Genomic DNA, 72,089 nt, shown 5'->3' on the forward strand with positions numbered 1-72,089 from the left:
CTCAACTGATAGGTTGCCCTGACGAAACTCAGTGAACTCGTCATAGTGGCGGTTTGTAACCCGCATGTGAAAGAATTCCTCAAAGAACTCCTTCTCGAAGTCAGCCCAGGTCATCTGGTTTACTGGGCGCTTCGCTCTAATCCTCTCCCACCACATGCGTGCATCTCCTGTCAGACAGAAGGAGGCGCACTTCACCTTCTCATGTTCTGGCCAGTCCAGAAGCTCCATCGTACTCTCCATTGTTTTGAACCAGGCTTGTGCATCCCATGGTTCACTGGTGCCTGAGAAGTTCTCGGGCTTGACTCTCTGCCACTGGATCAGATAGGCTTCCCTCTTTACCTCTGCTGCTGGGGCTACTGGTGTTGTAGGCTGGACTGGTGGAACCTCTAAGACTACTGGCGTTGCTAAGTTCGGTTCTGGGGTGACTGTGGAGGTATTCTGCTGACTATCCTTCAAGGTGGCTATCTCCTGTTGCTGTTCAGCTAGCTGCTGCTGTAACTGAGCCACTAATGCTGTAAGGTCTAGGAGAGGCACTGAACTGCCTGCCTCATGCTGGGGCTCAGTAGCTAGTGTCCTTTTAGCTGGGCGTCCTCGTGCCATTCTAGAAACATAGAGGACATACATAACTAATACAATCGTAATTGCATATCTATGGTTATCATGTTAGGTACTATCATAAATAAACTTGCTTCATTTATTTCTAACATGAAAACAGGAAACATAAATAAGGTGAGAGACGTTCTTACTTGGAAGCTGCAGGTTCAATGCTGATGTGTGTGTAGGAAGTATGGAAACTGCTCTGATACCACTCTGTAATGACCCGCCTCCTACTAACTAGGCTGTGAGTCCGATCGTCACATTATGCTGTGCTAACTATTCCATGACCATCATTAAATCTAATTACGGAAGCTGTACTAATTAAAATCTTGCTAAACTATTATCGTCTCTTTATACTATATGTGCTAAGGGGTGTCATCTAGAGTATACCTAGCATATACTACGTCCCCTATGGTCACGGAACTCAAATAAATATTTTCCAGCTGTTATCAGACCTCCCAATCGATCCACAGATCGATTGGAATAGTCGGATAGATCCAGTGATCGATTCAACTGGCTACTGTATGCGGGACATAGGTTGGATCGATCCAGTGATCGATCCAGCACGCTACTGTGCCCGGGACGATATTCTGGATCGATCGGCTGATCGGTCCAGACTGGCCAATCGATCCAGTGATCGATCCCAGAGCCTTCTGTTCACGACAGAAATTGTTGGATCGATCGGCTGATCGACCCAGAAGCCTACTGTTCGCGGAACAATTTGCCCAATCGATCAGCTGATCGATTGGGAACCCTCGAATCGATCAGCTGATCGATTCGAGTTTCTGATTTCGACCAAGGGTTTGATTTCAGCACTTGTTCGTGCCAAAATCACCTATAACAATTCTAAACCAAATACAAAACATTCTAACATCACAAAATGGTGTTCTAAACATGACAGGATGCATGATTAACTAATTCATAACGTTTAAGATACTGAAGTGCAAAATATCGAAAAACTAAAAGTGCTAATGCTTAAAACAAGCTTGCTGAAGTTCCCTAGATCCTTATTCCAAGTTCCATCCACACACATCTTCATCGCATTGCCCTCCAGCCTCCGCTAGTCCATCTTTCCTTTACCTTTATCTGCAGTATAAGGAAAAAGTATCTGTAAGCTTTCGCTTAGTAAGAAACCATCTACCTCACAAAAACATACAATCGATGCAAATCATGCTTTGAAAACATGCGATTTAAAACATGTACTGATTGAACTAAAACATGGCATGCTATCATACAATACATAGCAATCAAAAGCTAGTCATGGCATACTATCACCGAAAGCATGTGTAACATGAACTGAACATAGAGCTATCATACATAATCATAAGAGTGAGCTGAGCTGAAGCATGAACTGAGCTAGACTAAACTAAGCTAGTACTGAATTTAAGATGTATACACAACTGATTTGTGAGAGTTTAAAAACTATACGTATAATAGATGAAAATATATAATCATGTTGCTAATGGGCCCGACAACTGTACGTGTTATGCGCGCATCCCTAACTAGACCCGGGTTTGCAAGTCCCGAATTTAGTAGGGCTACTAGGTTATCTGAACCTAGGGACGACTGTGGGAGCCCAGCCCAATGGATATCTAATCCAGTACAGTGCCACTGAAAAGTAAAATACTGAACATAAGATAATAAATCCTTGTCTTGCTTTTACTAGGTTGTCTAAACCTAGAACTAGGTTATCTAAACCTAGAGGCGACTGTGGGAGCCCACCCATTGGACATCTAGTCCTGTAAAAGCTGGAGCAAGACTAAATAGGCTATAAAATGCTTCTATTGCATTTATCTCAGCTACTAAAATGCCTAAGTGGTATTTTTCTATGCTAAACAATTTAATCGAACACTTGGTATGCGCTAATTCGCATCCTTTGTGTCGGTATTCTACATATTACTAAACTAATACATAAAAATCCACACGGAAGATACTTATACTGCAGGTGAGGGGTTTCTTACCTCCTATTCGGATTTTCTTACGGTTCTAATCGCTAGATCTCCGGAGGAGACGATCCTTTCGACGATCTTCTCGCGTCTATGCGTTCCTCTCGCGGAGGGAAGCGTCCTCGTGTCGAAGTCGTCGCCGGAAGGTGCTCCTAGCCTAGGGGACGGAACCCTAGCCTTTGCTTGTGGTTAGCGCCGAGAGAAGAAGAGGAAGGGAGAGGGGTCGGCGGGATTAGGTTGAGGGGAAGAGAAGTCTCGTTAAAAATTATCTCCTCACTGATTAATTCCCTATTTATATCAAGTGGGTATTCATCCCTACTTAAACTTAAATATAAATGTTTCCCTTTCCTTTCAGCACGGCCCTGCTGGGTTCACTTGGTTACCATAGTTCACCATAAGTCATAGGACCCAATAGATCTCGGGTTCAATTCCCGCATAGGCTATTTTACGGTCCTATTTAATTTTGCTACTTTCGCTACTCTAAAAATTCTGTAAAAATATCCTAAAATTCCAGAAAAATCATAGAATATTTCTAAAATAGTTTTGAGAATTTTCGGGCATTACAAATCCAACCATAGTGAAGTTGACATTTTAGAATATTTTTAAAGTATTGTAATATCTTGAAAATGAGAATTCAAATCTTATCATGGAAGATTTTTATAGTGTACCAATCAAAATTGAGTTCTTAAGTTGATCTTCTACCTCTAGCTTTTTCTAATATCTGATCAACCTTGACTTGCTAGGATTTTATGTTTCATGAAGTATCTAGTCAGTCGTGATCCACTTGAACTTTTTTCTTGTGCCAACTCTGTGTTAGAATTTTGATCACTAAGTATTTAGTCAATCATGACCCACTTAGACTTTCCATCTCGTCAAGTATTCGATCAACCTTAACCTAGTTGATTCTTCCTCAACCAACTAACATATTGTTTGATTGTTAAGTATCCAGTCAATCTTAACCTACTTGACGTCTCGATCAACTAACATTAATCAAACATTGAAACCCCATCTCAAGTCAACTCGAGCTTGGTCAACCTTGGTTAGGGGTGGATCGTATCAATATTTTTTTTCTTTTGGTGTTTGACAATATGTTTAAGTTAGGCTAAACTATTAGCCCAACATCCTACTTTTCATGCCAAGGCATGGATGAAGATTTCTTAACTTGAATCCTTCAATCTACTCGGGTTTCCATCTTTTGTCAAAAATTTAGTCTTTTATCTTCTTGGACTTTACTTGCCTTGCATTTTATCTTCCTACTTGCATGAACTTTTTCTTGTCAAGAATCCAATCATCGATCTTCTTGGACTTTTCTTTCTTTTCATCTGGTCTTTCAACCTGCATAGACTTTTCTTGCACACTCATTACACAAGTGAGATCTCACTTCACTGCCTAAACTTAAATGCTATCAAACATGAAAATTATATTTCCTGAGCATTATTACATCAACATTCTCATGTCTAAAGAATATAATTTGGCTTTCTAGAACAATGTAGTCTCTTCTTCAAACAATGTTTTATTCCATTTTATGAAGAGGTAGTGCTATAATCTAACTAGGAAAGGGTAGCATATTTTAGAAGTACTTTCTAAATGCCCTCAATAATGATTACTTGTTGATCTTCTCTTTATCTAGTTGAAGTTGTCATACACCTCTTCATTCCCCTTTCTATGGTGTTACATATAATTCGAAGAGGTTCACATCCAACTCATATCTTAATCTTCAAGCGTTCTTGAATAATGAGAGAACTTTTTCATGGATACTTGTCAAGCAACTATAAACTTAAAGGGAGGGATACTATTGAAGTTCCTAGTTAAGGGTGGATGTAATCATAGTAGTAAGTGATGATGGTTAGAGTGAACTCTAGAAACAAATATATGTACACACCTTTGAAAATAGGATTCCCTATTAGCATTCACCATTGTGTTCAACTTGTGATATAAGCAAGGAATACCTTGAATCTAATCAATTGTACAAGTAAAAGAATGTCCTAAAGTGTCAACATCTAAAAACCACTAATATTAAGAACCTACTAAAAGGTAGATATGTATTGCTAAAATTGGAATGCCCACTTAGATTTGAAGTTTATGCAAACTCATTGTAGTTTTTATTGGAGAAATCAGGGTTAGCTTTGGTCCTGATAGACCAATGTTTGTATTTTGATATTTGAACAATAGGTTTATTATTTGGATGTCATGTTGGTCAAACTTGACTAGATACTTAATGTTGGAGAAAGTCCGAATAAGTTGAGGTTGACTAAATAATTAACAATGAAAAGTCAAAGAGTTGACAATGGAGAAGTCTAATAGGCATTAATAAGTGATGGAAGTCCAATCAAAATAAGGAGAATTGGATGTTTGAAAGTAATGGAAGTCAAAGTAAGTTAAGAAGGACTAAATACTTAATAAAGTTCAAACAGGTCAAGGAGAAAATGATGTCTAGCAGTGATAGAAGTTCATATATGTCAAGGAGGATTGGATGCTTGATAGTGATGGAAGTCTATGTCGATCAAAGATGACTAAATGTTTAATAATAATGATGTTCAAGTATGTCAAAGTTGATTAAATACTTGACAAGTGATGAAATCCTAACAAATTAAAGTTGATTGGACGTCAAGTTAGGAGAAAGTCCTAAAACTATAGGCACATGGAGGTAAGTTGACTTAAGGGTGTTCAACTGTTAAAACCGGATGAATCAAGATTATTCAGTAGTAGGCAAAGGATGCAATTTTGAAAAAATGGTCTTTAGACATGTACTAAGTAGTCAAGGAAGTCCCAAAGAGTTCACTTGGCATGATACAAATTTAGCATTAGAATGATTAGAATCATAGTTTAAATCAATTAATATAGAAATTAAGTCGACTGATATATAAATTCAATCGACAATGGAGTAGTTGGCTAAGAATTTGACTTAAGAGTAAGTTGCCAATAAATAGAAGTTTTTTTTTTGGAGAATCGTTAATTGAAGTGGGTATTTAGTCAACTAACGCAAGGAGTCAACCCAAACTAAAATTCAAACGAACATAATATTTTTGTTCAGAAGAATAATTGATTGATACCAAAATAGAAATTTAAGAAAGAGCTGTTGGAACATCAAAGTAGTTATTGCAAAGATAGATAATCAACTATAATGCATATCAATCAACTAGTTAGAGGTAAACAATCAATTGGAGGACAGAATAATTGATTGATTGGTGGATTCATGGATGTTATCATTTTCAACAAGGGAGATTTCAATATAGGAGAGCCTAGTCAAAGTTCTAGAGGACAAAAAACAATCAAAGAGAATAATGAGCAAACAAGAGAAAGACTTTAATTATGTATTCATTTGTATTTGTGTTATTATTGTAAATGACAAATTTGTAAGAGCTTTCTTAGCCTTCGAAATAGTTCAGAGAACGAGAAAAGTTAATATGATTCTAATAAGAGATCCATTGGCATATTATAAATTGTGAAGTAAGAATCAAGAGTTTAGAACCACAAAAATGGTTTGTGTTTATGGTTATGTGTTTTGAATTTGTTGTTAATATTTTTTCATTACATACTAACTCTTGTAAATGCACGAACGAAGTCAAATCTACACAAATGAAAAGTGAGTATCTATTCATCATCTCTAATCTCATCTATGATCTAACTGTTTTAAATAATCACCTATGGATTAGATTTATACATGCTCTAGTAAACCATTATCAAGGAAATTTATCCCCAATAAATAATGTGTGGATCAATTAGTGGCCCAAAACATTAATAAATAAGGTGAAAAATGATGAACCTTGGCCCAAGGTACCAAAAATATGCCAAGTTGATAATTCAACATTCTAATATAGTACTGTCCCCCTTCTCTATCCTGACTAGGGATACTTGTCTCACTAACTATGGAAAAACAAAGTTAAGAAGAGGATCCACCAACTCTTGCATCCACTAGCTCTTCTATCAAATAAAATAATGATCATGGAAAGCCTAACCACTACATCCAAATTGTTGGTGTAATCATGCCTCAAATGGTTCAATGTGATCTTAGATTTTGATGTTTTGAGCAAAGAACTTAAGTTAGATCTTACATAGTGTAGTTGATGTGTGTATTTATATATGCAGGGATTTATAGGAACACACATGGATCTTAGAGAACTCGTATTGATGTTGGCTTAGTGTCACTAAAGTGGCATGCTTAGAGTCTTGGAGGTTTGAAGAAAATTGAGAAGGATGAAATGAGACATCCGAGAGACCACAAGGTAAGGAGTTGAGGTTGTTGGGTTCCGAACAAAATTAAATATGAAAAACACACCGGAAGAAGAACCCACCAATGATCCATGTGAATTCAAATTAATCGTTGGTGTAGAATGTTACCTCTAGATGTGCAAAACCTTTACATATTTGGAGAGTTAAGTTGATCTAAGCACGATCAATACGTTCGCGCCTCTAGCGGTATCCACATGAGCATAGTTGTCACTCGTCTCACGAGCACAATCGTCACACTTCTCACAAGCATAATTGGAGTCTCAGATACTCCACACCGAAGTGCTAGCTACTATTTAAAGTTGAGATCAAAACCCTTAACATTTTGGGTTGACACGATCTTATCAGATAAAATCATGTTCATAACCTACTCAACCTCCAAGTCTTATCTAATAGGACATTTTTTTTCTTTTTCATGCATATCAAAAATAAAAACATAGGCATATAATTGTGGGCTTTCTTTGGATTAACCCTTTAATCCAATAAATTTTAGATCCAATTGGAACCTAGTAATCCAACAAGTTTAGGATCCAATTAATTTAATCTATTAATCTAACAAATTTAAGATCTAAAATACATTTTAGATTTAACATGCTTAGACCCACTTTATTTTAGTTATACTAAAATAAAACAAACTCTAAAATTGATGCACTCTAAAATTGATGCACTCTAATGTAACCCAATAGGTTCTTGTAACGTTGACAGTGACTCTAAAAATCTTATTTTAAAGACACAAGTAATAAGTATCATCTAACAATATATCATGGTTATCCAAGTGATAAGAATGCCATAAATAACTTAACCTATCTATAACTATTTTATTGTATAACTTAGTCCTTTTGTCCATGGCATCTAGTTTGATTTATGACACATAAATTGTGTCGTCTTCTCATTAATCTATGTCTTTCTTAATCTCTAAGTAGACTTACTTAACCAAATAAGTTCAATATCTCAAACAGACTTATTTGAGTATTACCATGTATTTTAATATTCTTACTTAATCAAGGGGCTCATAGACATCACTTTCATTATATGGAAGGGATAACTTCGATCTACATCACTTACATTGCTTCGTATAACTCCTTGCATACCTAGTGAACGACTTTATAATCGACCTTATTTTAGGTAATGTTTGTTGATACTAAAGTATATAAACTCTTTATATAGGGAATCGTAGTGACTTCATGTCAAAGGAATGTTTATAGATTGTTGTATAAATAACTATATGATCTTTTGGAATGAAGACAATGAGCTAGTTGAGTGCGGAATATGTAATCACCCTCGTTATAAGCAGCATAGTCGTATATTAGGGAAGAAGATCAAAAAGTTACCATGGAAAGTTATGTACTACTTCCCGTTAACTGCTAGATTGCAACGCTTGTATGCATCTGCCGCAACTGCAAGCCATATGAAGTGGCATCATGAGCATGCACATGAAGGAGATTTAATGTGTCATCCCTCTGACTCACTCGCATGGAAACATCTTGATACAATATTTCTCTCTTTTACAATGGAACCACATAATGTAAGATTAGGACTTTCAGTAGATGGGTTTCAGCCATTTGGTCAATCTGGACAGCAATATTTATCTTGGCCAGTTATATTAACACCATATAATTTGTCGGCATGGATGTGCATGAAAGATGAATTCATGTTCCTTACTATGCTTATTCCAGGTCCAACGAATCCGAAAGATAAGATAGATATTTTCTTACAACCTTTGATTGCTGAGCTGAATGAATTATGGAATGTAGGGTCCGAGACTTATGATATTGCAAGTAAAAAATAATTTTATCTTGCATGCTGCTTTATTATGAACGATTAGTGATTTTCCAGCATACTCAATGTTGTCAGGATAGAGCACCACTAGTAAATTAGCATGCCCACATTGCATGACCGGGTCTGATGTAATTTCATTACCTTGCAGTGGGGAGGTATCTTGGTTTGATAATCATCAAAAAAATTTACCAGTTGAGCATGCACCCTTTCAGGCGAAATAGGAAAGATTTCATTAAGAATAAAATGGTAAGAAAACTTTCACCATCAATTAAGTCAGGTGCAGAAATCATTAAGGGCATAGATAACTATGGATTTATACAAGTAACTCAGGCTGGTTCTAATGAATTAAATAAGTACATTGTTAGGCAATGCAAGTGTGGTTGGAGAAAAAGAAGTATATTTTGGGAATTGTCATATTGGAAGTATCTGCTCATTCGACATAATTTAGATGTGATGCACATGGAGAAGAACTTTTTTGATAATAGTTTTAATACAGTGATGAATGTTATGGGCAAAACTAAAGACACAACAAAATCATGTGAGGAACTGAAACAATTGGTTAACAGACCTGAGTTGCATCAGAATGAAACAACCGATAAATTTCCAAAGGCTTGTTATACATTAGATAAAGAAAGTAAGCAGATATTGTGTAGTTGGTTGAAAGAAGTAAAATTTCCTGATGGATATGCCTCGAATATGGTTCGATGTGTGGATATGATCAAATTGAAAATGTTTGGAATGAAGAGTTATGAATGTCATGTGTTCATGCAAAGACTTATTTTGACTTACTTCCTAATAATATTTGGCAAGCACTAACAGAATTGAGTCTATTTTCAGAGATTTGACATCGAGAGTGATTATGATATCGGAAATGCTACAACTAGAAACATAAATACCTTTGATTCTATGTAAACTTGAGCGCATATTCCCACCCAGCTTTTTTGATTCAATGGAACATCTACCTGTTCATTTACCATATGAGGCACGACTAACTGGTCCTGTGCAGTATAGATGGATGTATCCATTTGAACAGTTTTTAAAAAGATTAAAGAATAATGTTCATAATAAAGCAAGAGTTGAGGGGTCAATATATAATGCTTATCTGGTTGAAGAAGCATCTTCTTTCTACTCATATTATTTTCTTGATACTGTAAAAACTAGACATTGCAAGTGTCCTCGAAATTCTTATGATTCTCAACCAATAGACCCAGAGATGCTATCTATTTTCAAATTTCATGGTAGGACAATGGGTGCATCTGGTAGTAGATGGTTAAATCCAAATGAGTACCACGCAGCAAGAATATACATACTTCTGAACTGTGACCAGGTCAAACCCTACTTAAAGTGAGTTAACTTATTATTTAGATGCATTTATCCTTCTATGTAATATTTGTTATACCATATGCAATTTATAATTACATTCTTTAATAGATTGTACGAAGAGCAACTGCAACTAGAAAATTCATCAATAAGTGCAAGTGAGGCAGAGAAGAAGATAGAGACAGAATTTACACTTTGGTTTGAAATCTATGTAAGTTAAAGAATAATTTTTTTCATAGTATGTATGTTATAATCAATTTATATCATAACTATTTTTTTAGGTAAAGGATCGTAGAATTTCAAATGTGCAAGATGAAAGGATAAAGAATATTGCATCAAGACCTCTTCATAATATAAGAGTCTTTTCTGGTTAATATGTGAATGACTTTAAATTTCACGTGGCACAACGCGATTCACATACAAGGACCTCTAATTCAAGTGTTTGTGTTAAAGGATCATCCACCAACACTGGTACTGAATTTGATTAGTATGGCATACTTGACGAAATCATTGAGGTCGAATATCCTGCTTTACCCATAAAAAAGTGTGTGTTATTTAAATATTCATGGTATGATCCAACTCCGAGAACAAGTACTAGAATACATGCAAATTACAATTTAATTGAGGTGAATACAAACAAAAGATTCAATAAATTTGAACCTTTCATTTTCGCGGTGCAAGCTGGCCAAGTTTTCTATCTTAAATATTCAATGAAGCGAAGGATATCTAGTGAATGATTATCAGTTTGTCGAATCAAACCTCGCTCAAATATAGAAATGTCGAACTCCATCATAACCCAAAACTATGATGTATTTCAGAATGAGGAAGTGGAGATATATTCAGTTGATTCAGAGATTCAATCCACTTCACAATTTCTTATAGATGTAAATGTCACTTACGAGGATATAGATGATGGAGAGATGTCGAGTAGTGAGGATCTAATAGAATCTAGCAAGGAAGAAATAGAAACCGTTAATGTTATTGATTGTAATGATGATTAGATATTAGGGTTGAAAACTATTATTGTTTTGCATATGATTGCTTTCTACATGTTCGATTGTGCATGTGTTATAATATTATTTTGCAGATATAATCATGTCTAGTGCACCAGTATGTGGTCAGATTGTATTGACAATTGTTGGGGGTTGGTATGTATTTATATTATTAGTATTTTAGATTCAACCTTTCTTTTATTTTGAATCATGATTAATTTTAGTATGCAGTTTTATTCCCAATGGTCATAGTGTGGCTGCATACATTTCAAAAAAATTTAAGGAACGACAATGCACCTCTGGTGTCACTTGGAGGCATGTAGATCAAGAAATGAAAGACTTTTATTATAATGAATTTTTGGTAAGTAATATTTTCTATATTGGATACTGAATAATATTCTTTTATACTAATTATTTTTGTATTTTTACAGAAAAAATATACCTGTGACCTAGAACATGAGGTGGAATTCAAAGCAACATGGAATAATTACGGCCAGAAGTTGTACAAGGATTTAATGTACAAGTGGAGAAGAAATGCAATAAAACCATCATATATACCAGAGGATATTTGGGTTGCATGGCAAAAAATTTGGATTGCAGAAAATTGGCAGCGAAAGCCAGTGACTACGCAAAGCAATAGAAAAGCTGAGGTCGATGGCACGAGCACGGGATCTTCAAAGCACATGGCTGGATCATGATTTGTGGTTGAGCATGCCATTGATGTAAGCATATAAACTTGTTTACCACCCAATTTTAAAAAGGATTATCTTTGTTAATTGTTTATTAGATATTAATAAATTTTTTGCACAGGATAATATGACTGATCGTGTTGCACAGGCATCTCAGCCTGTTGTAGAGGGAAGGGGGCGTACCAATTTTATCAAATGAAGCTATAAATGATATTTATTATGAAGTTGTTGGCAGAAGTAAAAAAGAACACCCTCTACAGCCTTGGCTCTCAAGCACGAGTTGCATATGATCGTGAGATGGCTCCTAGGGCCAGGGGTCGACCTAGTTCTTCATCCACTGGTATTCAAGGCTTATGCCAAGAAAATCAAGATTTGAGGGATCGGGGCACAATAGTAGAGGCGTCAATAGATGATCGGGTCAAGTCTGCAGTAGAGAAGTCTGAGCGATTGATGAATGATCGATTCAAGGCGATAGTAGAGCAATCTGAGCGATCAATGGATGATAGGGTTAAGGCAGTCGTTGAGCGACAAAGGCGAGAATTCTTTGGTCGCTATTCAGTAATGAGTCCTTCTGCTTTTCCAACACCGCATCACTTTGATTCACAAGAAACTCAAGACCCAAATCATCCTGATAAATAGAAATTATGAGGTGTGCTAGGCTTGATCAGGTAAGGATCGTAGCACTAGTGTTTTTTAACATGCCATTTACCTTGATTCCAATATAAATTTTAATTTATGATTTTTTGTAGATTTACCATCACCCCAATAGCAAAATGAGATACAAATCGACGTATCGTTCATCTGAACTACTCTGTCCTCTTCACTACCAGTAAGCTTCTATTCAAATTTTAGATCACGTTATTAAAAAAATTCTTAAAGAATTTTGTATTTAGAGTTAACTTGACTCGTATCAAGTGCATATATATTGCACGTAAGAGTTAAGCTCTATATATATGCAACATGTATTTCATGATCCATATTTTGTTAAACATCTCTTCCTTTGCTTGTTTTATCTATTATTTTTTGCCCATTATTCTAATATTATATCTTGTTCTTGTTTTAATTAATAATATATTGTATTTTATTTGATGCAGGATTGGATAAAGAAGGTTGCTATTTTATTTTTAGAACGTTGACATGTTTATCATCAATATTTGGATATCGTCTACTTTATTGCATTTTGTTTGTATCAGCTAGATTTGGTTTGTATTAACTGGATTTGATTTGTATCGCACACTTTATGGTTTGACATTTCTATTGTGTGGATATATATGTTTGTAATATTGGTTGATGTTAAAGTTTATGATAATGTTTGTGTTGTCATTGTTGATTGTGAAGTTGGATATGGTTGTATCGTGCATGATATTGGTTGTATTGTTTGTGTAATATTTTGTTGTAAATAGGATACAATGATGAAAACAGGAGATATGTTGTTATTTGTGTAGGGATTAGCGACCGAAATATAAATTTGGTCGCTAATTGCGATAGGAAAATAGTTTTTGTCGTGACTGATAATTAAATCGCGGTCTCTATTTAGCGATAGAAATATAAATCGTGGTCGCTATTTAGAGACCGAAATATAAATCATGGTCTCTATTTAGCGACCGAAATATAACTTTCGGTCGCTATTTAGGGATCGAAATATAAATGTCGGTTGTTATATAGCGACCGTGATTTATATTTCGATCGTTATTTTTTTTTACTGATCCTACATTTTCAGTACATTTATTAGCGATCGAAATATATTGCCATCGTTAATTTCTTGCTACGCAAAAATTTCCCCTTGATTATTTTACGACTGGATTTATATTTTCGGCTTCTAAAATTAGCGACTGATTAAAATTCGATAGGTAAATTAATGACCGAAATAATAAGCCAGTCACTAAACCACCCTGTGACGGAAAAAATGCCGATTTTTATTTTCCATCGTTGATCGGTCGTTAAAGAGTATTTGTAAAATATCGAAAATAGGCGAATATTTAATAGAGAATTTTCCAAAATTTTTGGAAATTTTTCGGGAATTTTTGGGAGCTCGTATGGACAAGTTAACGGGGATAAAATTTGGGTTCCGGGAAAGCCTGTTTAGGCTACCCATTTAAGTGAGGGAAAGTTTAATTTCTAAAATTCTTTTACGTTTTCTTATTTCTTTTTCCTATTTTCTTCCGCCTCCTCCCCCGCGTGCTCGATGCCGCGGCCGACTCCTCCTTTGCCCTAACCGCCGCTGCGGGCGGTTTCTTCTTCCTTTTCTTTTATTTCTTTCCCCTAAGCCCCGACGCCGTGCCTTATTTCCTCTGCGCCGGATCTTTCCCCTTCCTCGCGACGCCCATCTCCATTGCCGCCAGCTAACGCGGATCACCGACCCTAGCGCCCACACCGACGCCTCTGCCCTAGCCACCTCGCGCCGCCACCACAGCCGACGCTGCCCGGAGAAGTGCCGACGGTCGCCTCCTCTGTGAAGGCGAGCCACTCTCTAGCGCCGAGTAGCATCACCGCCGACCACTGTCACCCTTGTGCGCCGACCGCCGCCTTGTTCTTTGCTTGAAGCCGACGGCTACGGTTTGATCTCTCCGGCGACCATTTTTGGTTGCTGTCCTTGCTATTTCCTAGCGCCGGCAGCCGGCGCACCAGGTGCCCTAGCACCCTCTGTGTATCACAGCGACGCCACCTTTTGCCCTAACTGTGATCTGGGAGGTAAGAAATTTTGTTATGTAATTAGGATTTTTGATTTGTGATTTGTGATTTGTGTCTCAATCTGATCCGAGCAGTGGGGAAGGTTTCCTGAAGGGCTTGCTTTGTTGTGGATTGATCTTGGTTCCGGCAGCACCTCTTTGGCTGCGGATCAATAGCAGAGATCTGTGAATTAGGGTAAGGATTAGGCGTATTTGAATACTTGTTGTAGATTATGTTCCGAATTGGATGATTTGGTTAGACGATCATGTGTATGTTGATTGAGTTTATGTGTTTTTGAAATTAAGGTTTTGCCCTAATTTAGGGTTAAAGAATTTATTTAGCTATTTATAGGAATTTAGCTAAATAATCGTATATCTATTGGATACAGGACTTTGACGTGAGACGAGTATCTCGATGTCAGATTTGGACATTCCTATTGGAGGCGGGTACTTTTGACTTTATGTCTTTGATATGCATAGTAGTGAATTAACAAGTAGCAATAATTATGTTCTCTTATTTGTTTCGGTTAATCACTACCCGATACCTGTTACATGATTGGTTGATTTCTTGTTTTGCATCTCATGTATTCCTTACCTGTTGATACATGCTTATAGGGGTAGTGATACACCATGCTTCACCATGTTCAGGACCTAGGTTTTATACCTTTAGTGCACCTTTGATTTGATTCGTTGACCTATGGTGCACTTTTATATATATATGGATTAGCTCAGGATATTTTGTGGTTGGTGTCATGCACCATTTGCATGATTGCATGCTGTGCGATAGTCCGCTCCATTATTGTTGAGCACATCGCCAGTTACATGGATCTGCACACACCACCACTCATGGGTTAGTGGTCGATTCAGGTAGTGTGTGTTGCAGTAGGGACTTTGTTTGGCTCCGTTGGTCCGCTTATGGGTAGCGTGATGCAACGTGTTAGCCGGCAGGGATTCCTCCCCGTCATCGTGTACCGGGAGTTGAGAGCATTGCGCTCCCCCATTTATGATTTGGGGTAGGAGGATAGGTGTACTCCGACAGCATCCCGTCCACTCGGTCACTCATCAGGAGTAGTGACGACAGAGTGCACGGTTGTCACAGCCTTACCTACTCGGCCTCACTATTGTGTGTGAGATGATCGACTGGCGTCAGGGGTGACCAGGACGCATCATTGACATCATATGCATGATGCATTTATTGCTTGTGTTTGTGCTTGCTGCATTTATATGCTGTATATTGTTTGGACGCCTATGTTTGACATGCATACAGGATTTCTATGCCACTCGGACTGTTTGTCCTTATACCCATGTCCTGGTTAGTACAGTTTTTCTCCTGTTTACTTCAGTTGCATTTCATCCTTTTATATCAGGAGACTGTACGCATAATTAGTGCTAGATGTTATTTCTCTACTTTGCATATTAGTTGTACCTGCTGAGTGTTGGACTCACCCCGCCTCCATTGTTGTTATTTTTTTTCAGGTTGATGCTGTTAGAATTGGTTTATTTTGATACTTGGATAATGTATGGATTGTATTTGTCGATGGATTTTTATTCGATATGTTTTACTACATACCTGCCTGGACGGCAGAAGAGGTGAGTTTGTTGGATTTGTGCTTTATGGGTGTAGTGGAGTAGGGTTGTTTTCGAGTCATCTTATTACTGCTCTATTTGTCTACTATTAAACTGCGTGGGTGATTGTTTATTTACTGTTATTATTCCTACCGCATGTGGCTGAGGTATATGGATATGTAGAAAGTTTTAGATTGTCCGCCGTACAGGGGAGATGCTGTCGAAATTTCTTCGGATAGGGACTCCTCCGGGGCGTGACAATTTATTTGGTATCAGAGCCAGGTTTGCGAGTCAAACTGGGCATTTCCTGATTTTCGTTATGGTTATGTTTCGGATTTATATGGATTTCCGGCGATTTTCTCGTTCGGAATTTTGAGGTCAAATTGGGGACTGGACAGCGACGGAACATCTCCAGACAGCAAATAGGTATGATGTTTATTTTATGATTGTTATATTGGTAGTAATATCTGTAATATAACTTAACCGATATGAGGAGATCTACGCGTATTGCGGCGAGACGTGGTGCTGGATGACCACGTACGAGGACCACGGGATCTCTGGATATGCCAGAGATGCCTACTGTTGATGAGCCTGTCAGTCAGGGACAGACTCATCATGTTGCGGGCGCGTCGGGCTCTCAGACCCCGACGGCTCCTATAGAGGTACCTACCTTGGTTATGCCGAGTGTACCTATCCCTACTGTAGTTCCAGTACCATCAGGGGTACCATTGGCGTTTCCGATATCTGCTCTAGCCCAGCCTACGGCGTACTCGGCACCACCGCCACCTGAACCTACAGTGTACCCGACACCAGCGACATCTGTGCCCCAGTACCTACTGTATACCCAACAGCGCCTGCACCAGTGATGTCGGTTGCTCTGCATCCGATACCATCATCTACCATACCTTCAGTTGCAGCCACTTATGCTGATCCTACAGTGCCACCAGCGGCATCTGTCCCAGTCTATGCAGCAGCACCCGGGATGCCTCCCCCGGCCTATTCAGCGGTACCACCTGTAGCACCAGCTCCAGTAGTTTCGCCAGTTCCTGCAGCCATCCCGACACACCTCATTGACATTGCCGCGGCACGAGCTAGGATTCCAGTATTAGCAGAGTCGATGAAGACTCGATTCACACTCTTCTGAGGAGACCTTGATCCGAGTATGGCCCTGTCATGGATAGAGACTATGGAGAAAACCTTCTTCTATATGGCTTGCAACGAGTGGGAGAAAGCAGAGCTGGCTGCTTTCCATTTACGGGATGAGGCTAACGCCTGGTGGATTACTCAGCGTTCCATCATCGGCAAGTGGAACGTTACTTGGGCCAGGTTCAGAGAGGCTTTTGAAAGTCGTTTTTTCCCACTATCATATCAGATGGCTCGCCGACAGGATTTCATGAGTCTGCGTCAGAATAATCGCACGGTGACAGAGTATAATACTGAATTCAATAGGTTGGCTAAGTTTTGTCCAAAGTTAGTTGCGGAGGACAGATCTCGCATGATGCAGTTTATACAGGGACTAGATGGTTATCTGCAAGTAAGGCTTGCCGGTTTAGGGATCGTATCTTACTCTGATGCACTGGATCGAGCTTTGATGATAGAGTTAGCTCAGCAGAGAGCATTTCCGGACAGGAAGAGGAAGCATACGGGTCAGGCATCCGGACAGATCTAGCAGATACCGGCGACAGGACAGCAGCAGAGTAGTCGCTGTCGGTCAGGTTAGGGTACTTCTGGGGTATCTCGTAGGCCTCAGAAGTCAGGGCGGTCTTCTTCAGGACGTTCCTGGTTTTCTCAGTAGAACCGGCAACCACCTTCCAGCCATACTCACATCACCCCAGCTTGCTCTCTGGGACAGCCAGTTTGCTTTTATTGCAAACTGCCTGGGCACCAGAGCCGAGATTATCAGCTGAAGGCTCAGCACACGGCTTCCGGAGTGTCAGGTCAGAGGGGACAGTCTAGTCAGTCAGGGGCATATCGAGGAGGGCAAAAAGCCCAATCTTCACATCGTCAGCAGGGGATAGCTTCACCTGCAGCAGCGACATTTGGCATGCTTGGACAGGAGTACTCCAGTTCTTCCATAGCACCCTAGAGTTATGTTCCAGGACCTTATTATCCGACGCAGGGGCAGAATCAGATGCAGCCTCAGCCTCTAGGCCAGTACCAGACTCAATCCCAGTCATCGGCACAGTATCAGTCACCGTCCTCTCAGTCTCCTCTGGCACATTATCCAGCACCGCCTCAGTGGCAGGCTTCTGCCCAGCCGCTGGCAGCGTTACCACCTCCTCCTTCGCTAGAGACTGGACGTGTTCATACGATTACCAGAGAGGATGCGCAGCGAGCCGACGGATCCGTTTTTCGTGGTACGATTTCCATTTATGCATTTTCCGCTGATATATTGATTGATACTGGTAGCTCACACTCTTTTATATCCCGTACCTTTATGCGGGAGATTGGTAGATTACCTACTTTTAGACTGCAGCAATTGACCGTCTCCTTACAGTCCGGTGATACTTTAAACGTCACCCAGGAGGTCAGAGGTTGCCCGTTAGACTTTGGCAACATGATACTTACGGTAGATCTACTAGTATTGGAGATGGTCGAGTTTGATATCATACTTGGCATGGATTGGCTGTCAGTATATCATGCTACCGTTGATTGCCAGACGAGGGTGGTCACCTTCCGGCCTCCGAACCAACCCTCGTGGAGTTTCATTGGCATCAGAGATGACGGCATCTCGATTATTTTGGCGATTCAGGCGCAGAAGCTGCTGTCTCACGGCTGTCAGGGTTTTCTGTTATCTTTGATCAGTACTGAGGACAGCAGTAGTTCACAGCTCTCCGACGTTCCTGTAGTCCGGGAGTACCCAGATGTATTTCCAGAGGAGCTGCCAGGTTTGCCTCCCAGAAGGCAAGTGGAGTTCGCTATTGAGCTGATTCCGGGGACCCCACCGACATCGAAAGCTCCTTATCGTATGGCACCAAAAGAGTTGAACGAGCTGAAGGTTCAACTCCAGGAGCTTCTGGATAGGGGATTTATTCGCCCTAGTGTTTCTCCATGGGGTTCTCCAGTGTTATTTGTTAAGAAAAAAGACGGCACCATGAGGTTATGTATTGATTACAGACAGCTGAATGCAGTGACCGTCAGAAATAAATATCCTTTACCACGGATCAAGGATTTGTTTGATCAGCTCAGAGGTACATCAGTGTATTCTAAGATTGATCTACGATCCGGATATCATTAGTTGAGGGTCAAAGACTCAGATATCCAGAAGATAGCTTTCCGTACGAGATACGGTCATTATGAGTTTTTGGTAATGCCATTTGGGCTTACCAATGCTCCAGCAGTGTTTATGGACTTGATGAACCGCATTTTTCTGGAGTATCTAGATCAGTTTGTTATTGTTTGCATAGATGACATATTGGTCTATTCGCATTCCGAGGAGGAGCATGCACATCATCTTCGCATAGTCTTGGAGACTCTTAGACGACATCAGCTGTATGTGAAATTCAGCAAGTGTGCATTCTGGTTATCCTCAGTCGGTTTTCTGGGACACGTGGTTTCTAGCAGAGGTATTTCAGTTGATCCTCAGAAGATCGAGGCTGTCACCAGTTGGGAGCAGCCGAAGTCAGTTCAGGAGATCCGAAGTTTTCTAGGATTGGCTAGATATTACCGACGTTTTGTCGAGGGTTTCTCGTGTATTGCTATGCCGTTGACACGCCTTACCAGGAAAGGCGTGAAGTTCACGTGGTCTGAGGATTGCGAGACCAGCTTTCAGGAGCTGAAGCGGAGATTTGTGTCGGCTCCAGTTTTGGTTTTACCTTCTGGAGAGGACGAATTTGTACTCTACACCGACTCGTCTCTTCAGGGTTTGGGCGCTGTTCTGATGCAGCACGGCAGGGTAGTCTCCTATGCTTCTCGACAGTTGAAGGAGCATGAGAAGAACTACCCAGTTCATGACCTGGAGTTAGCCGCCATCATATATGCTTTGAAGCTTTGGCGTCATCATCTGTACGGCATTACATTTGAGATTCTCACTGATCATAAGAGTCTCAAATATATTTTCACTCAGAAGGAGCTTAATCTCCGACAGAGGAGATGGATGGAGTTCCTGAAGGACTACGATTGTACCATTAGCTACCACCCGGGGAAAGGTAATGTGGTTGCAGATGCATTCAGCAGGAAGTCCAGAGGGACTTTGGCTTGCCACTGAGTTTCAGTTACAGACTTGGTTCAGGGTTTCTCTGAGTTAGATCTGGACCGACAGGGCAGGGTATTCTGGTTACCATGGTTGCTCAGTCGTCGATCAGGATGAGGATCCGAGAGGCCCAGGCTGGTGATCAGTATTTGCAGTTCATTAGCAGTCAGATAGCTTCCGGGTAGTAGACAGAGTTTACACGAGACGAGGAGGGTATTATATACTTCCGAGGCAGATTGTGCGTACCTCAGTCTCCGGTCTTACAGGAGCTACTTCAGGAGGCCCATCGCTCTCGATTTACGATCCACCCAGGCGGGACCCGTATGTATCGAGACTTGAGGCATTCCTACTGGTGGAACGGCATAAAGAAAGACATCGCGGATTTCGTAGCTAAATGTCTTGTTTGTCAGCAGGTGAAGGCTGAGCACCAGAGACCTGCAGGATTACTTCAGCGGATTCCTATTCATGAGTGGAAGTGGGATCACATTACCATGGATTTTGTGGTGGGTTTGCCGAGGACACGACAAGGTCATGACGCGATTTGGGTAATCGTTGATCGATTAACCAAATCTGGGCATTTCTTAGCGATTCGGAGGACTGATCCCCTGGATCGATTGGCAGGTCTGTATTGTCAGGAGATTATCAGACTACATGGTGCTCCGTTGAGTATCATTTTGGATAGAGATCCATGGTTCACGTCTCGTTTCTGGCAGAGTCTGCAGCAGGCCTTGGGCACACAGCTCCGTTTCAGTACAGCTTTCCATCCACAGACAGATGGACAGTCAGAGCGGACCATTCAAACTTTAGAGGACCTACTGAGGTCATGTGTTATGGATTTCGGAGGCAGTTGGGAGGACCATCTGCCGTTGGTAGAGTTTGCTTACAACAACAGCTTTCATTCGGCTATCCAGATGGCACTGTTTGAGGCGTTGTATGGTAAACCTTGTCGGACACCCGTCCTCTGGGATGAGGTTGGAGAGGCCCAGTTGTTGGGACCTCATAGAGTTCAGCATGATGCAGAGTTGGTCCGTAGTATCAGACGGAGGATGTCAAAGGCGCAGGACCGCCAGAAGAGTTATGCTGATCGGAGACGCAGACCACTAGAGTTCTCTGTTGGCGACCATGTATTTCTGCGAGTTTCACCCATGAAAGGGGTGAAGAGATTTGGCCTCAAAGGTAAGTTAGCTTCGCGGTACATTGGCCCTTTCGAGATCTTGGAGAGGATCTGAGCGGTAGCTTACCGACTGACACTACCACCGTCCCTGTCAGGTGTTCACGATGTATTCCACGTATCGATGCTGAGGAGATACGTACCTGACCCGACACATGTGCTGGCAGATATCCCAGTTCCAGTTCAGCCTGACATTACTTATGAGGAGGTTCCGGTACGGATTCTCGACCGGAAAGAGCGTCAGTTGCGGAACAAGACTATCCGGCTAGTTAAAGTCGGATGGCAGCATCATTCGGACGAGGAGGTTACATGGGAGCTCGAGGATACTATCCTAACTCGATATCCTCATCTTTTCACTTGAGGTATGTGATTTAATATACCGTTCAACATTCATATTTTCTATTTGTTGTTAGTACTTGCTGATGGTAGATAACGAAATTTGGGGGCCAAATTTTTATTAGTGGAGGAGAATGTAAAATACCGAAAATAGGCGAATATTTAATAGGGAATTTTTCATAATTTTTGGAAATTTTTCAGAAATTTTTCGGAGCTCGTATGGACGAGTTAACGGGGATAAAATTTGGGTTCCGGGAAAGCCTGTTTAGGCTACCCATTTAAGTGAGGGAAAGTTTAATTTCTAAAATTCTTTTACGTTTTCTTATTTAGTTTTTTATTTCTTTTTCCTATTTTCTTCCGCCTCCTCACCCGCGTGCTCGACGCCGCGGCTGACTCCTCCTTTGCCCTAACCACCGCCGCGGGCGGTTTCTTCTTCCTTTTCTTTTATTTCTTTCCCCTAAGCCCCGACGACGTGCCTTATTTCCTCTGCGCCGGATCTTTCCCCTTCCTCACGACGCCCATCTCCATTGCCGCCAACCGACGCGGATCACCGACCCTAGCGCCCACACCGACGCCTCTGCCCTAGCCACCTCGCGCCGCCACCACAGCCGACGCCGCCCGGAGAAGTGCCGACGGTCGCCTCCTCTGTGAAGCCGAGCCACTCTCTAGCGCCGAGTAGCATCACTGCCGACCACTGTCACCCTTGTGCGCTGACCGCCACCTTGTTCTTTGCTTGAAGCCGACTGCTACGGTTTGATCTCTCTAGCGACCATTTTTGGTTGCTGTCCTTGCTATTTCCTAGCGCCGGCAGCCGGCGCACCAGGTGCCCTAGCACCCTCTAAGTATCACAGCGACGCCACCTTTTGCCCTAACTGTGATCTGGGAGGTAAGAAATTTTGTTATGTAATTAGGATTTTTGATTTGTGATTTGTGTCTCAATCTGATCCGAGCAGTGGGGAAGGTTTCCTGAAGGGCTTGCTTTGTTGTGGATTGATCTTGGTTCTGGTAGCACCTCTTTGGCTGCGGATCAATAGCAGAGATCTGTGAATTAGGGTAAGGATTAGGCGTATTTGAATACTTGTTGTAGAATATGTTCCAAATTGGAGGATTTGGTTAGACGATCATGTGTATGTTGATTGAGTTTATGTGTTTTTGAAATTAAGGTTTTGCCCTAATTTAGGGTTAAAAAATTTATTTATCTATTTATAGGAATTTAGCTAAATAATCGTATATCTATTGGATATAGGACTTTGACGCGAGACGAGTATCTCGATGTCGGATTTGGACATTCTTATTGGAGGCGGGTACTTTTGACTTTATGTCTTTGATATGCATAGTAGTGAATTTAACAAGTAGCAATAATTATGTTCTCTTATTTGTTTTGGTTAATCACTACCCGATACCTGTTACATGATTGGTTGATTTCTTGTTTTGCATCTCATGTATTCCTTACTTGTTGATACATGCTTATAGGGGTAGTGATACACCATGCTTCACCATGTTCAGGACCTAGGTTTTATACCTTTAGTGTACCTTTGATTTGATTCGTTAACCTATGGTGCACTTTTATATATATATGGATTAGCTCAGGATATTTTGTGGTTAGTGCTATGCACCATTTGCATAATTGCATGCTGTGCGATAGTCCGCTCCATTATTGTTGAGCACATCGCCAGTTACATGGATCTGCACACACCACCACTCATGGGTTAGTGGTCGATTCAGGTAGTGTGTGTTGCAGCAGGGACTTTGTTTGGCTCCGTTGGTCCGATCATGGGTAGCGTGATGCAACGTGTTAGCCGGTAGGGATTTCTCCCCGTCATCGTGTACCAGGAGTTGAGAGCATTGCGCTCCCCCATTTATGATTTGGGGTAGGAGGATAGGTGTACTCCGACAGCATCCCGTCCACTCGGTCACTCATCAGGAGCAGTGACGACAGAGTGCACGGTTGTCACAGCCCTACCCACTCGGCCTCACTATTGTGTGTGAGATGATCGACTGGCATCAGGGGTGACCAGGACACATCATTGGCATCATATGCATGATGCATTTATTGCTTGTGTTTGTGCTTGCTGCATTTATATGTTGTATATTGTTTGGACGCCTATGTTTGACATGCATACAGGATTTCTATGCCACTCGGACTGTTTGTCCTTATACCCATGTCCTGGTTAGTACAGTTTTTCTCCTGTTTACTTCAGTTGCATTTCATCCTTTTATATCAGGAGACTGTACGCATGATTAGTGCTAGATGTTATTTCTCTACTTTGCATATCAGTATACCTGCTGAGTGTTGGACTCACCCCGCCTCCATTGTTGTTATTTTTTTTCAGGTTGATGCTGTTAGAATTGGTTTATTTTGATACTTGGATAATGTATGGATTGTATTTGTCGATGGATTTTTATTCGATATGTTTTACTACATACCTGCCTGGACGGCAGAAGAGGTGAGTTTGTTGGATTTGTGCTTTATGGGTGTAGTGGAGTAGGATTGTTTTCGAGTCATCTTATTATTGCTCTGTTTGTCTACTATTAAACTGCGTGAGTGATTGTTTATTTACTGTTATTATTCCTGCCGCATGTGGCTGAGGTATATGGATATGTAGAAAGTTTTAGATTGTCCGCCGTACAGGGGAGATGCTGTCGAAATTTCTTCGGACAGGGACTCCTCCGGGGCGTGATAGTATTAGCGACCGTTTAGCGACCGAATATTCGGTCGCTAAAACTGATTATTTTTGTGGTGTTACATAAATATAAAGTAATTATATAATAAATATAAAATGTTGCCTATTATTAAAATATGATTAAAAAGTACCATATCAATTATTTCATGATTGACTCTTAGAGGTGACACTAATAGAGGTGATGTTGGAGAAGTTTGGAAGATTGATCTAGTGCTTCTAGGCTAGTTGCTATGACTTGAGATGATAGAGATTGAAGAAGATTGTACAAGAGGGATCATGGGACAAGGATCATTGAGACAGTGAGGACAATAATTGATGGAGGTGGGCTCCATAAATGAAAAGGGGTGAAGGATGACATGTGGAAGAGTTGTGGGCTCGTGCACATCGAAAAGACTGAGTGACTTGCACTACAAGAAAAAAGTCTTACAACAACGGTTTTTCACCGTTGTCGTAGCCCCTTTTGGACTGTTGTAAAGGATGTGTTGTTAAAGGGGGTGCTCAAAGACAATAATTTTTAACCGTTGTCTTTGAAGACAAAGACAACAGTTTTTACAACGGTGAAAAACTGTTGTCTTTTCCTTCAAAGACAACAGTTTTTCACCGTTGTCTTTGAGCGTCTACCTTTAATAACAGGGTCTTCAACAACAGTTTTAAACTATTTACGACAACAGTGAAAAACCGTTGTCTTTTTTTGATAAAAAATAAAAAAAATATTAAAATTTATTATACAATTTTCTAGTATTATAAATCATTCAAAATACTAAATTTGTAAATAAAATTTAACATATAATTTTCTAACATTCGAAAATAATATTTACAACATTCCGAAGAAATTTCAAAAGCAGCCAACAAAATGACAACGACACTATTAAAACAAAGGTAGAACAACACAACAACCTAATCCTAGAAGAGTAACACAACATCCTAATCTTGATATCCAGTTTTGAAGAGTTGGATCATTTGAACTACTTTTACCATGTACAACACTAGAAGAGTAACAAAACACTGCTTCTTAATTCTCCTAATCCTTCATCTTCTTCATCCTTGCCATGTTTGCATCGTACTTGGATCGAAGTGGACCAAGTAGATAAAGAAAGAAGATAAACTAAATGCCTTCATCTTCTTCATCCTTGCTTCTTAATTCTCCTAATCCTTCATCTTCTTCATCCTTGCTTCTTAATTCTCCTAATCCTTCAAACTCCACCTGTAAGAAGAAGATAAAGAAATGTCACTTGATCTAAACTAAATGCCTATGAATAATAAAAAAATCTGAAATCTCATAAAGTAGACTTAATTCATTAATAATGCATCATATTGAATGCCTCTCCATGACTAGCTTAATAGCCTGTGCTATAGACATGTCTTCATTTGTTTCATACCTGAGTTTGTTAGCCTGTAAACGTTGAACAGTCATTTCACAAGAGAAATATTTCCAAGTTATCAGCACTGCAGATATAAGGTTAATAAAGAACTTGCCTCTTCCAGAATGGTTTCAAACACCTTACCAACTTTTTCCACTAGATCTTGAGGCACTTGATGTCCATCACCATCAAAGAGTGCGTAGCTGAAAAATAGAAGTAAATTTGTCTCCATAAGATTATAGTCTCCATGATCAGTGATATCTGTTAATTATTCAATTAACCATTACCTCTCCAAGTCATGATCATACAAGACAGAATTGTCACCAGAAGTTCGATAAATTGGTAGACCAAGTCTTCCAATCCAAGATGCCAATGGATTCTCGTTGCAGACACCATGCAACCTGAAGTGTCCAAATTAAAACTTCTAGTCACTGAAATTTTGAAGGCTGGCCACAATCCTCTTCAGAAGGAATGAAAACAAAAACACAAAAAAAAGAAGCATACCAGGCTGCTCCCATGTCAACAGGAAAACCAAATGAGTAGTTAGTGTGAACTCGACCACCAATTCTATCCCGAGATTCTAAAAGCACAACCTAAGGAATAAAAAATAAACTTCCATGTGATACAAATTTACCCAGCCACTTCACACACTGCATTCATATCAGAACTTAGAATCTAATATGTAAAGGCAACTGAAAAAACTGTTAATTTATATCGACATAACACCTGAAAAGCTGCATTTTTCAGTGCATGAGCAGCTGCAATCCCTGCAAATCCACCACCAATGACAATGGCAGAAGGAGAGCGAGGTTGCCTTGCTTCAGTCTTCTGATAGAATGATGCTGCAAGAAAATTTAAGTCAATATATATATAGATATATATGTTGATGTGAAGCAGCAAAATGCAAACTAGAATATATTTTAACACCATGAAAAAAAACATAATTAATAATAAATCCAACACAAGAACAAGCAACATATTCTGTCGTGTTGTATATATATTTACCAAATGCATTTTCCTTCCACATGGTTGAACTCTAAAAATAATTCAGAAAGTACCCCAATAATAAGACTGACAACAGAAAATACCCCAAACATAAAAATTTAGTTTTATTTGCAATTATGACAGATAATCATGTAACTAGCTTCAGTATTCCCACAAAAAAAAGATATGTAACATAACAATATACTGATACAAAGAAAACTAAAGGGATGACCATTAAAGGAAAGAATACCTTAAATAAAATGAATTCAGAAAGTTCCCATAGGCTCTGGATTAATCCTTTAAGTTTACTTTGATCATGAGCTAAAACATTGCAGTGAATAGATTTAAATCGAAGTAGGTAAAATTCCCATTTTGGCAGCCTGTATACCTAACCCATCTGCAATTTCACACTAGAGGTTGAAATCGAGCTCTTAAAAATCTTTAAACTTGATATACCGAAAGCTGGAATAGAGTAGGAGGCTATACTCACTAGAAAAATCCAAATTGATGCTGGAAATCATTGAAAAAGGGATGAGTAGATTCAAAATTCTACTAAGCTTGAACACCAACATCTCACGACTGGAAGCCCTAAGAATCGACCTGAAATTAGTAAAAAAATTGAAGATTTTGTGACTAAAAACTTACGCAGAAATAGGTCACAAAAAGGACTCTATTTGGGCAGAAACAAGCATAACAAATATGTAAGGAACAAAACCCCTCAAATGATTTGAAAATGAGGGAGGCGGGGAGGCGAAGGGTGTCAGTGACAGTGGCGAGTACGCGGAGAAGAAGTTTGTCCAAGAGCAGCAGAGATCTCTTCCTCCATCGCAGGTTCGTTTTCATTAGGGTTTGTGTTTGATCACTGAGTCGCATGTTGAAGAGTGCATGATAGAGAGGCCTTTTAGTTGAGGCGGCAGCGACGCATATGGCAGAAGCGAACCTGAGGCCCATCTAGGATGGAAGGCAGTGGAGCATCTAGGGTTTTCGACGAGAAGATGCAGGAGGAAGAAGTAGAGGACACTTACTGTTAGTGGATTTCATGTCGGAGGTCTTGCCAGTGAGGGCGTCCTTAATGGACTCGTGGACTGCTGCTACTCCTGCGCGGCTCCGGTGAGCGAGAGATTGTGAGAAAAGAGAAAAGAGGGACGGATTGAGAAGATAAAAGGGTGGAATGCGGCAGCAAAAAACTTTCGGAGGGAGGGAAAGAAAACAAGCGGGGCAAAAATTGGCGAAGGGGAAACAAACGGCGAAGGAAAAAAAACATCAGTATTCAACATCACTTAATAGACAACCGCTTTTAAAAACTGTTGTCTTAATCCCAAAAAAAAACGCACATAGACAACAGTTTTCAAAAACTGTTGTTGTAACATTTAAAAACCGTTGTCGTAGTTTTAAAAAAACATAAATAGACAACGGTTTTTAAAAACCGTTGTCGTAGGCCAAAAAAATTGCTAAAAGACAACGGTTTTGGTTAAAACCGTTGTTAAAAGGCAAAAAGACAACGGTTAGGTATAAAACCGTTGTCGTTTGAGTGTTGTTGAATGACGTTTTTCTTGTAGTGTTGACAAGAAATGAGCGAGGGAGGTGAAGTCAAATTGTAAGAGTAAGCCTCTAGTGAGCTTGAGTGTTAAGTGATTTGTACCTCATGGGAGATAAGAGTAGAATCCAACATGTCCTTACTCTACCTCAGAGGTAGTTATAATTAGGATTAATAGTCGACTCGTGATGGACAATCATTAATATCTGATTGGAAAGACCAAATACCCCCAAGTGGATTTGAGGTTTACCAATCAATTGGTGATTGCCTTTGGAATCCAGTCGATTGGTGGATGAGTCGGCTAATAAAATAGGTAGCCGATTGTGAACCAATACTTTAAAGTTGTGATAAATTGGAGTTTATGATTAGAGAAATTGATGGCTATAGATTTCAATCGACTAGAGGAACAATCGTCTAGGACAATCAATTGGGTTTGATAAACCAAAGAATAAAATGGTCCTATTTGTTGCTAAGTTGATTGAACAATTGACTGATGATAAATGACTAGTCTATTGTTGCCCAATGTGAAAAGCAAAAAGGAGGAATTGTTGCATGATAATGATTGGATCATGAGGACTAGTTGACTGATAACAATTATTGGACGATAGATAATAAGATACATTGGAGGATTAAAGACTATAAAAGGGAATTCGTTGGAGTCTCTTGTACTTTTGTGATCCTAAGAGGCTTCTCTATTTCTTGATTGAAAAAGAGAAAAATAATAATTTTCCAGAATAATTCACCAATGGATCATAGGTCATGGACTAAGAGTTTGAGGACCGTCAAACCATGTCAAATCAATGAGTTTGCGATTTTAAAGTTTAGATCTTATAAGTTTGATTGCGTTTATATTTTATTTACACTATTAATTATTTATGTGATCTTATTATTGAGAGCAAGAGTAGATATATACAACTACTATTCACCCCTGTACTCCTCTATTTTATTAGGATCGATCAACATCTAGTCACTTGTTTTAGGGGGACAAGAACCCAAACTTTGTTGACCTGGGTAGACTTCTAAAGGTAGTTAATGGGTCAAGAGTTGGATTGGTGGCATTGCAAATCACTTCTTTCCACAAAAGAATGGAATAAGTCTTCGTTGGTGTATCAAAAATCCTGTCATTAAACAATTATTGAGAGAAGGAGATGATGGATTAAATAATGATTCATGTTAAATTCTAATTGACCTAGGAATATTAGGCATATAATCACATCTCCACCGTCAGTGTGCTTGCTTTAACAAAATATGTAGCCTTAGTTGAACATTCAACTTAGAAATCTACCCATAAGTTATGGATGCACAAGTTTAATATCTTGAGCTTTTCATATACATCTATACAGGCGCGCACACACCTCAGTAAAGGACCACATTATGTCTACACATGCCATAAAAGTCTTTATCTTCCCCACCAAAAGCTGCAAGAACACAAGTCAAAACAATCACATTTTCACATACTGTTCTCGTCAAATCGGCTTTTGTACGAGGATCTAAGATTATAAGAAAATCTCAGCTTAAAGACATTTTTGCTTGGAATTCCAAGATTTTTAAAGTCCCTTGTTTTCTGTATCTTTGAAAATCAAAATCATAAACAGATTAGTTCGAAGACGAACTGACCTTACCGAACTCGTGCGCCACGTCAGCCACTCTTTTAATTTCAACCAGTGTTGAGAAAATCGGACCGGACCGGCCGGTCCGACTGGTTGAACCGCAAACCGGTCCTTCATCCGGTCCGGTTCACGATTAAAGTTAAAAAATATAAAAAAAATCTGTTAAAATCGGTTAAAACCATTGAAACCGGTCAAAACGGTTTAAAATCAGTCAAAATTACTTAAAATCGATGAAAACTGTTCGAAATTGATTAAAATCGCAAGTTTAATCAGGGTGAAACATGATTTATAATTATTGAAACATGATTTATATATATAACAGTTGAATCATCAATTTAACCGATAAAATTTTAAAAATCTCGATTCCACCATCGCACCGCCTCAATGACGAATCTAATTTTCAAAACATTGTTTCCAACACGGCTAGCTGCGGAGTCCCCGACCGTAAAAAAGGATAATGAAAACCGGAGGCGTCCTCCGTGGAAAATTGCAGCGATGGTGGGGCCGGGGGCGGCCCGAGGGGGCGTCCATGTTCGCCTCACCTGAATATAAAATTACAAGTTTGGGGCATTAAACCGCCCTATTTATTTCCTGCTTAAAAGGGGAAATAAGACAAATTGGGGTACGATACAATTTTCCAATACTTTTTCCATAAATTAATCTTTGAACATTTCGGTTTGACCAATTATTACGTCCGTTTTAGATTGATCGGCGAAGGAAGATGCATTTATCAAAAGTTAACACGATGTTATTTTTTGAATACAATATAGTAAATAATGGGAGGATAAAATTGAAAATAAATAGAAATTTCCGTAGTCAATTGCTTTACGTTATTTTAATTGAATTTACTTATACGGCGAGCGGCGAGACGGAATATGGAATTGTCTCCCGCACAGGAGTTGTCTCACGAATCGTGGCCGTTCGCTTGAAACACGTGGCGTATCTTTAGCTGTGGATCTCCGGAACGCGGCCTCTAGTGAGGGTGGAAAAAGGGTATAAAGTGAAGGGGGTGAGCAGCGAAAGGGTCCCTTGTCTATTCTTCTTACTCGGACTCCCTCCTCCTTCCCCGCTTTCCTTCTTCCCGTTGCTCTTCGCCGGCGCATCGAGCCATGGGAATGCTGGCTGAGATATTAGAGGGTATGGCGTCGGCGGGTTTTAAGCGGAGGTGACGATTTCCCTTCCCTGGGAGCCGCCGCTTCTGGCTGTGATGATGCTGTGAAGGAATCTCCGCGGCCCATCTTGGGAGGGGCGGAGGATTCGTGATGGTAGTCTTGGAAGTGGCGTACTACTATCTCGCTTGCTGCTAATCGGGGTTGCCGCCTTTCTGGCCGGTGGAGTCTTTCTTTTGGCTTGGAACTGTTGGTTCATGTCGGATCTCTTCCACCCCGAGGACTGAATTAGGATGGGAGAAGGTAAGGAGTTTTTAGGAAGTAGATCCTTAAAATACTTTTCTCTGATTTGATAGGTGTTTTCTGATTTAGAATCTTTTCTTTCTTTTTCAATAATAATAATAATAATAATAATAATTATTATTATTATTATAATTATTATTATTATTATTTTTGAGAGAGAGAGGGCATGCCTGTTAGATTTGTATTTTCAGATATTATTTCTTTTTTCCCCCGATTTATTAGCATTTACTAGCTCTTGAACATTTTCTTTATGATCCGTGTGGGAAAAATGATTGAATTTCGCTGGTTCTCCCTAATCTCTTGTTCGATCATCACAGTATGTTCTTGTAATTTTCCCGGTGGAAAGGGTAGAAGTTTAATTTTCTTTCACACATTAGCGTCGGTGTTTTTGTTTAGAAACTCAAAATAAAAAGTATTTAATATTTTTAAATTTTAATTTCAATTTTTTTTATTAAAGGATATTATTCTTGAGACTCAATTCATAGGGGTGCTTGAAAAGGTACTTACTATATAAAGATATTTTACGAGTTTTTTAGCATCCAAATTCAGAGAGCAAAGCAAGAGAATTTTGAGGGTCTCCAGTGTACTTCCTTAATGAGTTTTCATCTATATTTTCAAGGTTATTTATTAAGTTCAATATTGAGAATGACCTACAACTAGTCTTTACATTGATCTGTTGGCAATTGAGATCATTGATTCTATATCTAAATCCAGGGTATTTTAGATCTAATTTCTGTTGGAATCACGTCAAAAAGGATTGTTGATTAATAAGGACCATGAATTGCCCTTGATGTGGAGGTGGAATGTTCTCCAATTAGCATTACCTTTTTAGCACAACACAGGTTAGATAATGAACAGTGCCCTACAATTCATGGATGGAATCTTCATTATGTAATACAAAAGCAATTTTCTCTTTGGTCGAGTCTATCTTAAACCACTTGTTCTTGGTTATTCCTCTAACCTAATGGGATCACACTTCATTCGAGGCAAGAGTCCTGCCTCGTCTGATACTGAACCCACCTTAAAGTCATGGATCATAGTTAATGATTTTCTTCTACGGTTGCTGCCCTAATATGAATAAGAACAATGTGATTCTGTTTGGATGAAAATTTCTGGTGATGCTCATGTTTTGGGGTTGTTAGATACTTGTAAATCTCTGATGCTTTTGTAAAATTGTAGTAGGAGGTCAGGTTTGGTCCCCCTCTTACTATGATGCTCTTTTCCATAAAAATGGTAATGGATCAGTTTGTTGCAAAAAAAAAAAAAATGAAGAAAAATATTTTAGGAAACTACCAGTATTAGCAAGATACTCGACAACCAAGGGTTTGTGGAGTTTTCATTATGTCTTTAGTTATGATCCTTTTTCAAATGTTGTATTTGAGTAGAATTGATCTCCCTTACAAATGTTGAATTAATTAATGACTAGGGTTAATTTCCCTTACAAATGGGAAAATCAGGCATTTGAGATTTAGTCTTGGCCATTGCGGAATTTTGCTTATAATAATTTTATAAATTGATCTAAAGGCAAGTGCCCATTTGAAGTTGTATATAGGTCTAAAGTCGGTCATCCCATTGAATTGGTCTCGTTATCAACTAGTTTCTTACCTATCACCATCCACCTTTTTGAATGCTTTAGAGCATTTCTAATTGTATCCGAGAGATATCTAATGTCATGAGAAAACTTGCAAATTTCACTTGTTAATAAATGTTATGAAATTAATGTAGATGCACATTGTAAACAAAAGTAATCCAATGTAGGAATCTCATGCAACACGAGCTATTGATGATTCGACTGCAAATATCAGAAATAATCTTTTACAACCTTTGATTCAACAGAATAGCAAGAAGTAGGAAAGAAAAACTTGTCCTTCTCGATAGAGAAAGCTGCGGTTGAAAACTAATATTGATCAACAACTGTCCAAAAACAACTAAACAAATAGTTTAAATAGTCTCCAAAAACCTAAAGACGCAAACGATGAATACAATTCCAAAACAATGACAAAAATGTTCTGAGGCTCTGAAAAGGCCTTAAATGACATTTTTTTTGGCTTGAGACTATGCTGTTATGACTTCCACCTGATAACCAATAGTAGATCTCTAAACAAGGTTTGATTTGGCGCATACAAAGTCTTGTTTTGATACCAGTCAAAAGTTATGGCAAGTAAAAGTTTATCTGCTTGAGACCACCGATCAAAATGGTCCCAAAACTCCAAGCTTTGTTGCTCCACATCATTCTCCCCAGGGTAGAGTAAATTCACCCTCAAATTGCTATCCACATCATCATTAGAAGAATCACTATGGAACGGAATCAAATGCTTCACATTGAAAATATCGGCAGTGTGAATATGACTAGGCAACTTCAAACGACATTAATTGGGGTGGAGTGTTGAATAATATGTGTCACTTTTTCATATTTTTTGAAAACTCATATCTTTTTAGTTTAAGAGATAGCAGCTAAATAAACACAATCACAAAGACGTCTTTTCTTTTTACTTAATTCACAGCTGGTGGCTGCTAATCCAAGGCTCACAGTCTTTGATTGCTTCCGATGGATAAACCCCTAGTATGCTCTTTCTCAAAAGAGAAGGAGGTTCGCCTTTACAAAAGATAAGGAACGGTAATATGTTTACCGTTCCTATTAAAAAACAAGTATGAAAAGATGAAACAAAGAAAACAGTTTGAATACCGATCGAGATTTAGAGCTCGAGCACAATGTTGGAGCAGCATGTCGACGTTGCGTCAGATTTTCGGAGCAAGATGAGAATATAAGAGGATCGGAAGGGTGTATTGAAGCTTTTGTTTGCAACCTTTTTATAGTCTTTTCGGGTGCTTGGACCAGCCTCGGGCACCTAGCTCAACTCATCGATCCAACTCCATCGCGATTTATCCATCTCGGGTGCTTGGACCCCTTCTGGGTACCTAGACCGCTAATGTGGCATTTTCCCAACGAAGCTTTATTCGACTTCTTCAGTCTTGATTTATCTTTGTGTGGGTGCCTGGAACCTTTTCGGGTGTCTGGATGTTGACTGATTCCGTTGCAACTTATCCTAATCCGAGCGCCTGAAGCCTTTCTGGGCCTGGATGTCGATCACCTTCTTGGCGCCTGCACCTTATCCGGGCGCTTGGAGCTCCGGCTGCTTGAAACTGGTCTAGTCACCCTCCTGATTTCGAGTCCCTGCACCACAAAGTTAGAACAATAGTAAAATATTAAAGATGATAGTTTTGCAACTGTCTAGTCTCGACTTTGGATTTACCATGAAACTCTAGGTCAGGTTGACGCTTCCCTCAACGGGAACTCGTCCTCACCCTCTCCACTTAGGAGAGTTTACATGATATCAAGCCTTTCCGAGGGCCTGGATGCCAACCACCTTCCTAGCGTTTGCACCTTATCCGGGTGCCTGGAGCTCCAATAGCTTGAAACTAGTCTGGTCGCCCTCCTGAAATCAGGTCCTGCACTACAAAGTTAAAATAATAGTAAAATATTAAATATGATAGTTTTACAACTGTCTAGTCTCGACTTTGGATTTCCCATGAAACTCTAGGTCAGGCTGATGCTTCCCTCAACGAAAACTCATCCTCACCCTCTCCACTTACGGGAGTTTACATGATATCAGACATTCGGTCATCTAGACTTGTTTACATTTTTTGCTTAGCATCTGATCCTCTTACCACCAGGACTTCCTCCAATGTCCGATCCTTGCTGACCCATTGTCTTTCTAGATGTCCAATCCATTGACCCATATAGACTTTCCTGCTTGGTGTCCTTGATCTGTCAAGTCTTCCACCTTTGCCTAGTATCTGATCTAACTGACCTACTAGGACTTCCAGTTGATTGACCTACTTGCACATTTAGTAAGTCCATTAGATCACAACATACCTTAACTTTGAGCCTTTGACAATATTAAAACTTAGTTTCGATTATATGGTGCTCCCTACACCAACATATTTTCCATATTAAATTAATTTACTATTTATAAATATATTCTTGGCTTCTACAATCTCTGTAGAAGTGAAAATGAAATTAACATCCTTTACCACATATATTTGTCTAGACGATGTGAAGTTGCGGTCCCAAATGACTGACATGTGTATTTATTATAAGATCCTACAATACTGCAAAACAATCTTTCCCGCTGCAAGATATCTCTGTCCTGGTGCTATAATAAGTAAAAGATTTTTTTTCACTGCAAGATACCTTTGAGTTATAATGAATAAAAGATGTTTTTGCTGTATTATAATTGAGTAAAAGATCTTTCCCACTATATGAGACCTGTCATAAGATATCTTTAACTCTATAATGAGTAAAAGATATTTTCCATTGTATTCTAATGAATAAAAGATCTTTACTGCTGTTAGATTTGTATTTTCAGATATTATCTCTGTTTTTTTCCTTCAATTTCTTAACATTTACTAGCTCTTGAACATTTTCTTTATGATCCGTGTGGGAAAAATGATTGAATTTCGCTGGTTCTGATCTCTTGTTCGATCATTACAGTATGTTCATGTAAATTTCCTGGTGAAAAGGGTAGAAGTTTAATTTTCTTTCTCATATTTGTGTTGGTGTTTTTGTTTAGAAACTCAAAATATAAAGTATTTATTATTTCTAAATTTTAATTTCAATTTTTTTATTAAAGGATATTATTCTTGAGACTCAATTCATAGGGGGCTCTTGAAAAGGTACTTACCATATAAAGATGTTTTATGAGTTTTAGGCATCCAAATTCAGAGAGTAAAACAAGAGAATTTTGAGGCTCTCCAGTGTACTTCCCTAATGAATTTTCATTTATATTTTCAAGATTATTTATTAAGTTGTTCGATATTGAGAATGTCCTACAACTAGTCTTCACATTGACCTGTTGTCAATTGAGATCATTGATTATATATCTAAATCCAGGGTATTTTAGATCTAATTTCTGTTGGAATAACCTCAAAAAGGATTGATTAATAAGGATCTTGAATTGCCCTTGATGTGGAGGTGTAATGTTCTCCAATTAGCATTACCTTTTTAGCACAACACAGGTTAGATAATGAACAGTGCCATACAATTCATGAATGGAACCTTCATTATGTAATACAAAAGCAATTCTCTCTTTGGTCGAGTCTATCTTAGACCACTTATTCTTGGTTATTCCTCTTGCCTAATGGGATCACCCTTCATGCGAGTCAAGAGTCCTACCTCGTCTGATACTTAACCCAACTTGAAGTCATGGATCATAGATAATGATTTTCTTCTATGGTTGCTTCCCTAATATGAATATGAAAAATATTTTAGGAAACTACAAGTGTTAATGAAATTTTCGACAACCAAGGGTTTGTGAAGGGCTTTTCATTGTCTTTAGTGATGATCCTTTTTCAAATGTTGGATTTGAGTAGAATCGATCTCTATCACTGATTTATTAACGACTAGGGTTAATTTCCCTTACAAATGGGAAAATCAAGCATTTGAGATTTAGTCTTGGCCATTAGGGAATTTTGCTTAAAATAATTTTATAAATTGACTAAAGGCAAGTGTCCATTTGAAGTTGTATATAGGTCTAAAGCCGGTCATCCCATTGATTTGAAGTTGTATCGTATTTGAGGAATATCTAATGTCATGAGAAAACTTGGGATAATGGAGTTGTATGTTTACTCTGAAGTGATCTTATTTTCGCTCTATAAAATGGATTATTATTTCTTTTATTGAATAATCTTTCAATTAATTATATATTTTTTCCTTCTAGTGAATTGAATTATTCTTATTGCATCAATAGTATAGATAGAGTAGGATGATGCTAATTCATAATAAGATATAAGTTCATATCTTACATTTATTGCTATGCATAAAGGTTATTTTATTATGTTAAAATTAAAATAGAGAGAACAATAGTAAATTTATTGTCTTTTTTTTTAAATGAAAGATTGCCATCAAATGGAAGATAATTTTTGTATGATGTGAATTGTAAATTACCAGTTATTTCATCTTAATTATCATTTTTTATATCAAGGCTTATTGTTATTAATTGTGAGGTGCCTAGCTCACCATGACTATTATCATTTAAGATGATACAAACGTGTACTTAGACGATAAATAAATGTTCTAGTTAGATAACGTGAAACTTGGATAAATACACATTAAATAAGGAAGTGAAAGACAAAAAACCTTTGGCTAGCAACGATAAAATAGAAAATTTTTTATTTAAATATAGATGATGATATTGTAGAGGATAGAGCTCAATGGCATCGTAGGATCTATATAGCCAATCCCACATAGTAGACTAAGATTTGATTGTTGTTGTTATATCATTGTTGACTTTGAGATTCCACTTTTTTCAAGTGTCATACTTCTCTTATAATATAAAATTCATTCTTTTTTCTTTTGTAATAATTATGGTTTAATTTCTAATATATCAACTTAATTTCTTAACACTTTAATTTATTTTTGACAGATTGGATTTAACTTTTAATTTATTTTCTTTCTTGCCCTAAAATAATTATGAATCATACAATTCTAATATCTTTGACTATGAGGTCAATATATAAAAAAGTTTATTTTCTTTCATATTTCTGGCAACTGCTAGAAATCTTGAAAGTGTTTTCTAAGAGTTTTTCAAATGTTCATTTGGATAGTTGGGGCATCAATTTGTGAATAGTGATAAATTTCAGGCTCTTTAAGTAAGATTATATTCGCCTTAGTGACTATTGGTCCATTAATAGGTCGTAATGGGAAAACATTTGCTTTACTAAGGTCCTTGTGTGATGCCTATCTTCTAATCCCTGCATATGCTATCAATTAAACCAAGAAAACATTGATTATATGCTCCAGTTAGATTATATTTATATATTTGTACACTAATTTGTTACGGTTAAGTTTTGTGATAAAACTTTTCTGGTGGAAAATAATTGTAATTTACCAGCATCCTAACATGCATAAATAACATGTGGGATTATTCTCACTTGGAAAAAAAAAACATAACTAAGAATAGATGATCCCCTACACATAATTCCATGGTGGGAATGTTTGCGTGAGATAACTATTTTATGATCTTAAGCATGTAATATTTTATTTTAAATTATTCCGAACCTTATATTTGGTGCACTTATCAATTTAGCTTGCTCTTAGTTGAATGCAAACATGCATGAACAAATAAGAATAGATACAGTTTAAAATTATAGTTTATTGTATCATAACATGTTCATTAGATGTTACTGATATGCTAATAATGTTGTTCATTAAGTGGTGGAAGTTAAAAAATGGAAAACAAAATATATTTAAGGAGAAGGTAGAAGTACAAGCGTTAGGTGAAATATACGATGACTCTAATGCAATATGGGATAAGATGATATCAAAGTTGAAAATAGTATCTAAGAGTGTACTCGGTGAGTCAAAGGGACATGCACCACTAAGTAAAGAATCTTGGTGGTGGAATGAGAAAGTACAAGAGAAAGTGAAGGAAAAACGAATAGCTTATAAGGAATTATATATTTGTAAGAACGAGGAAAATTTAAAAAAATATACAATAGCCAAAAAAGAAGCTAAGAAAGTAGTGAGTGAAGCAAAAAATGAAACTTTTGAACGCTTATATCAAAAATTGGATACAAAAGAAGGGGAAAGAGACATTTATAGAATAGCTAAAGTGAGAGAAAGGAAAACAAGAGATCTTAGCCAAATAAAATGTATTAAAGATGAATGTAATAGGGTATTAGTAAATGATGGAGAAATAAAAGAGCGGTGGAAGAGGTATTTTCATCAACTTTTTAATGAAGGTTTAGGTGACCATCTTAACTTAGGTAATTTAATTAAGTCAAATGAGTATAGAAATTTTAATTTTTATCGTAGAATTCAAACTTCAGAAGTAAAACAAACTTTAAATGAGATGCACAATGGAAAAGCCGTTGGACCAGATGATATTCCGATAGAGGTATGAAAGTGCTTAGGGAAACAAGGTATTGAATGGCTTATAAAATTATTTAACATGATATTGAAAACGAAAAGAATGCCTGAGCAATGGAGGATAAGTACCCTAGTTCCCTTATATAAGAATAAAGGAGACATACAAAATTGTGCAAACTATAGGGGTATTAAACTAATGAGTCATACTATGAAACTTTGGGAAAAAGTAATAGAAAAAAGATTAAGGAAGGAGACCACAGTGACAGAAAATCAATTTGGGTTCATGCCTGGAAGGTCGACAATAGAAACTATATATCTCCTTAGACAATTAATTGAAAAATATCGGGAGCAAAAACAAGATCTACACATGGTATTCATTGACTTAGAAAAAGCTTATGATAGAGTCCCAAGAAAAATTATATGGAGAATTTTAGAAAAGAGAGGTATTAGCGTAACATATATTGAACTAATTAAGGATATGTATGAGGATATAACGACCAGAGTAAAGACTTTAGGCGGAGTAACTGAAGCATTACCAATAAAGATAGGGTTACATCAAGGATCAACCCTAAGTCCCTATCTTTTTACACTAATTATGGACGAACTCACTGCGCACATTCAAGACACAGTACCGTGGTGCATGTTGTTTGCAGATGATATTATTTTGGTAGATGAGACATGTGAAGGAGTAAATGCTAAGTTAGAATCTTGGAGGGAAACACTAGAAGGGAAAGGTTTTAAGCTTAGTAGATTAAAGACAGAATATATGGAATTTAAGTTTAGCAATATTAAAAGTAATGAAACAATTGTTAAGATAGGAGAGGACGAGTTGCCCGGAACCGAGAGATTTAAATATTTAGGATCATTTTTTACAAAATGATGGAGGGATTGAGAGAGATGTCTTACATAGAATACAAGCAGGCTGGGTGAAATGGAGGGGAGCGTCGGGTGTTTTATGTGACCGTAAAGTATCTCTTAAACTTAAAGGTAAGTTCTATAAAACCGCAGTTAGACCTGCTATGTTATATGGAGCTGAATGTTAGGCTATGACTCGAGCACATGAGCGTAAGATGAGAGTTGCAGAGATGAGGATGTTAAGGTGGATGTGTGGACATACGAAGATGGACAAAATAAGGAATGAGAGCAGTAGAGAGAAAGTCGGAGTTGCATCTATTGAGGACAAACTTCGAGAGACACGTTTAAGATGGTATGGACATGTACTTAGACGACCAATAAATGCTCCAGTTAGGCGATGTGAAACTATGATAAATATGCATATTAAACGAGGAAGAGGACGACAAAAAAGGACTTGGTTAGCAACAATAAAACAAGATAAAATTTATTTAAATATAGATGATGATATAATAGGAGATAGGGCTCAATGGCGTAAAAGGATTCATACAGCCGACCCCACCTAGTGGGAAAAGGCTTGGTTGTTGTTGTTGTTGTTGTATGTATAGTGTGATACTAATATATAAATAATCATGCAAGATCTTATTTATTTTTGCATGCATATATTAGTGATACTGAAATTCTACATTTTATAATATACATAGTTTGTATTATCATGCTATTTATATACTTATGAAGCTAAAGAACTTGATCCATTACCATGCTGATTAGCATAAGTTGTGTGAAAATAAAATTAAAATATTATCTTATTGAATACAAAAATAGGACAAACTATTAAATTCATCTTGCGGGTTTAGTCTTGGGGTGCAAATGAGCTGAGCCACTCGTGAGCTGCTCACGAGCGGCTCAGTCAAAGCTCAACTCGAGCTTGAATTTGACCAAGCTCGAGCGGAGCTCGAGCCAGCTCGTTGAACATTCGAGCCGAGCTCGAGCTCATTTAACACTGGCTCGAGTTCTCGTCAAGCCTTGTCAAACCAGGTTAATTTAATATTTTAATAATTAAAATTATTATTACTTTTAAAATGAAGAATAAGTTAAGGAGGAGTTTGTGGCTAGAGCATGTCATTTGGTGTATTTGAGGTGTACGGTTCGAATCCCTACTTGAACAGGCTTTTTAATTTATTTTTCCAAGTCGAGCTCGAGCTCAAGTCGAGCCTATGTAGTTTTCTCGAGCTCGAGCTCGAGCTCGAGCTCGAGTTGGCATGAGCTCGAGCTTGGCTCGGCTCAATTACAACCCTAGTTTAGTCTATAATGGGCCGTCTAGTTATGGTAACCCAACTTTTGTAACAAGGCATCCATTGACAAAAGGTCAATGGCTAATAACAAGCTAATTAGTTTGCCAAGAAATGTACTTTAAAATAATATTTCCATTCTTGCTTGTGGCCACAATTTAGTACTGCATATATAGGCAAACTTGAATAATAGCTCCTAAAGAGATCTGAGGTGGTAATTATCATAGAATGTGAATGTGCACATTCTTGGTAGGGACTCTCTTATATGTGAGTATTCTTTTACTGCCACAGCCAAAGACAGATAATATTTAGATGCTCACATAATGCCATTAATGTGAAAACTAATCAACTAAAGTTTCTAGACTATATGTATTTAAGCTGATGTTTAGGTTAGAGGAACTACTCCAAGCTTTTTCACTTGGTTTCCTTCAAATGGAAGCTATTGTACTAAATGATTGTATTGTGTCTCATTGGCTGTATCATTGAGCATCATAATTTCTTTCTTTTTATTAGATTTATTTTTTAAAGTTTGTTTGGGAATAGTTAGAAAAGTTTAGGGGGTGTTTGGTTAAATGATGGAAATGACTATGGGTATGAGTTTGATAGTAGGGTGGAATGAGAATAGGAATGGAAATGAAACCCATCAAGTTATATGAGTTTGATGATTCCCATAAATCTAGTAATCATTCCCAAAATGTCATTCCCAAATCTACAATCCAAACACTATTTTTTATTATCATTCCATTCCCTCATTCCCAAACCCATCAACCAAACACCCCCTTAATAAATAATAATTAATTAAGGACATTGGATTGTTCTTGACATGGAGGTGTAATGTGCACCTCGAAGTTAAGAATTCAGTAATTAAAAATTAATAATTTTTAATGAATATTGTAATATCATTAAATTTCATAACTGTAATGAAAAAGCTTATACAAAAGGAGGACTGGTCTCCACTAAGATCACCAATCCTAACCTTAAAAAGATATTTCTCTATTAATTTTTATTTCTCTTGATTTTGCTGCTATGCAGCAAAGGGAATTTCATCATCCTCTCCATGATGGTGCTTATGGGAAGGTTGACAAGCCAATTGTATTTTGGAGCAACATTAATTAGATATCATTAGCCAACCTTATCTAGTGGGATAAGCCTTGATTGTCGTTGTATTAATCAATTATCATGTATGAGGGTTAGCAATTTGCCTTGGGAAGCATTTACATGCATCCAAATTTGTATTTTTAACTCTTATTTTGTTCTAATTTGTTGTTATATAAATTTTGTTAGATTATTTGATCCGTGCCCTTTCACCAACATTTGTTAATGCAATGTAACGCTAGGTTTCCTTGGTTTTATTTTTGCACCATTAATTAGAGAGTTTGTTTAGCTTTGAGTGTAGGAATCTGAGAAGACTCTTGGAAGACTTGGATTATTGGGTTTTACTACTGTGATATTCGGAGTGCCTATCCATATCAAATGAACCCAGCGGTCTAGCTCAAATGTTCAAATCATTGTGTTATGGCCTTCTGACCTTTTCCCTGCTACTGTCTGCATCTGCAATTGATATAGGGTACCAACCATGCCATTGTGATGGAGGTGGATTCTGGAATGTTGTGAACATTTTCCAATGTCAGAAAGTGAGTGATCTATTGATTGCTGCTGCCTACTTCTCTATTCCACTTGAACTATTGTACTTTGCCACATGTTCCAACCTCTTCCCCTTCAAATGGATTGTCATCCAGTTTGGTGCCTTCATAGTGTTATGTGGACTGACACACTTGTTGAATGTGTTCACATACGAACCCCATTCATTCCTCTTGATGCTAAGCTTGACCATTTCCAAATTTTTCACAGCACTTGTATCATTTGCCACAGCCATAACGCTCCTGACCTTGATCCCTCAGCTTTTGAGAGTAAAGGTGAGGGAGAACTTCCTGAGAATAAAAGCCCGGGAATTGGACAGGGAGGTTGGCCTGATGAAGAGGCAGGAAGAGGCTGGTTGGCATGTAAGAATGCTTACTCAAGAAATTCGCAAATCTCTGGACAGGCATACCATCTTATATACAACTATGGTTGAGCTTTCAAAGACATTGGGCCTACAAAATTGTGCAGTGTGGATGCCAGATGAGAATAAAAAAGTGATGTACCTAACTCATGAGCTAAGGTCGAGGAACACCTCTGATTTGTACAGTCAGTCTATCCCTATTGATGATTCAGATATATTAGAAGTTAAAGAAACCACGGGTGTGAAGATTCTCAGTAGTGATTCTGTGCTAGGCTCTGCAAGTAGTGGAGACAGGGTTGAGTCTGGAGCAGTGGCTGCAATACGCATGCCAATGTTAAAGATATCCAATTTCAAAGGTGGAACCCCAGAAGTTGTTGAAGCAAGCTATGCAATACTGATTCTGGTCCTCCCCAAGGATACTTTGAGGGATTGGAGCAATCAGGAACTAGAGATTATTGAGGTGGTTGCAGATCAGGTTGCTGTTGCCCTCTCTCATGCTGCACTTTTAGAAGAATCACAAATGATGCGTGAGAAGTTGGCGCAACAGAATCGAGATCTGCTTAAGGAGAGACAGAACACTCTAAGGGCAAGTGAAGCAAGGAATCAGTTTCAAGTTGCCATGAGCCAGGGAATGAGAAAACCCATCTATTCCATCTTGGGTTTATTGTCCATGATTCAACAAGAACACTTAAGTCCTGAACAAAGATTGATTGTTGATACCATCGCAAAAAGTGGCAGCGTGGTTTCGGCATTGGTCAATGATGTGATGGAAATTTCTAGAATAAACAGTGAGCAGGTGTCTTTGGTATTGAAACCTTTCCACCTGCATTCTATGATCAAGGAAGCTGTAACTGCTGCAAGATGCCTCTGTGATAGCCGGGGATTTGGTTTTGGATTTCAAATGGAAAATGAAGTGCCTGATCAGGTTGTTGGGGATGAGAAGCGAATTTTTCATGTGATACTGCATATGGTTGGTACTGTTCTGAATGGGTGCATTAATGGAAGAGGGTCTCTTATGTTCCGAGTTATGGGGTATGATGGGATCAAAGATAAAGAAGAGCAGGGGTCTGCATGGAAATTGAACTTCTCTGATGGTTATTCTTGTGTGAAGTTTGAAATTGGATTAAGTAAATTAGAATTTGAAAGATTGAGCTCGTCACCAGTTCAACATGCTCGGATAGCTGATTCTGACGGTTTGGAGATGGGCCTTAGCTTTAGAATGTTCAAGAGGCTTGTTCAGGTACTTTTTAAATCTTTTCATCCATATTATTATTTTACAGTCCTTTATTGCAAGATTGTTTCTGATTTTGATTCAGAGGAAACCTTATTATTTTACTGATATAGAATATTTTTACCCCCATTATGCTATGGATATAACTACCTATCGTGTTGTTTCTTCTTTATAGGTTGCATGGGCTAGTCTAAATTCAAAACATTCTAACTACGAATTTTGGAAGTTGTATCATCTATAATTTGAGGGATCCATATATTACATTTGCTTTTGTTTTATGCTGGTTGACTTTAGGGTTTTGCATATTGTTATTGTATAGATGAAGATATAGTAGGAGATCGAGCCCAACAGCGTAGGAAGATCTATATAGGCAACCTCACTTAGTAAGATTCACTTGTTTGTTTGTTTATCTATCTTCAACTACATAACTGGTTTTTATTTCTCATTCTTTGCATTTTATCACATTATAGACTTGTCTGCAGCTTTGTCAGCCAATTCCCTTGCACATTTGATTTGAAAGGTCAAACCTACTTGCAGCTGTGTTAAATCATTTGGCCCTACGGTTTTCTTATGACTCCATAGAATATATCATCATCTTACCTTTTTCTGAATTTTTGTCAATCTTGGGTCTCAACATCATACCTTGGGTATAACCAGGAATGTTCTTAGCAGCATGCATCAAGTTATGCCGTAATATCATTGAGAGAAGTTAGAAGATACTAAGCCACTAAAGTTCTTGATTTCTTACTCTAGATATTGTTTCAGTTGCATTACTGCATTAGATCTACATCTTTAATGCTAGTTCACCAAAAATAACTTGCCTTTGGTTGAGAGGGTAGAATGACAAGTAGCAGCCATTGACACTTTTGCATGGGATGAAACTGAAATTGTCATCTCTACACAGAAAGCTGCAGGACATGTGTTTGCCAACGTGATCCTAAAGATAGGAGAACCTTATTTGTAGTTTTGATTTGTAATTCATGCATTTAGGGGAATTGCATAATTGACTCACTATTCCAACGAACTTATATTCTAATCAACGTTAGCTTTTTAACTTTATTTCATGTCTTAACTCTAAGAAGATAAGGAACATTAAATCCTAAACAACTCACTTATCTTTCTTTTCATTTAAAGATGATGCAAGGAAATATCTGGGAATTTAAGAACTCCCAAGGCATCACAGAAAGCATAGCACTGGTTCTTCAATTCCAGTTGCAACTGTTGACCCGAGTACCAGAGAGCAGAGGATCTTTTGAGCTGCATTCTACATCTTCCACGCCCAACTTCAAAGGTCTCATGGTTCTGCTAGCTGAGAGTGATGATACCAATAGGGCTATTACTCGTAAGCTCCTTGAGAAACTTGGTTGCGGTGTCTCATCTGTCAGCTCTGGACTTCAATGCCTTAGCTCATTTGGTGCTGCCGTCACACCCTATCAAGTCATATTATTGGACCTTCACATGCCTCAAATGGATGGTTTTGAAGTAGCGACAAGAATCAGGAAGTTTAGGAGCAGGTCTTGGCCTTCGATTGTGGCTTTATCTGTGAGCAGAGAGGGTGATATATGGGAGAAGTGTCTGCAGTCTGGGATGAACGGCCTGATAAGAAAACCTGTAACATTACAGTCATTGGGAGATGAATTATACAGGGTCCTCCACAATTCATAGAGGCTTCAATGCAGCTAGGCACTAATGAGGTCCATTCCTGTGCAATTCTCAAATTTGCCCCACCTTTTGTATTTGTACACTGGAAACAAGTATACAGGAATCAGTTAAGGTTTTTTGATTCAACCAGGGTAGATCATACCAGTAGAATTGAACACAGACCACTTCTGAACTCACATGAAGTAAACTTGTTAAAGTCCAACTTACAGATTTGTATGAGGATTGCAACTAAACTGTGGGGGATATTGCAGATCTACAAGGATTTATCATTCATTTCTTAATTTGCAAGCAGATTTGCATCTCACCATGTTACGCTATATGGGAATCTTCAGAAGTCTCAAATGGAAATGGGTCACAGCATTCAAACACACATTTAGAAGAAACATCCTAGCATGGAACCCGCAACACTGGAGGTCCTTCCGAGCAGGCTTGATGACTTGGGGCACGATTTGGCGACTTAGAAATATCAATAAATCCACAGCAAATTCAGCATTCCAAACAATCTAGCTCCATGTCTGAGTCGACGCTGAATGTCAAATGGTCTAGGTCTTGCCAACCACCACTCGAGGTCATGTGGATAATTATGAGGTGAAAACTTGGAACCAAGTATTTTCTTGGTAGCTATTGTAATTATTATGCTCGTATTTTTTTTTATAATTGTAATTTCTGTATTTTCATCATTATAAATTCCACTTCTATCAAATACTTTAATTAAGATCTCGCCTTCCCAGAACATCCAAAAAAAAATGCATCTCTTTTTTATTTTACCCCTCTATGACTCTCTCTCTCTCATGTAATAATTTTTCTTTCTTTTCTTAAATTAAATTAAATTAAACTTTTATCTCTTCTCTTTCATTTGTATAAAAATTAATATCACAACTTAAATATTGTACCTATTTAGTGTTGATTTTTTAAAAATAGTAAAAAAAATATTTGGACTTCAGAACATTATAGAAATTCTTATGAGTTGGAATGAGTCTAATCAGAACTTTCTATGTCAATCAATGAGTTTTGATTGAAATCTATTGATGGACCTAAAGGATTTGGATTTTTAAAAGTTGATATATGATGGAAGAGAGTAGTGCAATAAAAGTATTTATAGTGCCCGTGTTTGGTTCTAATATCCCTACAATAAGATGTAGAGAGCTTTTATTGAACTTATTTCAATTCATGTGTATTTCTATAGCACTCTGAAGTCTAAATATATCATTCTTTATTATTTTAAAAAAAGTTAATACCATAGCGGTGTTGATGTTTAAGTTGTGATGTTAATTTTTAAAAATCAACACTAATGTGGTGTTGATTTTTAAACATCAATACCACAATGGTGCTAATGTAAAAAATTATTACCACAGTGATTATTTCATGTATGCAAAGAAAAAAAATGATGAATCAAGTAACACTGAACCTCGGGTGACTGGTCTGGTTCTATGAAAATTTTTTACTGGTGTCAGGATAAATCGGGAAGTACTAGTGATGAGTGACCTAGAAGTCTAATATCCCGTGGTTACATATTTCATTTGGAAGAAATTTTTTTATAAATATATTGTATGAATCAAACAGTGGATGTCTAAATGATAATTTGATGTTTTTTTTTACCGTAATAGGAGGCTGCATGCAAAGAAAATATAATAGAAAAAATTTAATTTAATTTAATTTAAAAGGAAAATGAAGAGCAACCCCAAACCATTGATGTATAAACCTTTCAACGCTGTTTTGTCCCATGTCTGGCCATCAATCAACCTTCATTCAGGTTTCATTTGTTTTCCCATCACGGATACATTTGAATTATTATCCTTTTATTATAATTTTACTGAAGGAGAATATTATGTTGGAATTGAGAATTAAACTGTGAATATTTAAAATATTGTATAAATAGTACTATAATGCTGTACCATAGCCTGAAAAACATATCAAATAATTTGCATATACACATTTGAAACATTATGTTAATAACCACAACGTAGTGCAAAACTTTACTTAAATATCACAAGTATATACTTAGAGGTATCGTTGCACCATACTCCTTACTATAACTATTAAACCACCAAACATTCATGACTACCATAACCTAATTAAATAAAAAAAAGATGTACTTTTGATCATATGAATAAAAAGATATACTCTTATGATTTTTTATGATAATTTTATTATTAAAATTTCCAAACTAAGTTTTATAGATAAAAAATATTAATGATAATATTAAATTCTTCTGATATTAATTGTGACATAACTTTGTCATCACTAAACTATTTAAAATTATATTTGACATAGAGGTAGGAATTTCATATGGGGGCAAAAGAGGTCGTCGCCACTCATTCGACTTCCTACCCCTCCTGTGTTAAATAATTGAGTATTTTAAAATTTATTTATAAATGAAAAATTATTGATTTAATTTAGAGGACCAGGAGGAATGGTTTACAATATAATTTAGACAAGCCATATGCCATCGCGTCGGGGCTTAATTGCCCGCCGCCGGCGCCGCCCTTCGGCCCTTGGACACTAGATTGGGTGGCAAGTTCTTGTAAACATTCAACAACGATGGCTCCTCCAGTCCGCTGCAGCCGCGCGCCGGTTTCATCCTCCTCCTCCTCGAGTGGCAACTTCTCGTAGGCGGCATTGCGAAACGTAGCGGCCACCACCATGACAGGCCCAGCCGCGACGAGCGGCCCCGCGATGCCTCCCCCGACCACCCGCCCCTCCCCGCCGACGAGGTACACAGTCAGCCCAGCGCTGCCCGGCGGCGCCAGCCCAGGGAGGAACGTGCCGGCCAGCGACAGGATCTCAAAGCGCCCCTGCAGGGCCAACGCGGCGACGGCGGGCTGGCGAAGCGTGACGTCGACGACCGCGCCGGTGGCGCTGAGGAGGCTGACGCCGCACTGGCGGCGGCGCGAGAAGTGTGCGATGCTAGCGGCCACATCGGAGCCAGGAGCCACCTCCATGACGAGGCTGCGGACCGCGTCGGGGCTTTCACGGATGATCAAGACAGGGGGCTTGGGCTTGTTCTTGGACCCCAGTGGACGGCCCCGGCGGGGAAGGCGGAAGCCGCCTTCTTTAGGCAGGCCGCCGATGTCATCATCGTCGACGGCGGAGTGGTTGTCGGTGCGGGTCGTGGGAGCCCCAATTGCGTCGCTGGTCAAGGATTCGCCGGTTTGTCGATCGGTGCGGTGTGGGTCGCCGGAGTAGATCGTAGCTTCATTCATTAAATTATATACAAACGATCAAATTAAGTGATCAAATGGACTTCATGATTACGAAGAAGGCATCCTTACTTAACACTGAACAACCATCTTGCTAAGCCTAAGCCTAACGCCTAAGTACGAGTTATCTTATTTTAATTTCTCTATTTCCCTCAACTCCATTAACAACTAAAGCTACCTAGCTAATTTGTTCTTTTGCTTCTTCCTCTGATTTGGCATCTGTTATTCTCTAACAGAGGAATTGAATAAGCCAAGTGAAGATTAAGAAATGACGCCACTACGAACGAACCGAAAGCAAGTTCGATGGAGGCCCAGCGCCAATGACTTCTTTGTTATTGAATCACAGTGAAGTTCCTTGTGAACATGGATCCCACGCCATATGGGTTAACGAAGTACAGTGTAGTCCTCATGTGTATAATAACTTGGGATATTTCTCCCAAGTATTTGTGAATCCTATTTTCACATCAATTTTTAAATATTCCACTATTTAAATATCTCAATTTGAAATATCTAACCATCTAAATATTTATAGGTCACACCAATCAAATATCTCACTCTCAAATATTCTCAACTTCACAATCAAACCTTCCACCAATCAAATATTTATGGACCTTTTATTTTATTTTTAAGTTTTTAAAGTTCTGATTTTTTAATTTAATTAAAAAAATATATAAATTGTAAATAGTGGCACCCACTTTTAATGTTCTGATTTCGAACGTTTATTTCTTTAAATTTTTTAATGTTCTGTTTTTTATTAAAAAAAGTCATCCACTTTTTTGGATGGGACCCATCGTATTTATTTTTAAAAATAAAAAAATTATAAATAGTGACAGCTCACCAAAATTGTGGGCCCCACAAGGGGAAATCACCATCATTGCTCGGTGATTTCCATTACCCCATCAAATATCCCCTACAATGGGGGATATTTGAGAGTGGGGGATATTTGGAGAAATGTCCTCTCCAAATATCTCTCATTGGAGATGCTCTAATTGGTATTTATACGTGTAGTTATTCTAAAAAATCTTGGGATCAATTTTTAATGGGTACAAAATACCTCATTGTGTAACTTTTCTCATGCAAAGGGCCGCTGCGCTAAAGTAAATATTTCTCATGATTTATCCCTTTCTAAAGAGTGTGAGACATCTCTAGAGGAACTGCTAAAGTGATGATTTCAACTTTTGCTCCAAAAGAAGCACACTATACTCCCAGACAATAGTGTAGTGCTAGGGCGTTTCCCAAGCATCCAAGGATTGAGTCACAACTTCGGCAAATGGACTCTGGTAACTGGTGGAAACTTTTATAGGATTGAGCCGATCATTCCTAGGATTAGTTGGCATAAGCTAGATACCTGATGCTAAAAAAAAAATACATTATAGCCCCTGAGGCTATGATACGGTATCATGACTTCTTCTCAGTTTCCTAGGTATTCAAAGATCAAATTTTAAATTCGGTAAATTAACGGATGAATTTTCCTTGATGGGTGATTGAACTAAGAACGTTGAATCGATGAACTTCCCGCTACGAGTACTTTCTGAAAAACTTTTATAGAATCGGGCCGATCACCTCTAGAATTAGTCAATATAAGCCAGATACTTGATGTCAACTAAAATAACACACACTATAGCCCTCGGGGGCTATGGTGTAATGGTAAGAGATGGGACCAGCTCTTTAGACAATGAGAGTTCAAATCTCACTCAGGGTACATAACAATGAAGAGTTTAAAAAATTTATGATGTTGGATCATCTGCTAGACCCATCTACACTTCCAAATTTACAATCGATGAAAAATTTTTATGTGGCCGAATTGATCATCTCATAGAATTAAAGAAGTACACTATATGATTGTAATGATTATAGTATATAAATCTTTTAAACAAAGGTTAGAAATAAATCTTTCTCTAAACTCACTCCCTTTTGTTTTCCCTACTCTCCCTCTTAAGCACACAAAATCGAAAGAAACTAAATTTTGGGAGACTAATTAAGAATTAGCTAAAGATTAATTGGGCTTAATAGTCCATTAGCCCGGTTGACTATGTTTTTTATTTGCAATGGATATTACGAAGGATGATTATGATTTTTTAACTCTATAATTTTTAATTTTTAATTTTTAATTAATATCATAGTCAGATCTGGTCTTATATTTAAAATTAATTGTGTCATTGTATTCATGCAACATAGCAACTGAGTCATTCATCAAACCTCACATCAAAACAATATACGATGTTTGTAGTCGACATGACAGGGTAATTTAATACGACCAGCTCACATGATTAATACAGAAAAATAACAGAGAGATGACAGTGAAGTACTCTCTTAAAACACAGGGATAAGCTCCCATGTAATGCTATTGACCATAAGGACGCAACTTTGAAACTAAAGTATCGACACTATCGAAATTGTATTTACAATTGTATTGTGGATACGCATATGCAAGCATAAGTTTTGCTACTAGATCAATGTCAAGGAACATGGGAAAATAAAATGTATGAAGAAATCTGTGGATGAGTTTCTTGAGCCAAAATTGCAGATGCAGGAAGAATAACCAACTGCATGCTAATAGAAAGTCTGTCAGAAATAAAACAAAATCATATATAATATGGAAAAAAGAAAATAGGGCCTTTCAGTTGTTCATCGATGTCTAAGAAGCGTATTCATCAAATGCTCAATAAGCAGGTGTACACATGAAGGTACAAAAGAGTCACCAGGCTGAGGAACTTATTAGAACAAAACATCAAACACAGCTTCAAGTACAAATAACTTAGTCCTATATTTGTCTAGTCCAGTTCCCTAGTTTATAGTTAGTTTTTCTACAATCTATGTAAACATGGGTTGTATTCCTATTCAACTAATTAAAAAATATCCATGCTTTAAGTTGGTACCGGAGCTTACTTGATTTATCCTTCCTACAATGAGATTCCAATTCTCCTTGTTGCAAAGCTTATCTACCTCTCCTACTCTATTGTTCTCCATAGTGTTCTTTGCCACCTAACACTTCCCATCCTCTCATGCACTCATGTTCCTTTAAGTGTCAGTGCCTCGAGGGTTTTTGATGTTGGACAAATATGTCTAAATGAGTTGTTTATGTTTAACAAATTGGTTGAGTGTGTTGGTTGATTTGGTTAAGTGGATGGACTAGCAAGATGGATCAGCTGGAAAGTATTTTGGTCATGAAGGAATGCCTAAAATGTTTACAAATTTTGGTAGAATGTATTGTAATATATAAATATGAGAAGAAAGTTACCTAGAAATCTTGAAAATTGAATTTTAAGAGTTATTGTTCCCTGTTGGCCATTCAAATACCTTGGTCTGGTTTAATTAGCAACTACTGTGGGTTGACCAAATTGATAGATAACGATCATCAAGTGATTGTTGCATGATAATTATCCATCCATTAATCGATGTGAAGGTGTTGTGCAACCAAATAATTTTCCTTGGTCAACCAAAGATGGCAGGTTAGGCTAAATTCGATTTTGAAAAGGTCACAGATCTAGATTAAAGTTTTAATGTTGGAACGGTTTAGAAATAGTTGTATGAGGGTCATCCTTCTCTTCCAACTGCTTTATTTATATGATCTTTAGGGTGAGATTGAGCTGTTTTCTTTCTCTTCTTATTCATATGAACATCACCGTAAAAGAAGAGATTGTCAAAGTTTTGATCTAGAGATCATTATCTCTTAAATCAAATCTAAAACTTATAAGGTCGTATTCACAAGATTGATTGATAGCTCTCCCTTAATTATTGTCAACCTCCCCTCTCCTCCATTACCTACATCGCCCAAGAAAACTTGCAACCCTCCTTCTGTTGACTGATAGAATTTATACATTTTATTAGTGATAATATGTGGTATTTAAATATTATTATAAGTGAAAAATAGGAAAATAACATATAAAATATTAGAAAATAAATAAGTATTTCTTAATAATAATTATTCTCTAATAATTAAGGAATAAATAAATATTTCCTAATAATAATTATTCCCTAATAATTATTTACTAATAATAATTATTCTCTAATACGCTCCCTTAAGACGGTGTCTCAAAAATGACACAATCTTATTATAAATAACAAACAGCCGAGGTCAAGAAAGCGACTTGGTAAAGTGCATCGGCCAACTGATCCTCAACAGGAATATGAGTAACTCGTAGTTCGGAGGCCTGCACCAGATCACGAATAAAGTGATAGTCAATAGTCAGATGCTTCATCCGAGAGTGAAAAACAGGATTAGTTGAAAGATAGGTGTCACCCAAATTATCAGTGAAGAGCATAGCAAGCATTGTAACCGGAAGAAGCAGGTCTGTCAAAAGTGACTTAATCTATTGGATCTCAGATGCCATAGAGACAATGACGTGATATTCAGCCTCAGTCAAAGAGCATGCAACTGTGTGCTGTTTGACAAATTTTCAGGAAATCGAATTAGCAGCCAGAAAAATAATAAATACACATGTAGAACACCAATCATATGGATCTCCTACTCAGTCTGCATCGGAGAAACCATGAAGAGTAAGAGGTGTATCTACAAGAAGACGAATGCCAAGATCCCTAGTACCATTGAGATACCGAAGTAGACGCTTCACAGTGCCCCAATACGTTTCTGAAGGAGCATGCATAAACTGTGAGAGTTTATTGATCGCAAAGGAAATATCAAGACTGTTAGGGTCGAAATATGCTAGAGGAGGGGGGGGTTGAATAGCTCGTTGTGCTTGATTGCTTGCTTCTTTGATGATGATATGCAGCGGAATGAACGCGAAGTAAACTTATAATGCTAACACTAAAGATTTACTTGGTATCCACCTCAAGAAGAGGTAACTAATCCAAGGATCCACACACGATACACTCTCCACTAATAAAAACACTCCTTCTCGGTCGCAGCCGGGGGCAGAGAACCCTCGTACAAACTCACACAATAATATACAACACCCACAAGAAGAAAATACAAAAGATACAAATAGGAACTCTTTCTTCTTGCTTACTTGTTGTTTGTTTTGTCTCTTAAACCCTGGAAGTGTAACTACACTTGTCTCCAAGAGCCTTCAAGAACTGGCTGTGAAAACCTGGAGAAGCTCGTGAATCGTCGCTGAGATCGCACTGTAGTCGTTGGAGAAGAATCGCTAGGGAGAACGCTCGGCAACGGCTATAACTTATGCAACGATCAGATCCCAATCGATTAAATGACTCTCAATCGATTGGGGTGACTTTGAATCGATCGGCCGATCGATTCAGAGCGCCCCTGTGCTCTTTGGAACTGGCCTGAATTGATCGACCAATTGATTCAAGCATTCTCCTGATCGTGCGAGAAAACTAGCCCCCAATCAATCGATCAATCGATTGGAGGTGCCCAATCGATCGGCCGATCGATTAGGAAGCATTCTGTGCCTATGACAAAGGCTCCCAATCGATCGGTTGCTGCTTGTCGTAGCATAGTGCCAATCGATCAGCTGATTGATTGAACCACTGTTCAATCGATCAGTTGATCGATTGGTCTCCCCTTGACTTGCTTAAATTGAGTATAGGGGTCCCCAAATCCAACATCCGGTCAACCGTGACCTGTTGGAACCTTATGCCTGACATCCGATCAACCTTGACCTACTAGGACTTCTTCACCAAGTGTCTGGTCAATCCCTTTGACTCACTTGGACTTTTCTCCTCGTGTCAAATGTCTGGTCAACCTTGACCCACTTGGACTTATCGTCTGGACCCACTTGGACTTCCATTCACCATATGTCCGGTCATCCTTGACTCATCTGGATTTTCTTGTGTCAAGTATTCAGTCAACCCTTTAACCTACTTGGGTTTTTCACCAGGTGTCTGGTCAACCTTGACCCATCTGGATTTTCACGTGCCTGGCTTCATTCACCAGGTCTTTCCATCTGCCTAGCTTCACTCATTAGGACTTTCCATCTGCCTGACTTCACTCACCATGACTTTCACATAGCTTCACTCACCAGGGTTTGCACCTAACTTTACTCACCAAGATTTTCCCACTGTCCGGTTTTACTCACCGGGACTTTCACTTGCCTGACTTCACTCACCAAGACTTTCACCTAGCTTCACTCACTAAGATTTTCCAACTGCCTAGCTTCACTCACTAGGTCTTCCAACTGGTTTCACTCACCAGGACTTTCAACTATCTAACCTCCAGTTAGGACTTTCCCAGTCAAGTATCCGGTCAACCCATTGATCTACTTGACTGTTCTTTAGATTTAACTGGTCAACCTTGACCAGAGGAGAATTGTATCAACAATCTCCATGTATTGTCAAACATTGAAACCCAAACATCAAGACTCAAGCTTGAGCCAACTCAAACTTAGTCAACCAGGTCAACCTTGACTTAGGGATATTACACCAACAATCTCCCCCTTTTTGATGTTTGATAATACTTTTAAGTTAGGTTAATCTCATAACCTCAACTTCCTTTCATACTAAGGCATGAATGAGGGTTTCCTTCATTCTCCCTCTTTTCTAGAGGGCAAACTCCCTCTTTAGGTAATGAAGGCATAACTTAAACCCTACATTCTCCCCCTATTGGCACACATCAAAAACTCTCCCCCTGAAGAGTTACTCACTATTGTTCACAACTTCACTCGTTATTCACAACACCACAATGAAGGTCTCATACCCTTCATTATCTTCAATGCCTACCCTTGAGCATTAAATCTCTTCAAAAACACAATGAAGGTCTCATACTCTTCATTGTATCCAATGTTCATCCTTAAGCATTTTTCAAGCGAAAGATATATCACCTTTCATGGTTTCAGAAAATAATTTCTATGTTTTTAGCAAGTGACTCCTCCTAAAGACATGTTCCAAACTTCTGTCATTGCACCAACAATGACTTGGGATCCTTAAACCTTTAGGAAACCCAAAATTAGAAGTTTTAAGGTTCAAAACTTCAATATTGAAACCAAACCTCAACCTAAATTTCTACTTAGTCTCCCTTAACCAATCCATCCGTGTTTTCATCATTGAAACTTCCCCTAAATATATACAAATATGTGTCAAGGGGTTAGGAATAGTTACCTAGATTAAAAATGATTTAAAGTGTTGAAATCAGACTTTCCCACCCAAAATCAGCATTTTCAATCGATTAAAGTTGGGTCTCAATCGATTGAAACCATTTCAATCGATTCCGTGAGATTCTGTTCGCGAAAATTACCCTTGAATTGATCGGCTGATCGATCCAACCTAGGTCAATCGATCGACTGATCGATTCCACGATGTTTTGGTCGCGGAAAATGCATTCTCAATCGATCGGCTGATCGATTGAATTTCTGATTTCTTGAAATCCAATTTTAGCGAAATTCAGAAATACCCTAGAAATTCTACAAAATTCTAAAAATCATGAAAATTCATGTAGACATTACTTAAGGTATATACTATCATGGAAAAATAGTTTTCTATGAAAATACTTCCTATTTTCAAAGATTAACACAAACTTGAAAACTTATAAAAACTTCAATGTTTTCTTCTAGTTTATGTCTAACTTTTCAATGATGATTACTATCAAAAGATAGTCTTCACTAAGGTTTTCCAAAGTATATTTAAAATCATTTTCAAAACCAATATCCAATCATGTTCTTTGGGCTCAATGCACATGACTTATACATTAACTTTTCCAATGATTCGAAAATACATAACTATATGTTTTGATGAACCAAAACTCAAAAAGAATGCACTAAATCAACATTTTGAGTTGTGTTCATCATTCTAATATCTCACTTGTATCTAATGTATACTAAAACACATACAAGTCACCTTATACTTTTTTGTGAGATGTAAAGTTTGGATTTACTGTAAACTAGAGATCATGCATATCTATCTAGATATTTTAGATTATGAACATCCACCTAGGATGTTACTTGTTAGTAAATGATATTATCCTTAATTGCAAGGAATTAAAAATAATGCATTATGAGTTATGACATATATCATAATGAATAATTTTCAAAAGAAAATTTACTATAACTACATGATGTATGTATGACATGACATGATATTTTTGTGTTTTTCATAATAAGCATGAATGTAAAATATGATGTCATGACATATGATGGGCAAACAATCATGGCAAATTAGCATAAATAAAATATACCCAGATTACCTATCTAAGTATCCTTAACCTTAGCTAACTTAAATTTAAATCCTAGATTGCCCACATTTTCTCAAGAAAATGTCAAACTCCCAATTTTGATATTTCTTTTGCTTTTCTTAATTTGTGTCAATTTCAATTAAGCATAATTCCTCAAGATTTGACACACTTTACTCTTTCAAAGAGTAATCATTTTAAATTAAGGCCTAACTTGCCCTTAACTTCCTAAGAAAATACCAAAATCCCAACTTGACATTTCTTATCCTTTTCTCAAATGTGCCAATTTAAATTAAGTCCAATTCCTCAAATTTTGACACATTTTACTCTTCCAAAGAGTTAACAATTAATCCTTTACATTTTCAAAGGTTAACAAAAGCCTTGAAAATACCTCCAAGTGTTAACTTTATTAAAGTTGGGTTAACCACCCTTCCAAATGGAGTTGACACTCTCTAACCCATTTAGGGGATAGAGAAAATGCTCCTAGGAACCCAAAACCTATTTGTGCTCCTTGGATGCTCTAGGTATTCACTAGAGATGACTTCCCTAGATACCTTCCTAGTGACCTTGTTAGGCTTCTTAGAAGTCTTGATCACTTTCTCTAGGTCAACTCTAGGGATAGTTTCCCTTGTGACCTTCTTAGTGACTTTGTTAGCCTTCTTAGAACTCTTAGTCACTTTTGCCTTTGCAAAAACACTTCTAGGGATAGCTTCCCTTGTGTTTTTGACTTGACCACTAGACCTATGATTGGTTCCATAGCTATGTGGAACCCTATGATAAGAAGGAACATCCTTCTTGGCTTGAGATTTGTATCCCAAACCCCTCCTACCATTGGATGATTCTTGTCTAACTCTCCCTAACCCTAGATTATACTCATTTTGACCCTTAAGAATATTTTTCATTTTCTTTAAGGTCTTTTCCATGTTATCAAGCCTTGACCTCAAGACTTGATTTTTTATTATTAAATCCTTAGTTTTATAAGTTAGAACTAGCATGTTTTTTACCATAATTTAAAGGGATAGGCTCAACAAATGATAGCTTAGGTTTTACCTTGGGAGCTCTCCCTTGACTTGTGCTTCTTCCCTTAGGCTTGACCACTTTCTTCCCCTTTGGACATTGGCTTCGATAATGTCCTTTTTGATTACACAAGAAGCGCACAATGTGCTCCTTACTCTTCTTTATTGTGGGGGTGGTCTCCTTAGGCTTCTCCTTACCCTTTGGTACCACTTGGCCCTTCTTCTTGGCTAATTTAGGGCACTTACTCTTGTAGTACCCATGTTCCCTACACTCAAAACATATAATATGATTTTTATTTTTAATTGAAACATTTGTACCTTCACATGTAGGGATGACACTCAATCCTCCATTTGATTTTTCATGACTTTTGGAGGTTGCATCATCTTCTTCTACACTTGACCCGGATATAGAATCTTCTCCTTCTTCTTGGTCAAGTGTCAATAAGGGTCACTCCCCCTCAATCCTAGAGGTGGAGACGTCTTCATCTTCATCGTGTACATGGAACAAGGAGTATGCTCCCTCTTTGCCCTTTTCGTTGCATTCCTTTGAAGATGAGGCTTCTTGGACTTCTTTTTCGGATGTTGAGCATCTCTCAACTTTTGAGTCCTCTTCTTCTTCCTTTTGGTCTTGATCCGATAAAGCACCCTCTTTTGATTCTTCTTGGTTTGGTATAGTGGAGGGTTCTTCATGAAGCTTGACCAATTTGTTCCAAAACTCCTTGGCATCCTTGAATTCTCCAATTTTCTCTAAGCTGTTGCTCGACAATAGATTGACCAATAACTTGGTCACTTTATCATTGGCCTCACATCTTTGGATTTGCTTGGCTCCACTTGCTCCTCTTGAGAATTTTACCCTTTGAATTTGTTGGAGCTTCAAAGCCTTCCATTAGAACAAACCATTGCTTTATCTCCATCATAAGGAAATTTTCGATCCTTGATTTCCAAAAATTGAAGCTTGTGGATACGAATGGTGGAGACACCCTCGTGTCGAATCCAAATCCATCTCCAAATTCTATTTGAAGTTGAGCCTTGATGAACTCTTTGACTTGTTGAATTTCAGTGCTTCAACTTCTTCACCCTCTAGCCTTGTTGCCCCTTCCAGCGATGATTCCGGTAAAGAGAGACCTCGCTCTGATACCACTTGTTAGGGTCTAAATATGCTAGAGGGGGAGGGGGTGAATAGCTCGTCATTCTTTATTGCTTGCTTCTTTGATGATAATATGCAGCGGAATGAACTCGAAGTAAACTTACAACGCTAACATAAAGGATTTACTTGATATCCACCTCAAGAAGAGATAAATAATCCAAGGATCCACACATGACATACTCTCCACTAATAAAAACACTCCTTCTCGATCGTAGCCGGAGGTGGAGAAACCTCGTACAAACTCATACAACAATATGCAACACCCAAAAGAAGAAAATACAAAAGATACAAATGGAAATTAAACTCTTTCTTCTTGCTTACTTGTTGCTTGTTATTGCCTCTTGAACCTTGGAAGTGTAATTACACTTGTCTCCAAGAGCCTTCAAGAACTGACTGTGAAGGTGTGGAGAAGCTCGTGAATCGTCGCTGAGATTGCACTGTAGTCGTTGGAGAGGAATCGCTGGGGAGAACACTCGGCAACGGCTATAACCTACACAACAATTGGATCCCAATCGATTGAATGACTCTTAATCGATTGGGGAGGCTTTGAATTGATCGGCCGATCAATTCAGAGCACCTCTGTGCTCTCTGGAACTGGCCTGAATTGATCAACCAATCGATTCAGGCATTCTCGCGATGACGCGAGAAAACTAGCCCCCAATCGATCGGTCGATCGATTGGGAAGTGTTCTGTGCCTGTGGCAAAGACTCCCAATCGATCGGGCTGCTGCTGGTCGCAGCACAGTGCCAATCGATCTGCTGATCGATTGAACCACTATTCAATCGATCGGTTGATCGATTGGTCTCCCCTTGATTTGCTTAAACAGAGTCTGGGGTCTCCAAATTCAACATCCGGTCAATCGTGACCTGTTGGAACTTTATGCCGGGCATCCGATCAACCTTGGCCTGCTAGGACTTCTTCACCAAGTGTCCGCTTAATCCCTTTGACCCACTTGGACTTTTCTCCTCGTGTCAAATGTCTAGTCAACTTTGACCCACTTGGACTTACCGTCTCGTGCCAAGTGTTTGGTCAACCTTGACCCACTTGAACTTTTATTCACCAGATGTCCGGTCATCATTGACCCATCTGGATTTTCTTGTGCCAAGTATCCGGTCAACCCTTTAACCTACTTGGGCTTTCCACCAAGTGTCCGGTCAACCTTGACTCAGCTGGATTTTCACGTGTCTGACTTCACTCACCAGGTCTTTCCATCTGCCTAGCTTCACTCACTAGGACTTTCCATCTACCTGGCTTCACTCACCATGACTTTCACCTAGCTTCACTCACCAGGGTTTTCATCTAGCTTTACTCACCAAGATTTTTCCACTGCCCGGTTTTACTCACCAAGACTTTCACCTGCCTGGCTTCACTCACCAGGACTTTCACCTAGCTTCACTCACTAGGATTTTCCAACTGCCTAGCTTCACTCATTAGGTCTTTCACCTGACTTCACTCACCAGGACTTTCAACTGCCTAACCTCCAGTTAGGATTTTCCCAGTATTCGGTCAATCCTTTGACCTACTTGACTCTTCTTCACATCTAACTGGTCAACCTTGACCAGAGGGAATTGTATCAATAATCTCCATGTATTGTCAAACATCGAAATTCAAACATAAAGTCTCAAACTTGAGCCAACTCAACCTTAATCAATCAAATCAACCTTGACCTAGGAATATTACACCAACAAAGACGAGTCATACGGAGATGTTGTAAGCTCCTAACAACTTGTAGGAACTTAGTCGCCCTCCCAATCGCAAAGAAAATATCAGAGCGCTAAGCTTAATAGCAATCATTTTTTTTCTTTTCTCCATAATACCCACCAGCAACCTTCTACAATGGCTACCATTGACGACATCACTCGCCGGCTATCTCTCACAAATACTCTCAATTCACCTTCCGCCCTTTTGGTTCTCAATGTCAATGCTCTGATACCATGTTGACGATAGAATTCATATATTTTATTAATGATAATATGTGGTATATAAATATCATTACAAGTGAAAAAAAGAAAACATATAAAATAGGAAAATATATAAAATATTAAAAAATAAATAAATATTTTCTACTAATAACTAGAACATAAATAAGTATTTTTTAATAATAATTATTTCCTAATAAATAGAAAATAAATAAATATTTACTAATGATAATTATTCTCTAATACCTCCTCCCTATGTATGATAATTTGGACAGGATTTGTATGTTGACAATCACCCACAACATAGTCCAAGACAACGCGACCCAATCTTACATCCTCGTTTCTTTATAACTAATTATTTGTACTCCTTTGCTCTCATGTAAAACTCAAATTTAGTTTCTTATCTATATTTATGTTTATATAAAATCAATACACATATTTGTTCATGTTGTCTTCTCCATCAAGGCATCCTCTTCCAATGATCCTAAACTCAATAATGTTATCAGAACTAACATCTAGCTTAATAATTGTAATTGTCTCCACTAGGCTTGAGCATAATTGCCCTTGTTGTCTCTTAAGGGAAGGACAACCATCTAATAATCTCCACCTCTGGATAAGAAATATGCAACATTCTTAGGATGGCAAAGTGTGAACCTTAGTTACATAGCTTTTCCATTGGAGCAATATAATAACTCCGTTTGTGGTATTTCTATCTAATTCTGAGGAATTATAGAATGCTCTTCGACAGATGTGCTCTTATGATGTCTCTTGTATATATAATACATATGAAGATATGTTCAATTTAAAATATAGTGCAATATTGGAATACTTTGCTGCTTTTTTAGGTAAGTAAGAAGAACATGGTTATATATCATTCGTATCCACCTCACCATCAGTCTTAAAGACTTAATATGATTGGGATGGGCTGGCAAACGTAGGATGAGTGAATCGCTAAAATATATATATATATATATATATATATATATATATATATATATATATATATATATATATATATATATATATATCCGTTACCTTAGTGGTTTTTTTAGTGCCGGTCCTATGGATAGGAGCGGAGGTTCATACAGGGACACATGTCATAGGCGCATAGTGGGATAAATACCAGGTCGTCAGTTTCTGAGAATCGATCCTTGGTCATTATGCCAGAGATGTCATGCGCCCACCGTCTACGTTACGCCCTGGGGGCGAGTGAATCACTTTAAAGACTTAATATAAAGTTTCTCAAGCTACGGTTTAGCAGTAAAGTGCTCATACAATTTCTCAAATATCCATGGTTCGATTTCTAACTATGACACATTATTCAAGGGGTTGAAAAAAAAATTCTAATCCGAAGAGTTTTAACTAAAAATCAGGTCTAGTCTAGATGATTCTCACAGTTATGTAATAATTACTTATCAATACTACTATACTATCTGTATCAATTACCTTGGCACACAAGTTCTTTATGCCTTCACAATAAATCCTGCTTCCTCTTCCCCATTAAGCTGTGGTTCATATTGCTAGATGAGATCGTGGAAGTGGAAGTGGAAGTGGAAGTGGAAGTGGAAGTGGAAGACAGTCTCATGGTGACCAATGTACCTCAGTCCTAGGGCATAGGTGAGTTAATCACGATATTATAGATTTATAAAAATAGATAAGGGTCAATTCTTGATAAAACTAACAACAATACCTTCAAATATGGTGACCTGTTTAGTTTTCATATTTACTTCTCTACATATTATTGTGAAATTGATCGTGTGTAGCACTTGGGATCAGTATATGACCTTTTTGTAAAATTATTGTTACACCAACTATCTATCATATTGTTATTATAATTAAGATTTAAAATTTCAATATGTACCAAAATTTTAATAGATAGTCGAAATACGATTTTAGTATCGTATCGTGTCATACTGATATAATTTTAATAGTTTTTAAATATAAAATATTTTTATTAATATTTGATCACTGTATATGCTTAATAATATATTTGACATGTTGAATTAAGTTTTAATATTATCTTATAAAATATTTAATTTTTATTTAGTAAAAATCAATTTAGGTCAACTGAAGTTTATTAAAAAAGTTTAAGTTATATTTAATTTAGATATATTTTGATCAATTTAAAAATAAATTTAATTTTTATATAAAATAATTTAATTTATTAGTAGTAATATATTTTATAAAATTAGAAAATATATTATATTTAACTTTTTTATCAAAGAAGGGAAAGGATACTCATCTTTAAAAAAGTTTTTTTCCTCTATTTACCTTCATAGGTATTTTTATTTTTTCCTTTGTTTATTTTGATGAAGAAAAATAATAATAAATGAAAGAGGAAATAATAATAATAATAATAATAAGGAAGAAAAAAAATTAATGGATAAAAATAAGAAATTAAGAAGATAAAATTTAATAGGAAAAAAAAGAAATAGTGGTTTAAAAAATAAAAAATTCGACCTCTAAATTAAAAAAAATCATAAACAAATTTAAAAATAAAATAATAAAAAATTTAAATAAAATCATGGTTGTTGCTATGACCTTGCAATAGCCTCCCAAAGTCTTAGCGACTTCCCTGTAAGATCGATGCACGTTAGAGGGGGTGAATAGTATTCATGGATTTTTCACGTTTTTAGAAAACATATAGAATAAAATACAGCGAAAATAAACAAACAGATAAAGCAATCGCTAACAACTTGGTTCGGAGCCTGTGATAACTCCTACTCCAAGGCCTGCAATCGTCGATCGTTTTCATTGAGTAATCACTATAAGTTCGAGAAATCTTTACAGAGATGGCAAGTACAAGTATTGAAACTAAAAATAAAGTTTACCGACAACAAAGAATTAGCAGTTCATCGATTGTTGGAGCAGTGTTTAGACGTCGTCGAATTGTCTCAGAGCAGCACACAAGGAAGTAGAAGATGTTTAGTTTCGATGTCTTTGAAGTGTTGGTCGAGGCTCCTTTTTATAGCCATGTTAGACCTGATCTAGATCCACTGATCTCGGGATCAAGTTTCACTCGATGTTGATCGGTCGACCGATCAAGGTGTTCGGTCGACTGAACCTACTGGACTTGCCTGACTTTTTGCCCAGATGCTGCTGCTCGGATAAGAGTGTTCGTTCGATCGACTGATCCATCGATGATCCCCAGATTATTTGGGCCGATCAACTCAGCCTAACCATGTTGATGCCTACCCACGGTTTGATGACTGAATCCACGGTTCAGTCGACCAATCCCTTGGTCGAACTCAATCAATTAGCTGGAAATCTGATCTGTTTGCTTGGAGGTTCAGTCGACTGATTTGGATGTTTGGTTGATTGAACAAGGCAAAAATGTTAGTCTTCCTACAAAACAGAATTAGACAAATAGAAAACAATAGAGCAACAAAAGAATAACTTTTGACAGCCTCCAAACTGTTAGGTTCTGACTTTCAAATTTTTCAGAAACCCTAGGCCAAACCGATACCTAGTGTTCTCTTTTCGTGGAACGCGTCCTCACCTACTTCTATCAGGAGAAATTACCTTTTGTCAGACTGGTCCTCCAGACCATCTGGACTTTTGCTCAGCGTCCGAGACTTCATGTTTTCATGTTGAATGTCTGCTCCACAACCCGTCTAGACTTTCACCTAGTCCACGACTACCAAGATTTTCACCTAGAGTCCCTGATCCGCCAAGACTTTGCCCAATCCCCCAGATGACTTCATGCCTAACCGCAATTAGGACTTTCCTTTACCTAGGGTTACCTCTCCTAGAGTTTTTCACCTGTCTAGAATTCACTAGGACTTTTGCCTAAGAACACTTAGGACTTTTTTACAAGCTCAATCACACTTGTTAGACAACAAGTAATCTTAACTTTGGACCATTTCCCATAATCAAAACTTAGGTTCGATTGTCTGGTGCTCCCTAAACCAATAATCTTCTCCTTTTTGATTATGACAATCTGATTCAAAATTAAGTAAAACATAACAATAATTACTATAATGTAAAGAACTTAAGCATGAGCATAAGTAAAACAATTTGACATAAAAAAACAAACTCCCTCTTATGCTCCCCTTTTATAAAAAAAATTATATTTATGTTTAACTCTTAACAATTATATTTTATATTTAACTCTTAACTTTAACTCTTCTCTCCTCCTTTGACATATATCAAAAAGCATTCTAAGTTAGAGAGAGAGAAAAAAATCTTTTAAACTTGAAAGATTAATCTTTTCCCCGTGAAAGGTAGCACTTACTTGGCTTAACAAAATTGGCTAAATTCTTAGTTTTGAAACTAGACTTTAATTAAGAAAAAATTAGCAAATTTTTAAGTTTTGAAAGTGACTTAGTTTTCACCAAAAAACTTAGCTAAATTTAAGTTTTGAAAATGACTTAGCTTTTAAAAGAATTCCTTGTAAAGATACTTAGCTAAGAAAATGATTTCTTTAAAAAATACTTAATAATACTTTATCAAATACTTAGCTTTATTAAAACTTAGTTAAGTACATAAAAATTTAGTTAAAAATACATTTTTAAAAATTTATTTTTCTAGATAGAAATATTTGAACTTCTTTTTTCAAATAAAATATTTAAGATTTCTTTTTTAAAAATAGTAAACTTTTTTTAAAAAAATAGTTAAACAAAAAAAAAACACTGAACTTCCTTTTAAAAATAGTTAAACCTTAAAAACTTAGCTTCCAAAAAAAACTTCAAAGGATATTTGAGATTTTGGAAAATAGAATACTTTAACTTTGAGAAAATATTCAACCCAAACAAAATTTAGTGCCTTAACTTCTTTCACTCCCCCTTGATTAATGTCCAAAAAAAATAATCAAGTGCCTTAAGTTTTAGGGTCCTAGAGTTCAAGCATGAGAGTTCAAAATAAAAGCAAAAAATCTTCAAACAAACATCTACTTTCCTTAAACAAGTGTCTCGCCTTTATTTACTAGTTGTTTACCATGAGGTAGAGCTTTCACTTGATTAGTCAAGTTAAGCAAGTATTCAAGTTAGTTCAAATAAAATAGATAACTTAACTTAATTAATTTAACTTGGTATTTATTGCCCAGACTTATGTTAATACACAAACATAAGCATTCTGAAGTTCAGGCAGTATCCTATGCATCTTAACCCACTATGATGTTGAGAGAGTTGACAATGGATTTGATTTGCTTACTAGGTTGTTACACCTTTGGCTGACCACAGTGTTATGTGGTAAAGTGATCTTGTACAGTCTCTAGTTGGATAGTAAGATGTCTTGATCACTTATGGATTGGTGGTGGTGGAGCGTTGCTCCCACATATTGTGGATTGCTTGTAGTGGAGTATTGCTCCCATATATATATATATTGTAGATACATATTATGGATTTGGTTGTGGTGAAGCGTTGCTCCTACATATTGAGGATTTCTTGTGGTGGAGCATTGCTCCCACATATTGAGGATTTCTTGTGGTAGAGCGTTGCTCTCACATATGTGGTATTTTCTGTGATGGAGCGTTGCTCTCACACTGGTGGATCTATTCTTTGATGATTTTTATTGTTGGTGATTAGATTTCAGATTTATTGTTAGAGATCTTATGGTTAGGAATGTCTTTAGTACAGACATTGTGAGTTCTTGATTTTACCATTAGAGCTTGCGGAGCCTTAGATGTTTTCAGGGACTTGATGATTTTGGTATTCATAGGATGTTTGGATCGGTTCCCATTGTCCTTGTTGACGATGTTGTGATCTATTTCGAATCTGGTCTATTTCGGGTCTGGGGTGAGTCACGTACACCATCTTTGCATAGTTCTAGAGATGTTTCGACGAGAACATCTATATGTGAAGATCAGTAGTGCATATTTGGATTGTCTTATGTGAGATGTTTGGGATACACGGTCACCAGTAGGAGTATACCGTGGTTCCACGGGAGATAGAGGTTGTTACCGTTGGAAGCAGCCGAAATCAGTGAGGAGATTCGCAGTCCTTGGGACTGGCAGGATATTACAGACCTTTCGTCGAGGGTTTCTCCCACATAGCTGTGTCACTGACACGCCTGACCAGGAAAGGCGTAAAGTTCACGTGGTCCAAGGATTACGAGACCAGCTTTCAGGAGCCGAAGCGGAGATTAGTGTCGACTCCAGTTTTGGTTTTACCTTCTGGAGAGGACAGATTTGTGCTCTATACCGACGCGTCTCTTCAGGGTTTGGGCGATGTTCTGATGCAGCACGGCATGGTAGTCTCCTATGCTTCTCGACAGTAGAAGGAGCATGAAAAGAACTATCCAGTTCATGACCTGGAGCTAGCCGCCATCATCTATGCTTTGAAGATTTGGCGACATCATTTGTACGACATTACATTTGAGATTCTCACTAATCATAAGAGTCTCAAATATATTTTTACTCAGAAGGAGCTGTCGGAGATGGATGGAGTTCCTGAAGGATTATGACTGTACCATTAGCTATTACCCAGGGAAAGCTAATGTGGTTGCCGATGCACTCAGCAGGAAGTCCAGAGGGACTTTGGCTTGTCATCGAGTTTCAGTTACAGACTTGGTTCAAGGTTTCTCTGAGTTAGACCTTGAGGAGCAGGGACATACAGAGCAGGGTATTCTTATTACCATGGTTGCTCAGTCATCGATCAGGACGAGGTCCGAGAGGCCCAGGCTGGTGATCAGTATTTGCAGTTCATTGGTAGTCAGATAGCTTCCGGGTAGCAGACCGAGTTCACACGAGATGAGGAGGGTATTATATACTTCCGAGACAGATTATGCGTATCCCAGTCTCACCCAGTCTTACAGGAGCTACTTTAGGAGGCTCATCGCTCTCGATTTGTGATCCATCTAGGCGGGACCCGCATGTATCAGGATTTGAGGCGTTCCTACTGGTGGAACAGTATAAAGAAAGACATCGTGGAATTTGTAGCTAGATGTCTTGTCTGTCAGCAGGTGAAGGCTAAGCACCAAAGACCTGCCAGGTTATTTCAGCAGAATCCTATTCCTGAGTGGAAATTGGAACACATTACCATGGACTTTGATGTGGGTTTGCCGAGGACACGACGAGGCCATGACGCGATTTGGGTAATCGTTGATCGATTAACCAAATCCGCGCACTTCTTTGTGATCCGGAGGACAGATTCCCTGGATCGATTGGCAGATCTGTATTGCCGAGAGATCATCAGATTGCATGGTATCCCTTTGAGTATTATTTCGAATAGAGACCCTCGGTTTACGTCCCGTTTCTGGCAGAGTCTGCAGCAGGCCTTGGGCACTCAGCTCAGTTTCAGTATAGCTTTCCATCCGCAGACAGATGGACAGTCAGAGCGGACTATTCAGACTCTAGAAGACTTGCTGAGATCTTGTGTATTAGATTTCAGAGGCAATTGGGAGGACCATTTTCCATTGGTAGAGTTCGCCTACAACAACAGCTTTCATTCGATTATCCAGATGGCACCGTTTGAAGCGTTGTATGGTAGGCCTTGTCGGACACCCACCTTCTGGGATAAGGTTGGGGAGACCCAGCTGTTGGGACCTCATAGAGCTCAGCATGAGGCAGAGTTGGTCCGTACTATCAGACGGAGGATGTTAGAGGCGCAGGACCGCCAGAAGAGTTATGCTGATCTGAGACATAGACCTTTGGAGTTCTCTACAGGCGACCATGTTTTTCTGCGAGTTTCACCTACGAAAGGGGTGAAGAGATTTGGCCTTAGGGGTAAGTTAGCTCCGCGGTACATTGACCCTTTCCAGATCCTGAAGAGGATTGGAGCAGTAGCTTACCGGCTGGCACTACCACCGTCCCTGGCAGGCGTGCATGATGTATTCCACGTATCTATACTGAGGAGATAGATACCCAACCCGACACATGTGTTGACAGATATCCCTGTTCCCCTTCAGCCTGATGTCACCTATGAGGAGGTTCCGGTGCGGATTTTGGACCGGAAGGAGCGTCATTTGCGGAACAAGACTATCCGACTGGTTAAAGTCAGATGGCAGCATCATTCAGACGAGGAGGCTACTTGGGAGCTCGAGGATACTATCCGAGCTCGATACCCTCATATTTTCACTTGAGGTATGTGATTTAATTTACCGTTCAATATTTATATTCTTTACCTGTTGTTAGTATTTGCTGATGGTAAATAACAAAATATGGGGACCAAAATTTTTATTAGTGGGGGAGAATATAAAATATCAAAAAAAGGCGAATAATGATAAGAGATTTTTTTGAATTTTTTAGAAATTTTTCTGGAATTTTTCGGAGACCGTATGGGCGAGTTTACGGGGATAAATATGGGTCCCGGAAAAGCCTGTTTAGGCTACCCATTTAAGCAAGAAAATGTTATTTTCTTAATTCCTTTTCTATTTTCTTTTCTTTATTTTATTTCTTTCTCTTCCTCGCCGAAACCGTGCACGCCCGAGTCTCCCTTCCCTACCGAATCCCCCCCGTGCCCGTGCCCTAACCGCACGCAGCAGTTCTTCTCCCCTCTTCCCTTCTTCTCCTCCTCTCTTCCCCGACGCTTCTCCGCCTAATCCCATGCTACTGCCTTGATCGTTTCCTTGCCGTGGAGATCCCCAAATAGCGCCGAGTAGTGTCGCTGCCACTCTGACCCGGAGCCGAGCCCTAGCTCGATTCATCGCGCCGCCGTCTGCCTACCTCTCATCACTGCCCGACGACGCCACCGGCACCCGTCGCCGTGGAGGTCCCAGTGGCGCCGCCGACCTTCCCTGTGCCCTAGCGCTACTATTTCCCTCTGCCCTAGCAACGACAGCCGGCCGCCGGCGCCCCTTTCCGGCGCCTCCTTCCTTCCGAGCAGTGTAGATTTAACCTAGGGCTCAAGTTCACCTACACATCTCTCCTCTTTGCCCAATTCAGTCACGTAAGTCCTCTGTGATAGTGCTGATTTAGGGTTTCCGGTGGCCGGATTGGAGGTAGGTTTTCCTCTTGTATTTGGATTTAGGTAAGGCATGCCACATATCCGATTAGAGAAGACCTAATTTCTGTTCTTTATATTAAATTGTTGAGATTTAAGGCTTGGTTAGTGATTACAGCTCCGACCATCTTTATGCGTGGGCGATCCACAACTCTGGGCATAAACTTACTGTGGATCAAGAAACGACAGTGAGGTGAATTGAGGTAAGGTGTAGAGGAAGTCATTCCTTTTGTTACAGCATAAACATAATTAGAGCTAGGAAAAGATAAGAAATGAATAGTACAGAAATTTAGTTAAGTTTAAGTTGGTTATATATATGGATTAGGTTTGGAATTTATCTACCGGTATGATTAGAGTTTTACCCTAATTTAGGGTTAGAGATTTTATTTAGCTATTTATAAGAATTGTAGTTAAATAAAATATATTTATATATTTGATACAGGATTTTGACACGAGACGAGTATCTCGACGTCGGATTTGGACCGGATACGATCCTTTCTTATTGGAGGCGGGTACTTTGACTTTATGTTATTTGATATGCATAAGAATGTTTTTAACAAATAGCAATGATTGTGTTTCTTTTTTACTTCGGTTGATCACTACCCGATCTATTACATGCTTGTTTGATTATTTGCTATGCACATCATGTTAGTATTTACCTGATTATACATATTTATAGAGGTAGTGACACAATCATGTTATATATTATGTTCAGGACCTAGGGGTTTTGGTACCTTATCTGATCTGTGTACCTTTGATTTGATTCATTGTCCTATGGTACACATTTTATATTTATATATGGATATTGCTATGTTGTTCAGGATATTGTCATGTTTAGTGTCATGAATTATCTCGTATGATAGCTCACTTGGCTATCAGGATTCATAAACTCTATTACTTAGCCTGGAGGTCTAGAGTTCGAATCTTGGGGAAGGCAAAAATCTACTGTCAGGGGTGGAAAGTCCTAGTGAGTAACGACACAGCCAAGGGTCATCGGTCGACGACATTAGAGGTCGCCAAATGGACCGACGACATAAGGGGCCGCCAGTGGGCCGCCGCAAGGGACGCCCAAGAGGCCAAAGGGTTGGGTTGTTACAATAAAAAGGCTCCTTTTTATTGTAACGACCTGGCCCCTCGACCCCATTGGACGACCCATTTGGCGACCCCTTGGTGGTCCCTTGGGCGGCCCCACTGGCGACCCCTTATGTCGTCGACCGACGACCCTCGGGTGTGTGCCGTTACTCACAAGGTCTTTCCACCCCTGGCCAGTGAATTTTTGCCTTCCCCAAGATTCGAACTCCAGACCTCCAGGTTAAGTACTAGAGTTTATGAATCCTGGTAGCCAAGTGAGTGTCGCTCACTTGGCTACCAGGATTCATAAACTCTAGTACTTAACCTGGAGGTCTGGAGTTCGAATCTTGGGGAAGGCAAAAATCCACTGGCCTGGGGTGGAAAGACCTTGTGAGTAACGACACACACCCGAGGGTCGTCGGTCAACGACATAAGGGGTCGCCAGTTTGGCCGCCAGTGGGGCCGCCCAAGGGACCGCCAAGGGGTCGCCAAATGGGCCGTCCAATGGGGTCGAGGGGCCAGGTCATTACATAGAAATTGACAGCTTCCACTTATACTTTTTCTATCTAGTTTGCATCTAGCATAGTCTGAGTCAGAGTACCCAACTAAGTCAAATGTGTTAGTCCTAGGGTACTAAAGTCCTACACTTAGGGTTCCCTTAATGTATCTAAGTATTATTTTCACATTAGTTAAATGTGATTCTTTTGTACAAGATTGGTACCTAGCACACATACCTACTACAAATAAAATATTATGTCGATTTGCAGTTAGGTATAGTAGACTTTCTATT

The 72,089-nt window shown here is 38.4% G+C and overlaps 3 protein-coding genes across 3 annotated transcripts; 1 reads left to right on the plus strand and 2 right to left on the minus strand.

Annotated features, from left to right (window-relative positions):
- Nucleotides 1-25,329: 25,329 nt before the first annotated feature.
- LOC121972288 (polyamine oxidase 3-like) lies at nt 25,330-27,467 on the minus strand. The gene is made up of 8 exons (XM_042523972.1): nt 27,232-27,467; nt 27,007-27,116; nt 26,259-26,374; nt 26,037-26,125; nt 25,820-25,933; nt 25,648-25,735; nt 25,551-25,564; nt 25,330-25,375 (listed from the first exon to the last, which is right to left on the minus strand). Exons 1-8 carry the CDS (start codon nt 27,465-27,467, stop codon nt 25,357-25,359), a joined length of 786 nt encoding a protein of 261 aa, XP_042379906.1. The 3' UTR covers nt 25,330-25,356.
- Nucleotides 27,468-30,683: 3,216 nt separating this feature from the next.
- On the plus strand, nt 30,684-46,699 carry LOC121969672 (ethylene receptor 2-like). Its single transcript, XM_042519888.1, has 3 exons — nt 30,684-31,075; nt 42,474-44,331; nt 45,457-46,699. Exons 2-3 carry the CDS (start codon nt 42,586-42,588, stop codon nt 45,985-45,987), a joined length of 2,277 nt encoding a protein of 758 aa, XP_042375822.1. The 5' UTR covers nt 30,684-31,075; nt 42,474-42,585; the 3' UTR covers nt 45,988-46,699.
- Nucleotides 46,700-48,380: 1,681 nt separating this feature from the next.
- LOC121972289 (AT-hook motif nuclear-localized protein 20-like) lies at nt 48,381-49,187 on the minus strand. The gene has a single exon (XM_042523973.1). The coding sequence runs from the start codon at nt 49,185-49,187 to the stop codon at nt 48,381-48,383; it is 807 nt and encodes a 268-aa protein (XP_042379907.1).
- Between the last annotated feature and the right edge of the window lie 22,902 nt (nt 49,188-72,089).

This window comes from Zingiber officinale, chromosome 4A (genome assembly GCF_018446385.1).
Source record: "Zingiber officinale cultivar Zhangliang chromosome 4A, Zo_v1.1, whole genome shotgun sequence".
Lineage (NCBI taxonomy): Eukaryota > Viridiplantae > Streptophyta > Magnoliopsida > Zingiberales > Zingiberaceae > Zingiber > Zingiber officinale.

What these genes read in the sequence shown, in the direction of transcription:
- LOC121972288 (XM_042523972.1), bottom strand. Translation starts at nt 27,467, where the DNA reads ATGGGCCTCAGGTTCGCTTCTGCCATATGCGTCGCTGCCGCCTCAACT. An exon ending in ATTTTCAAATCATTTGAGGG is followed by an intron (nt 27,117 to 27,231) that starts GTTTTGTTCCTT and finishes TACTAATTTCAG; the next exon opens with GTCGATTCTTAGGGCTTCCA. An exon ending in TATGATCATGACTTGGAGAG is followed by an intron (nt 25,736 to 25,819) that starts GTAATGGTTAAT and finishes TCTATTTTTCAG; the next exon opens with CTACGCACTCTTTGATGGTG.
- LOC121969672 (XM_042519888.1), top strand. Translation starts at nt 42,586, where the DNA reads ATGTTCAAATCATTGTGTTATGGCCTTCTGACCTTTTCCCTGCTACTG. An exon ending in TGTTCAAGAGGCTTGTTCAG is followed by an intron (nt 44,332 to 45,456) that starts GTACTTTTTAAA and finishes TTTCATTTAAAG; the next exon opens with ATGATGCAAGGAAATATCTG.
- LOC121972289 (XM_042523973.1), bottom strand. Translation starts at nt 49,187, where the DNA reads ATGAATGAAGCTACGATCTACTCCGGCGACCCACACCGCACCGATCGA.